Source organism: Cetorhinus maximus, chromosome 19 (assembly GCF_964194155.1).
Source record: "Cetorhinus maximus chromosome 19, sCetMax3.hap1.1, whole genome shotgun sequence".
NCBI lineage: Eukaryota > Metazoa > Chordata > Chondrichthyes > Lamniformes > Cetorhinidae > Cetorhinus > Cetorhinus maximus.
Window position 1 is genome coordinate 32,538,558 of NC_135897.1, and position 72,089 is coordinate 32,610,646.

At 43.9% G+C, this 72,089-nt stretch overlaps 1 non-coding gene across 1 annotated transcript; it reads left to right on the top strand.

The window, feature by feature from the left end:
- Positions 1-27,634: 27,634 nt before the first annotated feature.
- On the top strand, positions 27,635-27,707 carry trnav-uac (transfer RNA valine (anticodon UAC)). Its single transcript has one exon. It is a non-coding gene; the product is annotated as a tRNA-Val (tRNA).
- Positions 27,708-72,089: the final 44,382 nt, after the last annotated feature.

Below are 72,089 nucleotides of genomic sequence, written 5' to 3' on the forward strand. Positions count from 1 at the left end.
ATTTTAAGAAAAATTGTAATTGTAACAGTAATAAGTATTTCTGAGTAAAGGGAGAGGGATGTGGCAATCTGATATGTAATATACCTTTAAGAAGAATGTTATAATGGAAGATCAAATGATCTTAGTTTCCAATAGCAGAGTAGCACAGGCTACTTTAGTAGTCAGTAGTTAGTAGGAGTAGTCTTGAGTTAGAGTCTGTAATGTAGAGATAGGGTTTGAGTTGTAAGTACACAAGTGTAACTGCTGAGTTCCTTTGTAAATAAATAAAATGTGTTCTGCATAAGAACTGTCTGCTGATCTACTCTGTCTATGGTACCAACTCGGTCATCACAAAACAAGAGTGCAACCCGGATCCATTAGTACAACTAAATTAAGGACCAGGATCCAACAATATGCCAGCTGTGAGATGTGGGTGTGAGGCTTGCAGTAATGATAAATTTGTGCGGGTGAGTTGCATGTAATGTAGTAATCCTGCTCAAAGACCTCCAGTGCAGCATCTGAAAGCCTTAAAACGCAAGATCTCCTATGTTGTGCCATTCCTCAGTGTTTCCCAGGACAGATTCTGCATGACCCCCAGCATTTGTTGCAGCCACAATGTAGCTCTGCTTTAAGCAACTTAAGCAAATTTTAAGCAGTGAAGGATAGCTTTAAGAAGTACTAGGGAATTACAATTTTGGGCCTGCTGCTGATGTGTGTAGCTAAAATGCAACGCGGTTAGCACTAGCTGCATGCAGAAATCATTCTAATGAACAGGCAGGATGAAGTTTGTGTGACCTCTGCTTTTTCAATTAATGGACACAGGTTAACCATAATTTGTAATCTTCACACTCATTTTTGGACACTACCTAATTTAGCCCCTGTTTTCTCCCTTTGAGAAATATTCAATATTAGGTACTCTGATACAATTAAAATGTGAAATTAGCTATTCTCTGTTTTGGTAATTTGCAGAAATTTTGATCTGTGTTACCCATTTAAATAGTAAAGCCTCAAGTGGAACCTAGCCAGTTCATAGACAGGTATGAACCAGGGAATAATGTGGATTCCATTGGTAGCAAATATAAAATTTTCTCTTACAAAAAACTATGTTTGAGTGATAGATGTTGGGAAACAAGCAATGAATCTGTTTTAAAACAATATTAATGGATCCCCACAGGTAATTTCCTTGGGAGTTCTCCATAAGATTGGTGGAAGATCAGACAAAATCCCATTTTTTGTGTCTATTTGGGCTTTCTACAACTTATGCCAGCTAAGCAGGGGAGATCCCTTGAGAAAGTTCCCAGAGTCAGCATTTAATAAGACAGTTAGCAATGGAAAATATGCAGTGTGTGATGAAATGAGCACTGTTGCAGATAAGCAGCAAAACTATAAGAAGGTCACTTCAATCGAGCGTTGTGAGACAACCACAGGAATATGATTTCACATAGTTTCAACTGGTTCAAAACTGAACTTTGAAATTTTCTGTTGATCTCCTGACTCACATTTTTAACACCCAACTTTTAAGGTTATAATATTTATGATAGAACTGAACATTCCATTAGCTTTACTATCTTTTTAAGGGGCACCAGTGAATATAGCTATTTTAAGTACACATGTTGAGAGTTATCTTTTACTCCATAAGAGAACATTGTCATGTTGGTACCGACAACTTAACTGCAGTACTAGCAGGCTACATGAATTCAACATGTGGCATTAATTTGAGCAATTGGTGTTCACCAGGAACAATTTGAAATTCCAAGACCAATTTCAAAATTCATATATTCTTTGCTTGTGGGATTTTGAGGTTTGGAGTTTTCTAATTCTGTGCTTGCCAGCTATAATTTTCCTGCATATTAATATGAATGAGGCAGTGGTGGTTGGGGGGTGGTGGGGGGAGGGGGTGCGGTGGCAGGGAATCACTGGCTGTGAGGACACAAGTAGAAAACTCCAGCTGCAATGTTTAGCTGCTGACAGGATTTGTCCCTTTAGGATTACTGCTCAGGATTGTCTATGGGTAAGTAACCTAAATGAATCCTGAAGTTAGTTAGATGCCAGTTGATTTTATTGGACGGTAGGAGTATTTCAGCTCCTCGCCTCATTGTATTAACTGCCTCCCAACATTTTCTTATCTCAAGATCATACATCTGCACACTTACTTGAGATTTTCAATTGTGATTTCTTGTGGTTGGTTGCCTCTTCACTTAACTTGTTTTTTAAAAAAAAATTGTACCAGAAGAAGAAAGAACCTAAGTATTTCTTGCTGTATTTTTCTGATTTTGGGATAACCTGGAGAGTTTGACAAGGACAGGACCCAAGCAGCTGTCAAAGGGAAATGTCCAACAACAGTCATGACCCTCAACATGACCTCAGGATGTGCTTATTTATAATAATTTGTATTTATATAGCACCTTTTAATGTTGTAGCCGGTGTCCTGGCTGATCGTATAGCTAGAGCTGTAGGCACGGATTTAAACTAACAGAGGGAGTGGAGAGAGGGTATTCAGATGAAGGGAGATTTAGAGAAAGAGAAAGGCTGGAGCATCAGAACAGTATAGCAATAGGGATAAAGACAAGCTGAATGGGACAGGAAGGGACAAAGAGTTTAACAAATTGTGCATCAATGCATAAGGTCATTGCAGGAAACAGAAGCAAAAAAATGAAATTGAAAGTTATTTATCTGAATGCATGAAGCATCTGCAATAAGATAAACTAGTGGCACAAAAAGAGGTAAATGATTTAGATCTAATTGCCATTACAGAGAAATGGTTACAAGGTGATCAAGGTTGGGAAATAAATATTCCAGGGTACGCAATATTTCAGAGACAGACAGACTGGCAAAGCCCTGATAGTAAAGGATGATAGAAGGTCTTTAGCTAGAAAGGATCTGGCCTCAGAAGATCATGAAGTAGAATCAGTATGGGTAGAAATTAGAAATGACAAGAGTCAGAAAACACTGGTGGGAGTAGTTTTTAGGCCCCCTAACAATAGTTATACTGTTGGACAAAGCATTAAATGAGAAATCATTGGAGCTTGTAACAAATTTAATGTAATAATTGTGAGGGACTTTGATCTTCATATAGACTGGGACAACCAAATTGGCAAGAGTGGTCTAGAGGATGAGTTTGTGGAATGTTTTTGTGACAATTTCTTGGAGCAATAAGAAGTGGAGCCAACTAGGAATGAAGCTATCTTAGAGCTTGTATTGTATGATGAAGCAGGGTTAATTAGTAATGTTGTAGTAAAAGATCCACTGGGAAATGGTGATCATAATACCATTGAATTCTCGGTTAAATTTGGAAGTGACATACTACTATCCCAAACAAGAAAACAAAACCAATTACATAATTGTGAGGGGAGAACTGGCGAAGATTAATTGGGTAAATAGACTGAAAGGTATGGAGGTAAATAAACAATGGGAAACATTTCAAGAAACAATTCTAAATGTCCAACAGAAAAACATTACATTGAAAAAGAAAAACTAAGCAAGAAAGACCATCAGTGGCACACTTGGGAAGTTAGGGATGATATTTGATTAAAAGCAGAGGCTTACAATATTGCAAAAATCAGTAACAAGTCTGAGGACTGGGAGTATTTTAGAAACTAGCAAAGGGCAACCAAAAAGTTGATAAAAGGGGAAAATATAGAATGAGAGTAAACTAGCCAGTAATTCACAACAGATTGTAAGAGCTTTTATAAGTGTATAAAAAGGAAAAGAGTAGCTAAAGTAAGTGTTGGTCCGTTAGAATCAGAGACAGGAGAAATTATCATGGAGAATGAGGAAATGATAGAAGCATTGAACAAATATTTTGGCTGGAATTTTCCAGCCCCTCAAGCCGGCGCGAATCTTCCAGTCCCGCCAATGGCTCACCTGACCCATGACTGGGGAACCTGCCAGGGTGGGGGGGGAGAGGGGTTGGAAAATTCCAGCCTTTGTTTCTGTTTTCACAGTCAAAGACACAAGTTTCATTCCAGAAATAGACAGTAAATTTGGGGCTAAAATGAATAAGGCAACTAGGGAAATTTATATCAACAGAGAAAAAGTATTGTGGAAACTTAAGGGCCTAAAGTTGAAAAAGGCTGAAATCTATTATTAACGAAATGTTAACAATGCGCTTAAGAAACCAATGTATTATTGGAATAAGTCAACATCATTTTACTAAAGAGAAAAATCCCTGTTTAACAAATTTATTGGAGATTCTGAGGATGTAACTAGTAAGATAGATAAAGGGGAACCGGTAGATGTAGTATACCTGGATTTCCAAAAGGCATTCGATAAGGTGTCACAAAAAAGTTTAATAGGCGAGATAACTGCGCATAGAGTTGGAGGTAATATATTAGCATGGACAGAGGTTTGGTTAACAGACAGGAAGTGGACAGTGGGCATAAATGGAACATTTTCAAGTTGGCAGGTAGTGAATAGTGGAGTACCACAAAGGTCAGTGCTGGGGCCTCAGCAATTTACAATCTATATTAATGACTTAGATGAAGAGACAAAGAGTAGTGTATCTAGGTTTGCTAGATGGAAAGGTAAGCTGTGGGGAGGACATGGAGAGGCTGCAAAGAGATATAAACATGTTAAGTTAGTGGGCAGCAAGATGGGACATGGATTATAATGTAGAGAAGTGTGACGTTATTCACTTTGGCAAAAAGAATAGAAAAGCTGAATATTTTTTCAAAGGTGAAAAACTTGTGTTGATGTTCAAAGAGACTTGGGTGTATTCGTACATGGAATGCAAAAAGTTAGCATACAGCTACAGCAAGCAATTAGGAAAGCAAATGATATGTTGGCCTTTATTGGGGATTCGAGTACAGGAATAAAGAAGTCTTGCTAGAGTTGTACAGGATTTTGGTGAGACAGCATTTGGAGTAGTGTATGCAGTTTTGGTCTCCAGATTTAAGAAAAGATATACATGTATTGGTACAGTGAAGGTTTACTAAATTTGTCCCTGGGTTGAAGGGTGAGGACTTTGATTTCGGGCATCCTGTCACCTGTCACTCTTTATCTATCTTACTAGTTACATTGCAGCCTCTTCCTCTTGTTGTGTGCCAGCTTGTCCTGCATGAATAGAGATGGAGAAAGTGTAAGCAGGACACCTGCCAGGCCAGATGATAAGTATGCCTGGCCTGAGTGGGTGGTGAGTGGTCCCATGGATGGGATGAGGACAATGACAGTGAGAGTGAGAGAGTGAATGGTGATGTCCCTTGAACTGGCAGCGAGTGAGATCACTGCGGATGTGTTATGGGTTTGTGAGTGTGAGAGTTAAAAGTGATGAGAAGAGTTACTTACCGTGGCGGAATGAAGGAGATCATTCATCCTCTTGCAGCACTGGGTGGCTGTCCTCTTTTGAAGGGCATTGGCACTGACCACCGCTGCTACCCAAGCTGGGTTAGTGCTATTGCTGCCCATCCTGCCAGAGCGGGGGTAGAGGACATCCCGGTGGGCCTTGATGGCATCAAAGAGGCGCTCGACGAACCTGGGGGCTGCAGTCTTCTTCAGTTTCAGGGCCATGTCATCTGTGCAGCAGTGCTGGCCTGGAAGCTTATGCTTGTGGCTGGACTTTTAATATGGCGCCCAGCGTGATGCAACAGCGGGGTGATGGTGGGTGGGCGAATAAGAGCCTGCTCACCATGGAAACGGTGTGTTTCCTGGGAGCGCAAAAATAATGTGGCGGATTTGGGAGAATATGGCGTGAAAACACCGCCATCGCAGCTGGCGGGTAAAATATTGTTTTACCCGCCCGCTAGCGCACTCCATGCAAATCTGGGAAATTTTGCCCCAAGTTTGGGATTTTTTGAACGAGGAATAGTTAATGCAGTCAGTTTGAGCAGCACTTTTATTGTGGTTGATGAAATAATTAATTCCATCTTTCATGTTTGCATATAGACACATGGTTGTCTACATTTTTAAAAACACTGGAAATATTTTTCTCAGTTAGATCTGTGGAAACTATTTAACTAGATAACCCATCATGGAATTTTCATACTCACATTATACATTAAATTACCAAATGATTCAACAAGTGATTCAAATGTAGAGTTTTAACTTCAGTCACACTACCTTGGGGACTTTAAAACAAAAATCACTGGAAGCCTAGTACAAGAGAATGGTTTATCTCAAGAAGTCTAAGATACATTTCTACAGAGGGAACGTAAAACGTGAGCTGATTCAGGAGATGTGTTTGGCATAATTACAATAACAGGAAAATGTCATTCAAAAGGATGTTTGATGTATTAGTGTTGGAGAAACAAATAAACCAGAAGTATTTCATGTGGTTTAAAAAAGCAAGCTTGCTTCTTTTTAAAAAGTACATTTTTACATTTTCATCAAATGTTGAAAATAAGTTGACATTATAACTACATTTACTTATATTTCCATTTTTAATGTACTGAAGCATAACTTCCACTTATGTGTCAAGTAAAATGCAAATAGTTTAATATGTGTTTGTATGTATATGTGTGTGAGTATACACATATAAATATGTCCATGTATAAATATATATATATCAAGCATATGTAATTAAGTATTTATTTTAAAAATAGCTTTTAAGTGGAAGCTTGTTGAAAGCCAATGATTCTTTCCCCTGAACCCATTAGTGCTTGAATCAAAAGGCTTGTTTTACAAAAAATATATATTTTGTCTCAATTTCTGTTTGTCACTCTTGGGTTAAATGGTTATTGGTATTTATCTCGGTGTGGCAACTAACTTGGAGGAATTATTGGGTCCACCGGTGTGAGATGGTTCATTTAGGCACAATCCAGTCATTTCACCTCTTTGCTAAATCAGCTCCTCTAAATATCTGCTCTCTCATCAGCAGGTTCTCCGAAGAAATGTCATGAGCAATCAGCATTTAAAAAGATAATACATTTAAACAGAGAAAAAGATTTTTGAATCCATCCCTCTTCCTTATCATCAGTTGTTGAAAGGATTACGCTGGATGAAGTTCCCATTAGACAAGATTGATATGTGTATATATAAGCCTACTTGAGACATGATTAGTATTTCTATTTTAAATAAAACAATCATCAGTTTCAATTTTGAATAATTGCATACTTAGTTGCACATTTTTCATTTGCTGTCTGAGTTGGCGTTTGAAGTTTTATACTTATGATATTTGATAGTTTTGAAAATATCAGACAACCCAGTTGTTCTGGAAATGGCAGATGTAGTATTTACGTCTTTAATGTTGTCTTTAATTTGCTAATTTATGGCATTAGAGACTTAAAAATCAAATATAGGAGAAATCTACGTAGTTAACTGCTTTTTAAAGTGGGGATTGTTTTCTGTGTAGATACGTTTTGAGGGAAAAAAATAAATTGGCAACTAAAATCTCAACTTTACCTGGAGACAAACTGTACTTTACTAATGCTCAACAGCATGTGCAGTGAAAAAACTAAATCAAAATTACTTTGTGATGATGTGGATGTCCAAATATTGATGGGGAACAGTTTCCTGGAGTGGAAAATGGAACGGAAATTTCTCCCAAACTTATGCCTCAGATTAATCCCTGATGTTACATGAATAATAGGAAGTAAAACAAATGACTGCAGCTGAAAATGCAGCATAAAACTCACCCCTCTATAACTTGTTTTAAAAACAGTCACTAGATGTGTCTTAGCTTTCATCTATGTGTGGGAGGAGGAGAACATCCTAATATGATTAATTTGAAGAAACCAAATGTCGAGAAATGGACACACGACAGGGATTAATTATGGGGTGCTGCAGTATAAAGATAAATATTTTCCATGGGTTCAGTTGAAATAGTATCCAGCTTTTCTGGTTTGCTCATTCAGCCATGTTAATCCTAATATGAACAAGGAATATAATTTGTTGCATTGAACTCCATTCCACTCTTAACTCAGATTGCAGTAAAGAAAATTCAATAACTGCATTTTCCTCCCTGAGGTGTTCCTTATACAAATGGTTTATGCTAACTCAAATAAATTATTTTTTTTGTGATATGGCCTTTATATTTTTTATCTTGCATCTAATGACATAAACCATTTCTATTATCGCTATATATTGCATCATATACTGATATTTCAGAAATCAATTGCTATACATTTTTTGGTCTATAGATTATGATTTTTGTTTTGTTATGCATTCTACAAAGTAGCCCTTTCTTAAGATTTAGGAACTTTTAAAATTTAATCAATGGATTTTTAGATTGATGTTACCAATTATTCTTGACCAGCAGTATTTTTCTAAATTGCTCCAAGAGTCACTTTTTATGATATGTCATTAATTACATAACAACAAGAAGTGCACGAAAGTAGATAAGAGTACTCTATACACACCCCAATTTATCGCCATTGTCTCTGAGGAAACACCTTTCCTGCTTATGAAATTATGGGCTTGTGTGTGTGTATAGATGTGTATGTGTGTCTGACCGTTCACATCTACTTAATGCAACACTGGGCCCCATTTACAGGGCTATCAGTTTTTGACTATTTATTTAAAGTTTATCCATTTTTATGCTTAAATTTTGCTGCTACAATGAAGCTAGTTTCTATTTGGAAGTTGGCTTAGGCAGGGTATGGAAACTTTAATTTTGTGCTCTATCCACCATGCAGTGTACTTTTCAAAATCTATACCATATTGAGATCAGTTATTAGATTTTTGTTAGGTGAGGGCATAAAGGAATATGGAGGGAAGGTAGGTAAGTGATGTTAAATTATGAATCAGTCATGTTCTGATAGAATGGTGAAACAAGCCAAAGGACTGAATAGCCTACTCCTGTTGCTATATCCCGGTCAGCAGTTCCCTATTCCCTGGTCATGAAGAAGAATGTTTCATGCCCACTCCTACCAATGTTTCTTCCTTTTTCCGTAAGATTATTGATTTACATTGAGGTCTGTTTCCATGGGAGCCAGCAGACACATTCTTTTTACCCAAACAAGCATTAGGCTATATAACTCTGACCCTTCATATATCATACCCATCTTACCCATCATACATGTATGCAATTTTCATCAGAGGGCCACTGAATAATGATCAAGAGTGGGAACCCTGGCTGACTGGCATTTGTTTTCTCTATTTAGTCCTAGGACATTAAGATAAAATGTAGTGAATCTATTGCAGATCTATCAAATCAACCTGTAATCCTTTCTATTCCAATAAAATCAGCTTCAATTTTTCGAGACTTTCTTGACATTTGTATACTGCTGATGCATAATGTTCCAATAAGAATCAGGCTAGTTTGATAGTTTATCAATTTCATCTTTTCTCACTTAAGGCAAAATGTTTCATCATTGGGGAACAATTAAATGATTACGTTTGCTTTTACGAGAGTCTCCGAGTTCTTAGTTTGGTCCATTGCTGCTTGTCCTAATGTTTCCAGTATACATCAAAGCAGGAGAAGAAATATTTTTACCATAGGTTCATTTATCACTTAGTTTCAATTCACTTGAATGATCATATCCAAATCCTATCTAGGGCATGAGGAATGGAGTATGTTTGCAATCGAAGGCTGTGAAATTACTTGCCATGCAACAAATTGCAGGATCATAAAATGTTTTCATTTCCAGAATGAACATAGTTTTACTGTGATGGAGCAAGCTTAACCCTTGGTTAATGCTTTGGTTGCATTTACACTCTAGTTTAAAATCAGTGAAAAGCTATTGCCCAAGGAGTCTTGCAGGAAATCTATATTGCATCTTATGTAAGCATGATGAATTTTGATGCAAGTTTTTAATGAGCCCACTTATTTCAAAGACAATGCGGGAAACGCTGGCAAACTCATTAGGAGTGGGGTGCTAGTGAAATGAAGCATTTTGTGTATTCTATTGTATTGTTAGGGGTTGCCTTTAATGTTCACGATCAACTTAGTATGTAGGTATAAATTTTATTCTTGCCACATATTATGAAACTTTGGAATGATAAGACAGCAAATAAATGGCAGCAAAAATATTATTTGCAGTCCCTGCTTTCAAAATAGGCATGATATACTGACAATATTCTCTCAATCTCCACCACACTAAACAGATCTATGTAGTGGCTGTTGCATCACTTGGAAGGGAGATCTTGTGGCGCAGTGGTAGCTTTCCTACCTCTGGGCCAGAAGCTCCAGGTTCAAGTCCCACTTCAGGACTTGATGGCCACGGAAGGTGTGTGCATAGTTTGACCAGACAGGTTGATTATCAGCCTGTAAGTCCATTCATCACACCTGAAGGCAGGCAGTAAAGTGCGGGAGAGTTTCATGGTCAACCTTCCTGTACCACTGCTGTTTGAGGCTCTTTAGTGGCCAATTAAGGGCCTCATCCTGCCACCACTAGTATGAACCAAGCTGCAGACGGGCCAGTCGCCATGCAGCATGCACGGCAACTAAAACCATGTGGCCAGCTTGTCGTCTCTGGCGGTGGGGTGGGGTGGGTGTGACTTTGATCAAAGGGACTTGAGATCGGTAAGTAGGGTGGGACCACTGAAAGCTAACCTCTACCCTTGCTGCTGACCCCCCTACACCCCTCTCCCCACGACCGCCAGCCCATTAACCCCCCATCGCCCCTCCCCACTGCTTATCTGGGGCTAGCATTGTGCCTTGATTCTGGGACTGTGATAGATGCTTTTCCTGCAGCAGACATGGCCACCCCAGTGACCCTCCAGAAGAGCTGCCAGAGGCGGGACTTCCGCTCCTGGGGTCTTAATTCAGGGGAAGGCCCACTGCTGGCCTTGCCACTGTCTGATTGGCTTGTGGTTTGGTGGGCCTTCCTGAAAAGAGGCAGCGCAGTCTCTCGCGGGCTGTCCAGCCGGCAGGTGAGACCCCCGACACCTCAGCAAGATTCTGCCCAGTGTTTCAGGTTGTGGTGACCCTTCATTAGAACTCATCCTTTGATAATGATATTCGTCAATGGAATTTTGACTGGTCGCGCATCTAGCTTAAGGAAGTGAACCACTTAGCAAAGGCCCAGTACAGCCTTTTTACAAAATTACAAAGTTTTACAGCACAAAAAATGATAATTCAGAACATGAGTCTCCATCCACTTTTCTTCATCTAACCCCATCAAAATTTCCTCTTATTCCTTCCTCCCTCATGTGATAATCCAACTTCCCCTTAAATGTATCTAAGCTATTTACTTGAACTACTCCTTATGATTGCAAGTTCCACATTCTTGCCACTCGTCATGTAAAGATATTTCTCTAGAATTCCCTATTGGATTTATTAGTGATTAGCTTATAGTTTTGGTCCCTAGTTTTTGAATTCTTTAAAAGTGGGAACATCTCTACACTATCTAACCCTTCATCATTTTAAATACATGTCAGGTCTCCCCTCTTTTTTTTTTGAGAAGAGCCCCTCAGGCTGTTCAGTCTTTCCTGATAGGTATAATCCTCCAGTTCTGGTACCATCATTGTATATCTTTTTGCAGCTTCTCCCATTGCCCGTATATCCATTTTATAATCCTATGACCTTCTGAACCAGAGCCAAGCTGTTAACTTGAGCTGGAGATTGTCATCATTTTCAACTTACCGCAAATCAGGAACATTTTACATAGCCTGGAGCCAACAGCATTATTATGCAAAACACTGTAGGTTTGCGTGAGCAAATTTTGCAAAGTTAAGTTTGACAGCAAAATTTTCCTGATTTACAGTATTTTGATCTGTATTAATACTTATTTCAAAGTAAATTAAATAATCACATATAGTCTTGTGTGTTTTAAAAAGTGATAGTAATAATGGTTACATATTACCCAGAATCTTTGGAGAGGTGGAGTCCTCTTATCAGTGACTTTGGAACTCAGTGGCATGAGTCCTTTAGTTAGAATGATTGTCAGAAATGATGTCCTGGATGAGTTAAAGCTTCCGCCAGCTCAACACTAAGAACAGCTTATTGACTTTAGCCCCTCAACACTGACCCCACTTTCTTATCATTGATAACTCTCTGACTATTCTGAGGCTGATCCAGGCCGTTTATAATCATGGAATTATATTGGTCCCAAGTTAAGCTTTAAATGCTAAATCTTCTCTGCCACCAATAATGGTTGCTCCCACCTCTACATTCCTGCCTCTGTCTTTACCTTCGCTTTACTCCTGTTGAAACAACTTAGGTGGTCACCTAAATTCAACTAACCCAATGCCTTCCTTGCTGGCCTCCCTTCATAAGTTCCAACACCTTTGTCTTGTCTGGCAGTAATTCCCACTCATCCTTCACCTCTACCCTTGCTGTGTTCCATTTTACCCTATTCCCCCAGCACATGAAATACAAAATCCTTGCCGTTACCTATAAATCTCCCTGTGATTTTATCTCCTCCTAAATGCTCTGGTCTTCTAAATTTGGTTTTCTTTCCCCCCACCCCTAGCTTTTTGCTTCAACTTTACTGGTAGACCCTCCAGTGGCATTGGTCCATCTCTCAAATTCTGTTCTGAGGTCTCTTCACCCATCCACTTTGTCTCCATATTAATCATTAAAAATGCCCTCAAAGTGCCTCTCTTCGGTTGAGATTATTTTGCTCCATTTCCTAACCCTGCCTTAACATTCCTTCCCAATCATTATCTGTGAAACATCATGTGACATTCTCTACCTTAAGGGTGCTAGTGAAGTTGTTACTGTTGTCCTTAATCCCCAATTCATTGTCGCACTTTGTTTCCAGTTTCTCAGTTTGCAGTTAGGGAAGGCTTGCACAATAATTATTGTTTCGCATTTTAAAAAAATACTGGCAGCTACTGCTACATAATATTTAATTTCAGTTTATTGTTCTTTAGGTATTCTAGTTTTAAATATTTCAAATATTATAGCTTGCTGATTTTTGAGTACTGTGATGTTTTGACATAATTTATCATGGTGTGTGAGGTACTGAATATAGTAGAAAACCAGACAAAGCACGCTCTTAGAATAAGTCATCTGAGAAAAAACCTTTCACTGAAGCAATTAACCCTGTTGCCCTCCCTGGATGCTAAAACAAAATCAATAATGCAGACACTGAACTCCGAAGTAAAAACAAAAAATGCTCAAAATACTGAGGTCTGGGTAGCCTCTGTGGAGAGAGAAATGGAGATAAGGGGTTGGACCTTCCCTGCTTCAGGAAACGTGAGTCAGGCCATTTCCTGACTTTGTGATCCCAAACCTGTCACCTCCTCCCACTCGCACAGTATTTTTGTCTCTGTGCGACATGGACAAGCAAGGTTTGGGTCTCCTGCCTCCCGATGCAGGTCCATGGCTGTGATGGAGGCAGTTGCTGAGGCAGTCTGGTTAGAAGGCCCACCCTGGTTCTTTGGCACATTGGCCCAGTCCTCTACATGACTGTTAGGTCCACTAGCACTCAACCTCTCACATCCCCACCCCCTTGCTCTTTCCATGCCTCCTCATATCCCCTATTCCCTCTCCATGCCACCCTATAGCCCTTCCATACCCCCATGCACTCTCGACCACCCATGCCCTTCCAGACCTCTTCCATTACCCCATGTCCTTTTCATGACCCCATGCATCCCCCCACACCCACTCTTCTAGTATCCACTATTTACAGAACCAATGATCCATTAGCAACTCTGGCAAGCCTTTGAAATACGCCAGAAATGGACACAATTAGCATAAGCTTTTGAAAAAAACTACTCATCTTACAACCTCACAAAAGTGTCAATCAGCTACAGCTATTTAAAGTATTAATGACGAAAGCGTTAACCCTCTTAACACCTCATAATCTTATACAAATAAGCAAATAGGCATTGAAAAGTCACATCAAAGAACTAATAGCTTATTACAACCTTGTAAAGCTGTCAATCAAGCAAAACTAGCACTCCCCTTCAAGCTGTCTCAACAAACCTCTGATGGGCCATGTCCATTAGCCATTCTTAGAGCTCAGCCAAGCATTCACAATGAGGAAAAACAGATGTCTGACTATCTGTTGATGCAGATCTAGTTGAGGGGCCAAAATTAAATTAGGTGGAATTGAAGGACAAAGGAAGTGTAATTAGGTTACTGGGAGTACAACATAGGCCAACAAATAAAGGTGGTAGAAGAGAAATGCTGCAGGTAAATTGCAAAAAAATGCACAAATTACATGGTGGTGATAATCAGGGACTTCAATTATCCTAATATAGACTGGGATAGTTTATGTAAAAGGTAAAGAAAGAGAGTATATCCTGAACTGTGTGCAAGAGAACTTTCTTGATAGTATATTTCCAGCTCAATTAGGAGGAAGGAAGCAATGCTGGACCTAGTTCTGGGGAATGAGGTGGGGTAAGTGGAGCATGTATCAGCGGAACAACATTTGGGGAACAGTTATCATAATAGCATCAGGTATAGAATAGTTATGAAAAAGGACAAGGTACATTCGAACATAATAAATACGTAACTGGATGATCACTAATTTTAATGAGTTGAGAAGGGATCTGGCCCAGGTGGAGTGGAATCAAAAATCAGTAAGCAAAAGAAAACAAAACAAATCCCTCCCTAACAGCACTGTGGGTGTACCTACACTACATGGAATGCAGCAATTCAAGAAGGCAGCTCACCACCACCTTCTCAAGGGAAATTAGGGATGGGCAGTAAATGCTGGTCTAGCCAGTGAAGCCCACATCCCTCGAATGAATTTTTAAAAAATTGAACAATTCCCCTAAATGTCCAAATAATTTACGACCATATACAGTGTATCATGCAGGTCAATGTTCATTATCCTGGCAATAATCATGACGCAGCCCGCTATATTATCTGCAATTGAACTACCTTGACAAACCGGAATGTAGCTTCAGACTCTGTTGTGCAACATGGACAGCATGCACGCAACAAAAGACATACTGCCACATGAAACGTGCTACAGCAGACCACTGGAGTGTTTAAACAATGCTTCCGCTGCCTGGAATGCTCTGGAAGAACTCTGCGGCATTCAGCAGACTGCATGCCAAGATTTGTGGTGATCTGCTGCACACTGCACAATCTCACCATCATGAAGGTTCAGCCCTCACTACTAGCTATGCAGTGACATGCAGAGGTGTAAGACAGGCAACAGAGCCTGTTTCTGGCTGAGTCTCTGGTCAGAGCAGTGAATGGCTGTTTTAGAGACTGGAGAGAAGTGTGGAGTGGTGTTGCCCAGCATTGGTATGAGAACCACTGCTCTTTTTGATATATATTAGTGGTCTGGACTTGAGTATGCAGATTGCAAGCTTGCACATGATACAAAACCTGGAATTGTAGTTAACAATGGGTGGAATTTTCCAGGCCCCGCCGTGACAACTTTGATGGCGGATGGTGGGGGGAGGGGGACATGGGGGGGGTGTTGGGGGAGGGGAATCAATTTGGCAGGAGCTAAAAAGCCGGTTTCTAATCAGCGTCAAATGACAGAGGGATCTTCAGCCCCTGCCTGCCATGTAGGTTGCGATTCCTGCCAGAGGCTGGCAGGGAACCGATTTTTATCCTGTTAATGTATGAAGGCCTGACTGGAATCACGCCCACTCCCTGCCCAATTGCCCCCACCATCAATGGGAAATCACACCGGTCCAGAGAATGTCTGGACCAACGTGGCATGTACATATCGGCACTTACATGAAGAAGGCAGGTTGAAGACTGATGCTGAGTAATTCACTTTTCCAGTAGAGTTGACTTCCACAATGAGATGGGCACGTAGAGATGAATTAGTCTTGTAGGCGCTGGTACAGAAGTTCAGAAGTTCCAGAAGAAACAGTGTAGATTGGGGCCGGGCATTCACCTGGACTAAGCCCTTGTTCTGAGCTGCTGCTTGGTTGATGAAAGATAGTAGGCCATGAACTCTCTCCTCCATCTTCACCCCTTTTTTCATCCCTTTTTTCAAAATTCATTTTTTTAATCCACTTATTTTTATTCATTTCATTTATTCATTGTTTTATCCCCTTTTTTTTATCCCCCCCTATCCCATTTTCAATCCTTTTTGCCCCACCGCACCCCCCCCCCTCCCCCCCCCCCCCCCCCCCCACCCCCACCCAGGGCCATCTGCTACTTGTTCATGTTGATCTTTCCAGAGTACTTACCCTTGTTCTGCTATTATCACATTCTGCTTTCTTACCTTTATGCCACTATCAGCACCTTTTTTAAGCCCTTACCACTACTATTAACATTTCTTTGTCCTTTTGTTCATGACATCTTTGTCAATCTCTCTCTTGCCCCCCCCCCTCCCCCCCCCAACTATCGCTGGCCTTCTATCCTGCTTCACCTGCTCCACCCACCTTAAGCAGTATAAATTTCATCACATTTCCACTTCTCTGTAGCTTTGAAGAAGGGTCATACAGACTCGAAACATCAACTCTGTTTTTCTCTCCACAGATGCTGTCAGACCTGCTGAGTTTTTCCAGCATTTTCTGTTTCTTTCAGATTTCCAGCATCCGCAGTATTTTGCTTTTATTTTAAGTTAGGGAACAGAATTTGGAGCAGAGACCAAAAACAATGGCTTTAGTCTTACCAATGTTTAATTGGAGGAAATTTCTGCCCATCCAGTATGGGATGTTGGATAAGCAATCTGATAATTTAGCAACAGTAGAAGAATGGAGAGAGGTGGTGGTGAGGTAGAGCTGGGTGTCATCAGTGCACATGTGAAAACTAATGCCGTGCCTTCAGATGATGTCCCACAGGGACAGCATGTAGATGAGATAAAGGAGGGGACCCAGGGCTGATCTTTGAGGATACCAGAGGTAACGGCGCAGGAGCTGGTAGAGAAGCCATTGCAAGTGGTCCCTGGCAAGATTAGAAAGCTAAGAATGGAACCAGGTGAGAGCAGTCTCACCCAGCTGAATGACAGTGGAGAGGTGTTGGAGGAGGATGGTGTAGTCAACCATGTCAAAGGCTGCAGGCAAGTCAAGAAGGTCAAAGAGGGAATGTTTACCTTTGTCACAGTCACATGGGATGTTTATTTGTGACTTTAGATCCATTTAGATATTGTGGCAGGGGCAGAAACCTGATTGGAGGGATTCAGACATGGAGCTATGGAAAAGATGGGAATTTATTTGGAGTGAGGCAACAACATATTCAAGAACTTTGGAGAGGAAAGGGAGGTTGCAGATTGGATGGTAGCTGGGAAGGATGGACAGTTCAAGGGTTGTTTTTTTTCTTTAGGAGAGGGGTAATGATGGCAGATTTAAAGGAGGGAGGAACAACATCTGAAGAGAGAGAACCGTTTACGATATCGGCTAACGGGGGATTGGAAAGGAAAACAAAAACAGAATTACCTGGAAAAACTCAGCAGGTCTGGCAGCATCGGTGGAGAAGAAAAGAGTCGACGTTTCGGGTCCACATGACCCTTCAACAGAACTGAAGTATAGTTAGGAGAGGGGTGAAATATAAGCTGGTTTAAGGTGGGGGGCGGGGGGAGAGAAGTTGAGGGTGGGGTGGTTGTAGGGACAAGCAAGCAGTGATAGGAGCAGATAATCAAAAGATGTCACAGACAAAAGGATCAAAGAGGTGTTGAAGGTGGTGATATTATCTAAGAAAAGTGCTAATTAAGAATGGATGGCAGGACACTCAAGGTACAGCTCTAGTGGGGGTGGGGTGGAAAGACTGACAAGGTATTAGTTGTAGATTTAAAAATAATGGAAATAGGTGGGAAAAGAAAAATCTATATAAATTATTGAAAAAAAAACAAAAGGGAGGGGGAGGAAACGGGGTGGGGATGGGGGGAGGGAGTTTAAGATCTAAAGTTGTTGAATTCAGTATTCAGCCCGGAAGGCTGTAAAGTGCCTAGTCGGAAGATGAGGTGCTGTTCCTCCAGTTTGCGTTGGGCTTCACTGGAACAATGCAGCAAGCCAAGGACAGACATGTGGGCAAGAGAGCAGGGTGGAGTGTTAAAATGGCAAGCGACAGGGAGGTTTGGGTCTTTCTTGGGGACAGACCGCAGGTGTTCTGCAAAGCGGTCGCCCAGTTTGCGTTTGGTCTCTCCAATGTAGAGGAGACCGCATTGGGAGCAATGAATGCAGTAGACTAAGTTAGGGGAAATGCAAGTGAAATGCTGCTTCACTTGAAAGGAGTGTTTGGGTCCTTGGACGGTGAGGAGAGAGGAAGTGAAGGGACAGGTGTTGCATCTTCTGCGTGGGCATGGGGAGGTACCATAGGTGGGGGTTGAGGAGTAGGGGGTGATGGAGGAGTGGACCAGGGTGTCCCGGAGGGAACGATCCCTACGGAATGCCGCCAGGGGGGGTGAAGGGAAGATGTGTTTGGTGGTGGCATCATGCTGGAGTTGGCGGAAATGGCGGAGGATGATCCTTTGAATGCAGAGGCTGGTGGGGTGATAAGTGAGGACAAGGGGGACCCTATCATGTTTCTGGGAGGGAGGAGAAGGCGTGAGGGTGGATGCGCGGGAGATGGGCCGGACACGGTTGAGGGCCCTGTCAACGACTGTGGGTGGAAAACCTCGGTTAAGGAAGAAGGAGGACATGTCAGAGGAACTGTTTTTGAAGGTAGCGTCATCAGAACAGATGCGACAGAGGTGAAGGAACTGAGAGAATGGGATGGAGTCCTTACAGGAAGCGGGAAGTGAGGAGCTGTAGTCGAGGTAGCCCTGGGAGTTGGTAGGCTTGTAATGGATATTGGTGGACAGTCTATCATCCGAAATTGAGACAGAGAGGTCAAGGAAGGGAAGAGAAGTGTCAGAGACGGACCATGTGATAATGATGGAGGGGTGGAGATTGGAAGCAAAATTAATAAATTTTTCCAGGTCCCGATGAGAGCATGAAGCAGCACCGAAGTAATCATCGATGTACCGGAGAAAGAGTTGTGGGAGGGGTCCGGAGTAGGACTGGAACAAGGAATGTTCCACATACCCAATAAAGAGACAGGCATAGCTGGGGCCCATGCGGGTACCCATAGCCACACCTTTTATTTGGAGGAAGTGAGAGGAGTTAAAGGAGAAATTGTTCAGTGTGAGAACAAGTTCAGCCAGACGGAGGAGAGTAGTGGTGGATGGGGATTGTTTGGGCCTCTGTTCAAGGAAGAAGCTAAGGGCCCTGAGACCATCCTGGTGGGGGATGGAGGTGTAGAGGGATTGGACATCCATAGTGAAGAGGAAGCGGTTGGGGCCAGGGAACTGGAAATTGTTGATGCGACGTAAGGTGTCAGAGGAATCACGGATGTAGGTGGGAAGGGACTGGACAAGGGGAAAGAGAAGGGAGTCAAAATAACGAGAAATGAGTTCCGTGGGGCAGGAACAGGCTGACACGATCGGTCTGCCGGGACAGTTCTGTTTGTGGATTTTGGGTAGGAAGTAGAAGCGGGCCATCCGAGGTTGGGCGACTATCAGGTTGGAAGCTGTGGGAGGAAGATCTCCAGAGGAGATGAGGTCAGTGACAGTCCTGGAAACAATGGCTTGATGTTCCGTGGTGGGGTCATGGTCCAGGGAGAGGTAGGAGGAAGTGTCTGCGAGTTGACGCTCAGCCTCCGCGAGGTAGAGGTCAGTGCGCCAGACAACTACAGCACCACCCTCGTCAGCGGGTTTGATGACAATGTTGGGGTTGGACCTGAGAGAACGGAGTGCAGTAAGTTCAGAGAGAGACAGATTAGAATGGGTGAGAGTAGCAGAGAAATTGAGACGGTTAATGTCACGCCGACAGTTCTCAATGAAACGATCAAGAGAAGATAAGAATCCAGAGGGAGGGGTCCAGGTGGAGGGAGAATATTGGAGGTGGGTAAAAGGATCCATTGAACAGGGAGAGGATTCCTGCCCAAAGAAGTGAGCACGGAGATGAAGACGGCGGAAGAAGAGTTCAGCATCGTGCCGAGCCCGAAATTCATTGAGATGAGGGCGTAAGGATATGAAACTAAATCCTTTGCTGAGCACTGAACGTTCAGCATCGGAGAGGGGAAGGTCAGGGGGTGTAGTGAATACGCGGCTGGGGCTGGGATTGGAAGATGGGATGGGTACAGAAGGATGAGCAGGAGTGGAGGGTCCCAGATGGGTGTTGGTATCGATCAGTTGTTGGAGCTTGCGTTCCTTAGCACTTGAGAGAAAGAGAAAAAGTTTCTTGTTGAGGCGTCGGATGAGGTGAAGAATAAAATGAATCTGGGGGCACGCGCAGCTTTGAAAAAGGGTGCGGCGGTGCTGCTGGAGGGAGAGGTCGAGTTTGTTCATATGGTGGCGCATGGCACTGAGTGTGGATCTCAGAATGCGACGGGAACAGCAGTCTGAGAAACGTTTTATGTCCCGGAGATACCTGTAATCCTGGGTGGGTTCGAAACAAGAGGGATGGAATTTCAGTTGAAATCCACGTGGGGTGAGTCGGAGACGGAGACAGTCACTGAGAAAGGAAATATGGCTGTGAAAGCGGGTTTTAGTAACACTGGAAAGGAAGTTGGGTGATTAGCAGTTTGGAATTTACTAGGATGATATGAGGGATGAGGGACTTCAGTTATGTGGAGAAGCTGAAGAAACTGGGGTTATTCTCTGAGCAGTGAAGTTTAAGAGGCGATTTGATAGAGGTGTCCAAAATCCTGAATGGTTTTGATAAAATAAGTAAGTGGATACCGTTTCCATGAACAGAGGTGTCAGTAACCAGAAGACACAGATTTAAGTTTATTTGTAGAACCAAAGGTGACATGAGGAAACTTTTTATTTTGCACAAAGATATGTTGTGGCCTTGAATGCACTTTCTGAAAGGGTGACAGAAGCAAATTCAATAGTAACATCTCAAACAGAATTGGATAAACACTTGAAGAGTAACCATTTACAGATCATGGAGAAAGAGCACAGGAGTGGAATTAATTGGATACAACTACCAAAGCACTAGCATGGGCATAATGGGCCAACTTGCCTCTTTTTGGGTTGTAACATTCAATGATTCTTAAGCATGGACAAATTTTCCCTCTGCAAAATCTTTCTGTAGGTTACCAGCAGAAGCTTTTTTAAAAAAAAACCTTTATAATGTGTTTCCGGCCGGCATGCCTGCATTTTGAGATGTATATTAGTTAAGGAATGCAATTTTCTTTACCAAGAATTTACAATCTGATATTGAAAATAGCAATGGGTCTCCAGCTGTTGCACAATAACTGTTCTGTCACTTCTTTAGCAATCACAGTTATGAAAGCATTGTTGAAAGATTCAGAGAGAAAGACAAATGAATGGCTCATTGAACATTTTAGCAATGGCGAAGTCAAAGAGGAGCAAATCTTTTTATATTAGCCTTCTGAAACCTCATCTGGGTCGGGTACTTTGATACAGGAAGCACCTGGATAGCCTACAGTGGCTTGACATGTTTATCCACTTCATCCGTTAGCCCAAAGAAAATCAACAACCATGCATTCAACAATTGAAGAGATCTGCCTCCGGGTTAATCTAAAGCATTGTGTAAAGTATTGTACATTATTCATTACTGCAAGAAGGATCATGTATATTCTCTTCAGTGTTTCTGCAAATTAATGTTCTGTTTGCCTTTGCCTGTTGAAGGCAAATTCCTAGAAGTCTGTCTGTTCATATCCATATCAAAGTGTGAAACATTAGTCTTTAAGAAATCCATCCTTGTGCTGATTATTCTTGCTGATTGTTCTTAATTTTCTAAATATGAGGGCTAATCAATTCTAACAAATGGAATCCTTTTTCTACTTTGGGTACTGTTTGTTAGCCATGAGCATTTCAATGTCAGGTACATTACGGTCAGATACAGGATCAATATTCCTATAGTTTGCCTTAATCCAACCTCAGAAACAGCAGGTATTGCTGTGGAAATTGAAATAAAAGTTCCTGAAATTCTGAGTTCCTCAATATCATGACAGAAGTCTGATGGGGCAAGATTTTAGCACACCCATTCTCAAAGAAAATTTTGGGATTAGCTCATTTGAATAATGCTGGGTGCATGATGGGCGGGTCCTTACCTGTCTGTGATTCCAGACTCACAGCAATGTGGTCAACTCTTAACTGCCCTCTGAAATGGCCTCGCAAGCCACTCAGTTCAAGGGCAATTAGGGATGGGTAACAAATGTTGGCATTGCCAGTGATGCCCACATCCTGACCCTGATGTGTGATCAGGTCATTCTGTATATTTGCAGTACAGTAACATAGAGTCTACTTACTGTACCAGTGTCTCCCTCACATTGTGCCCTCATATTCCTCAGAACAATCTCTTTTGCCTAAGTGGGATAGTATAGTTCATAACCTAATTATTCATGTCCTTCACATTACAGTGTGATGCTGTGATGAATTTGGAGATAAGTGGTTGACAACTTGGGCTGCTGGCATATGTTTACACATGGGGACAATAACAGAATAGATTAAAAAATTGGCTTCAAAACAGAATGAAGAGTGTAGGAGGAGGTAGGAAGTGGCGTGCCACAGAGATCAGTGCTCACCACTGTTCACAATCCATTATAAGGATTTGGAAACAGAAATATGGGCAGGGTCTTTAGGTCGGCGAGCGGGGGGTGGTCACTGACGTGTAAAATGACACGGGACGATGTTGGGCGGAACCCCCAACGTCACCCCGCGTCATTTCAATTTTCAGGTCGGTGGGGGCACAGCTGAATCAGCTATGCGCCCGCACACCTGTCAACGGCCTATTGAGGTCATTTAAAAAGTAATTAAGCTCATTAATGGATCTGCCCGTCCAACATTTAGGATGGTGGGCAGGCCGGGAGCCCTGGCAGGCTGCAGAAAAAGCATGAAACCTCATCCATGGTCGGGATGAGGTTTCACAAGGGTTTTTAAAAATGTAATAAATGTTTGATTAAAAGTGATAGACATGTCCCAACTCATGTGATAGTGTCACATGAGGGGACATGTCAGGGAAGTTTTGTTTTGGCCCCTTCACCATTTTTAAATTTGGCGCCGATCTCCCTGAGGCAGCACTTAGCCCAGGGAGATGAGTTGCTCTTTCGTGCGCATGCGCGAAAGAACACACTCTCAGCTGAGGGAATCCACCCCCCCCCCACTGCCCGCACAGGGAGCACATAGCGCTTCCTGGCGGACGTCATGCTGGGCGGGCCTTAATTGGCCCCCCACGTAAAATGGCGGCACGCCCCTGCTCCTGCACTTCCCCCCAGACAGGGGGAAAATTCTTCCCATTTGCGGAAGACACTAAATTAGTAGGTGTAGGTAATGCAAAGGATGTATGCAACAAAATACAAGAAGACATTCATAAATTTGGATAATGGGCATGTACTTGGCAAATGGTAAGTGTGAGGTAGTGCATCCTAGTGGGAATAATAAAGGGAGCACATGCTCCATGGAAAGTAAGAGCCGAAATGACCCTAACTTATAACATTGGTGGGCTTAGAATTTCTATGATCACAAAAGGGCATTTTTGTTTGGGATACAATGAATGTGACATATTGACATATTATTTCAATATAACCATGTCTCTAGTCAGATGTTTATGTCCCACATATTAGGCAGAATTTTCAGATTGGTGTTAGGGCGCACGCCCAACCTGCTCAAGGGTAAAATAGCATGTGATAACGTCGGGCGAATGTCCCGACGTCATCCCGCGGTCACACGATATTTCAGTCAGCGGGTGCGCACAGAAGTTGGAAATGCACCCGCCAAGATTAAGAGGGCAATTAAGCCCATTAAAGTTGTAATCATCCCCGATTTTTCGTGGTCAGTCCAACCGTAAGGAGAATTGGCTAGGCGGCCTACAGAAATCTACAGAATTTTTATTATGTATATGTTCAGGTGACAGTTTGTGATGCTTGGACATTTTTGTTCTGATTTTAAAATCTTTATTTAATCTTTATGTAATATTTTTGAAGTCTTCAACTTCCTGAGGCAGCTCTCTGCCTTCGGGGAGCTTTCATTCTGCGCCCGCGCTTACATCAGCGCCTACCCCCACCCTGGCAGCGCTAAGCATTTCACCGCACACATCAATTGGCCAGCCAGTGTGAAATTGCGGTTGGGGGCCGATCGTGGGCAGTGGTCTGTTTCCCGGCCACACCCAGGCCTGGCGATCGCGCCCGCACACCAACCTAAAAATCTTCGGTCTGTCCGCAAGCATGACCCAGACCTCCCTGTCGCTTGCCATTTCAACACACCACCCTGCTCTCATGCCCACATGTCCGTCCTTGGCTTGCTGCATTGTTCCAGTGAAGCTCAACGCAAACTGGTGGAACAGCACCTCATCTTCCGACTAGGCACTTTACAGCCTTCGGGACTGAATATTGAGTTCAACAACTTTAGATCATGAACTCTCTCCTCCATCCCCACCCCCTTTCCGATCCCCCTTTTTCCAATGATTTATCTTTTCAAACATATTTTTCTTATCCCACCCATTTCCATTATTTTTAAATGTATTTCCATACATTGTTTCATCCCCACCTTTTAACCTATTTCGATCCCTTCTCCCCACCCGCACTAGGGCTATCTGTCACTCACTCATCCTGCTTTCTACCCTTAATGTCCCCATTAGCACATTCCTTAGCTAATATCACCACCGTCAACACCCCTTTGTCCTTTCGTCTATGACATCTCTGGGAATCTCTTCTTTGCCTCCACCTATCACTGGCCCTCTATCCAGCTCTACCTGTCCCACCCCCCTCAACCAGCTTTTATTTCACCTCATTTCTATATTTCCTCAGTTCTGATGAAGAGTCATACGGACTTGAAACGTTAATTGTATTCCTCTCCACAGATGCTGTCAGACCTGCTGAGTTTTTCCGGCTATTTTTATTTTTGTTTCAGATTTCTAGCATCCACGGTATTTTGCTTTTACCTAAAAATCCTGCCCATTATAAATCCTGATTTCCCTTTACCATATCAGCACCATTCTCAGTTATTTATTACATTCTTTGCCCATTTCCAAATTTGTAGTTAATTCAGAGTGACCAAATAATCCTTTCAAGAGAATCTGACCATGCCTCTTGCATGATGCGCTCTGGGAACTTCATTCCATGAAATGTCATTGCTTTTTAGGGACTCCTATGGTGGAGGAAGAGATGGATCTTATAGTCATCAAAGTTAATTGCAAACTCATACCCGAATCCTTACCATTCATATCAACAAACTTTGTGAGAATTGCCTTTTAAAGTGTGGCTTGCTCTTTGCAGCATCCAAGGTGACTGTGGTTATTGGGAATGTGAACTTCATACATCCAATAGGTGCTGGTGTTCATACATCTAAAATCGAGATCTTAATCCAAATCTATTTCTTTGCATAAGACCCATTGAGTGAGTATTTGCTTTACAATGCCACTAACAATTATTACAATCATAGAATCAATGGGCGGAATCGTTCCAGATTTGCACTAAGTGAGGTAGTGAGCGTGAAAAACGACGTTTTACCCACCAGCCGCAATTGCGGGTTTTCGTGCTGTATCATCCACTTCCCGCCTCTTTAATTATGCAGCCACAGGAAACATGCCTTTTCGCTGGCGGGCAGCCTCTGAATCACCTGCCATGCCATTACCTCACCGTTTCCTCACTCTGGGTGCCGTGCCGAAACTGCAGCCGCCCAAACACAGTTCTCAGTGCTTCAGCCCAGGACTGCTCCATTGAAGACATGGCCCTGAAAACCAAGAAGAGTTCAGCGACCCGTCACTTGAATGTCTTTTGTAGGCTCTCCATGATGTCCTTCACCCCAGCTCTGGCTGCACGAGGTCCAGCAATCTCACCACTCCGGCTTAGGAGGTGGTGGCAGTGGTGGTCAGTGCCAACGCTACAGAAGGGGTTGGCCATCCAATGCAGCTAAAGGATGAATGATCTAATCCGAGCCGCTAGGGTAAGGCACCCATCTCGTCACTCTAAATTCACACACTCACAAGGTCATCACACATTCACTGGCATCTCACTCACTGCCAACTCAAGGGACATCACCACTCATTCTCACAAGCATACCCTCACATCTCCATCTTCCCTCATCTCTTCTAGAGACTGCCTCCTCAGCCCTTGAGGCCACTTGCACAGATCAACATGTGCCCCCACACACACCCTGAGATACCCCCCTTCTCCAGTACAGACCTCACCCTGCAGCCTCTTCCCTTGCTTGAGGCCACTTCTTCCCTTCCCCAAGCAAGCCCTCGCCCTGCAGCCATTGAAAATCCACCCCCACCTTTTGCCTGGTCTGGTAGGTGGAGACCTGCCCCTGAGCCCCCCGAAAAGTGAGGCTGCCTGCGAAGCCTAGCATTGATGATTGCGAGTGCTTTCGAGGAACAATCCAATTAATTCCAATCTCCAGACCTTTCCCCATATATCCCTGCACCTTTTTTTCCTTCAAGTATTTATCCAATTCCCTTCTGAAAGCTACTATTAAATCAGTTTCCACTACTAATCAGGTGGTGCATTCCAAATCCGAACCACTCATTGTGTAATAAAAAAGACGTTTTCCTCAGAGCGTGTCTGGTTTCTGGGATCAGATTAAATCTGTGTCTTCTGGTTATCAACCCTTCAGCTATTGAAAATGGTTCAAGTGAAAAATTGGGATCATTGTGCTCATATGTGAGCCCTTAGAGCTCCCCAAATGTTCTGCAGTGGCGCTCACACATATGGGGTGAGTTACACATATTGCTGTCGTGTTAGCATGCACGGAATGAGTAACTGCCGGGAGTACCCAGAGCAGGCACTTAATACTCCACAGCATTTGGCAAATCCCGAGTTGTGGAGTCCCCCAGCCGAATTTGTGACTGATCAGTTTCCCTATGGGTCTGGTCAGTAAAATCTCTGCTCAATACTCTAGCTGGGACCAAACTAGGGTTTTATATATGCTTAACATAACTTTCAGGCTTTTGTATGCTATATGCTCCTATTTATAAAGCCCAGAATCCCATACACTTTGTGAACTCCTTTTGTCAACTTTCCTGCCACAAGATTTGTGCACAAATACCTGAGGTCTCTCTCTTCCTGCACGCTCTTTAAAATTCTACCATGCGATTATGTATCATCTCTCCACATTCTTCCTACCGAAATGTATCACCTCACATTTATCTGCACTGAAGTCAATCTGCCATGGGTCTGCCCATTCCTCCAGCCTGTCTGTGTTTTCTTGATGTCTATTACTACCTTCCCCAGTGTTCACTATACTTAACTGCAAATTTCAAAATTGTCCTGTCCTGCCAAGTCCAAGTTATTAAAGTATGTGAAAAACAGCAGTGGCCCTTGTACTGAATCTTGGCAAACTCCACTGCACATCTCCCTCCAATCCAAGAAGCAGCCGTTCACCACAATTCTCTGTTTTCTATTCCTTAGCCAATTTTGTATCTGTGCTCTTAGTGCTCCTTTTATTCCATGAGCTTCAATTTTGCTAATAAGCTTATTTGGTTGCCCTTTATCAAATGTCAACTATACTGCCCTGATCCACTGTTACCTCATTAAACAACTCAATCAAGTTAATCAAACATGATTCTCCCTCAACAATCTGTGCAGGCTCTCTTTATTTGCCTGTACTTTCCAAGTGCAGATAATCTTCCCCTGGATTATTGTTTCTAAAAGCTTCCCACAGCCAATGTTAAATGTTAAATTGACTGGCCTGTAATTGTCAGCTTGATCCTTCTTTCCTTTTTGAACGTGTGTAACGGGTGCAATCCTCCAGCCCTCTTGCAACATATTCTTTGGGCAGGATTTCTCAGTCGGCGTGCAGGGGCGGGCCCAACATGCCAACGCGTAAAATGACATATGATGATGTCGGGCATGTGCCTTGACGTCATTGCGCAGTTCCACGATATTTTGTTCAGTGGGCACGCGCCGGAGTCGACTGCGTGCCCACCGATATGTAAACAACCTATTAAGGCCATTAAGAAAGTAATTGATGTAATTGTTAACGCTGCCTTTTTGTAGTCCACCTCTAAAATAATAGGAGCACCGGGTTCCATAGTGTAGTGGTTATCACGTCTGCTTTACACGCAGAAAGTCCTGGGTTCGATCCCCAGTGGAACCAATGCTGTGCTTTGGCCACGTAAATGGCAAATGCAATTGAACAGAGATGATTGTGAAGCGTAGCCGGTGCTCACTGAGGCCTCTTAATGTGTTACTGACAGCCAGCATGCAAAATGAAAGTCTCTAAAATAATAGGCAGAATTTTGCCCTTGGTGGGCAGGCTGGACAGGAGCATGCAGGGCGGTTGGGAAGCCAACTGAAACCCACTATCAGCATTGCACCGCGATTTCACACTGGCAGGCCAATTAAGGCCCGCCTAGTGTGAAACGCAAGTGGCAGCGCTGAGCTCTGCCTGTGCGGGAAGGTGGGGGGGAGGTGGAGGTTAGTGCGAGTTGGCTGAGCACAGACTTCGCGCAAGCGTGTGAGTGAGTGCAACATAACCTCCCTGAGGCACGGAGCTGCCTCAGAGAGATGAAGCACAGTTAAAAAAGGAAAATGAAAGAAAATCTAATAAAAACACATGACTGTCACATGAGCAAGGATGTGTTATTGAATCAATTTTAAAACTTTTATTTTATCTTCATTTGCTTTTGGAAACCTCATTCAGCCCGTGGATGAGGTTTCCAAAAAAAATGCAAAGGCCGCCTGGCCTTTTTGCCTGCCCGTCAACCGTTAGGCTGGAAGGGCAGCGGAAAATTTAAATTAATTGATTAATTAATGGCGACTGTGCGTTGGCGTCGGCATGCTCGGCCGACATCAACCCACGCCTGCCCACCCGCCAAGCGAAAATTTCTGCTCAAGGAATAATTCACTTGTAGTACTGTAATTTAGTTGATTCTATCTTGCCTAACAAGCTCTGATATTTTATTTTTATATTAAAATGTCAATATTTAGGACAACATGTATAGTGACTTGATCAAAGGTCAGATAGGTTATGGAGCTACCACTATTAAATAAAGAGATCTGGAGTGAGAAGAGGTCAAATGGACAATAATGCTGATTCCATTCAGATACTAAGGCCAAGATTTTTGCTCCCAGGTAAGATGCGCGGAGACAGTAGAATTCCCAGCTTCGCAAATCTGAACTTTCAAAATGGCTGCCCAGACATCGGACTTTCACTTTGGGGGGTGTGGGAGTGGGCTGTATTAGAGCTCGGGGCAGGTGACCTGGGAAGAACAAAGGAGGATGCAGATTGAGGAGGCTGGGTAGAAAACCTGCCTCGGGGCTCCAGCACTTTGTTCAAAGTTTAAAATTAAAGATTAAAACATGAAACTCTCATCCCTCAACCCCCTCCTCACTCCCCTCCCCCACACACTCTCTATGCCTATCCATGCCCCCACCCACCCGCATAACCCCTCATACCCTCCATGCCAGCCTACACCCCTCTACCCCCTACCCTTTGCCCTTACACCTACTATGACAACTCACCTATTATCCACCATGGGCAGAGGTCAGGATCCATGCAGAGGTGAGATAAAATAAAGCTCTATAAAATAAAGTTCTAAGTGTATATTGCAGACTTCACTATATTGAAAAATGCCTCCATTCATAAAAATCAGTTTACTACATTTACATTCCTTCAACTAATTAAAACCTTATAACAACAGACATTTCATTCAAGTGCACAATCCTTATAACAACAAGCATTGTAATTCATAGTCCCAAATCAAATAGTCTGTAAGCACTTGTAGCTGTCAACCAAACTGTGAAATGGCAGGCACCCACCCTACTGTGATAATGGATGGTTGTGAAATCAGTCATGCATCACTAATCCAGTCATGGAAACTGTCAGACTTATATCAACAGAGGAAAATAGCAAGCAATCATTTTTTATGAACACTCCAGACATTTTTTTCCAAAGATTTAAAGGGCAGAACTCTTAAATGCCTTGACAGCTCCCTTTGACAGGTGCTTCTGACAGTTTTGACAGTTGATTTTGACAGGTCTGTTGACAGCTCCAGTGAGCTTGAGAGTAATAAGTTTATGCATCTTTTATGCACACTTATGCCTACTTTTAACAATTCCAAAGGGCACCTGACCTGCACCAAAGGGCACCTTACGCCCCCCAAAGGTGTCCTGGGACCAGATCCAAAGGTGTACCTTACCTCTCCAAAGGGGTACCCTTGCTATCTAAACACATCCACAAAGTTCAGACCTCTCACCTGGTCTAATCTGCAAAATTCATGTTTCACACTCCTGGCCTCCCAAAGTCCCACTTCATTAGAGGCTACCTGCCTCTATAAACAGTGCATGTGTGAAATGCACCCACCCCCCAATCATGAAAATGGGAATTGCCGTGTTTGGGGCAGGACTTGGGATTTTGGGCAGTTCCCCTATTTTCACCACGATGTGGAGCCTCTCCATCATGGTGGAAATCTGGACCTTAGTATTCTATTATGGATTTCATCTCTACAGGATTCTCTGCTTTAAGAAGTATTAAATTGCTTCTTCTAACTTGCTGCAAAAATACAAATTCAAACATTTGTGTCAATATCTTTAGAGTCGCTAATCCTAATTAATCAATTGAGAATTTGCAAATTTCTTGGGCAGTCAAGTTGTTGGAAAGTCCCTGAAACAAAATCTAAGTGAATTCATGAATTTTGTGTGGCTTTGGTTTGGTGAGAATATTTGTGAGGAAAATGTGGTATTAGTTTATGCCATCTGCTTGATAATATTTAACAGAATACAAGCCTTGTGCAATTTAGAAATGCATTTAGCACACTCGCATTTGTTCTACCAAGCCAGACAGAAGATATCCTCATTAATTTTTCACGGATGCAAGAATTTTTCAATGCAGACTGACCTCTGACAATTGCCTGCCTTTTGTAAAATGCATCTGCCATGCCTAAAGAAACTTTAGTGATATTAGATTTAACAATGTCTGGTTGTCGTGGTGAGATGTAAATATTTTCATCGCAATTATTCTACCTGTTTATTTCCTAATCAATTATAGTTTTGCATGGAGGATAGACTACACAATGATGAGATCATTATTTAATTTTATTTGTACAGTATGTATCACAATAGATGCACTATGTTTCTGTAGGTAATTCCTTTTTAACTTTACGCTTCTGCAAATGGATTTTGAGAATAAAATTGCTATCTGGTAAACCTACTACAATTTCTTCAGTTCACAACTGTTTAAATCTGGATTTATGTTGACAACTATTCCGAAGCTTTTCAACTATAGGTGGCAGTAAGTAACTAATTACATCTCCTAAGACGTTGATTATTAATTATACTTTCATTTTTAATGTTCATAAATGTTTTGAGCAATGCTTAGAAATTGCATAGAAATTGTATTTGTGTTGATTTAGTTTTGTCTGATTTGTAGTATTGAAAAGCCTAAATCAAAGCCTAGTACAGTGCTGATTCTGGAACCATTAACATACCTATCTGGCTTTATTGGAACACCTCGTAGTCAAATTATGGGCAAATTCTGCTTTTTTAAAAAATAGCCTTTTGGCATAGGTCATTTTATTTCAAAGAAAACATGTTGTTTAGAATATGTTCAGAAAGCATTCAAGATGGTATGTTACTTAGGAGCAGTTGTTGAATTAAGGACATCAATTCCCCAACAGCTGAGCACATCTGGAGTTTTACACGACTTTATTCATCATCAAAATATTTCATTTGTTGTTTTCTCTCTCTTACTTAATTGATACGACCACGACTCTTAAAATTCCTTTCTCCATTGTGTATTATCTGCAAATTTGTTTTTGCTACATGTTACCATTGGTTTACATTTTAAAAAGCAAGCTAAAATTAAAATTTTAAATCACTTTTTCAGATTTAATTTCAAATTGAATGAATAAATTCCATCCAACTTTCTGGTTTTTGCTGTGTAATTTATAGCTATAAACACGCAAATCCACATTTACCCTAAATACTAACATATTACAATGCCATCACTCTGTAGTGTTACTGAGTATAATTTCACTGTTAGCAAATCAAAATGAAAAGCATTTAAAATATAATATAGCACAAATAATAAAACCTGTCATCTTACAAAGTGTATTCATATAACACATTTCAATGGTGCGTGTCAAGTTGCTCATAATCCTCACCTACAACATCACCAATTCAACATTTAATTGTTGAACGAATCATATTTATACTTTAATATTTCAAAGTTAGGTTCAGAGTAAACAGGGACTTCAAAATGTGTTTTTTTAAATCAAGATGATACTAAGGGAAAGAAGACTGTAACGAGCACTGGCATGGTGTTCTGATTTCCTCCCTATTTCAATTGAAGCTGAATATTAGAGAGTCCTTGAGAATATTCAGCCAATATCTCCCACATAGAATTTATAACTGCATGCAGACTTTTAAAAAGGAACAAAGAAAAATTATTGGCAAGGTGATGTAGAAAAGGGTAGTGTGTTCCTCTTTTGGGTCAAGGTGCCCCTCCTTGAATACAGTAATAGGATCATTGCTGACATCATTTTTAAAGCTGCATTCTACACTATTGCATATAAGAGCCGCGCTGGTTACATTTAATAGCGTCCCTATCTCATTGTAAGGTATAACTGCTATTTTTTATTCATAAGATTCCCCCATTCTTTCAGAAATTCTAGCAGCAATTTTCCCCAGAGGTAGTTATTCCGCACCCCTCCCTTTTAATCAGTTGCTATTTGGTATTCTGATATGTTTTCATTCATTCTTTCCCTAGCCAGTTTGTTACTGAACGATGGATGACTAATTAAAATGAGATTTTTTTCCTTTATAGATGTAACAGCTGTGAAAGTCAATGAGATGCAGCAATTAATTGTTATCTATGGAATGCTAATGACATTAAAAGAGAAAAAAAAACATTTTGGATCAGTTTGGTGGCCCAATATGTAGTGTTTCCCTAATTTTTTGGTGTTTTCAATTATAACTTTACTTTTTGAACTTAACGCACCCTATCAATGCACTTTTAAAAATTCTTTCTTAACCAAGTAATTTCCAATCTGTCCATTAGATTGTGATGAATTAAAAAATTGATGCCTTATGCAAACTTTGGTAGTTTTCTCTTGTCAGATAGTGAATTTCTTTCTCACATGGCATATGGAGAATCATAATGCCTGTAAATATACACCCAGGAGTTGGCTTGGTTAGCACACTTGTGCTGTAATGTATTGAATTGTCTCCTTCTGTAAACTGACCATATATGCACACCATGAAGACTATTTATTCTAACGCGGTACCAGACATTGAAGATTAACTTTATCATTGTGAAAATTGCTAGTTTTATTTGGATTATGTTGCTCAACTCAATGTTTATCCTGACTCTGATATTGAGTTTTATATGAGTTGATGTGCAACTTGTATTTCTATCCATTTTATGGCTCTATGCATTCACTGAAGAAATATTTGATATTCTCTCTTTGATATGCTTCTACAATTAGACTTGCAGAAAAAAAAAACAATTTCATGTGAAAAATGTTACCTGTAATCATTTTAGACAAATTCTCAGAGTTTGAATTGGCTTTGTAAGGTGTTGGTGTTGAGGCTTCTGTAACATTTACATTTCCTGCTAATAAAATGTGTCCCGAAATGATCATTTCCACCAGAGGCTCAAATGAACCAAAGAGAAACAATTCTTTTGACTCTGCAGTTTCTACAGCAATGAATCCCACAAAAAAATGTAACCAGTTCCTTCAGGATTGAATACCTTACTCTAATACAAGATTTGGGACCTTTAAAGGGCAGTTATCAATTGGCGAGACCTCCACTGAAACCTTTCAAAGGCACAAACGGATAGATTCCAACGGAAGCCTGGGAACTCACCTCAATAGCAACAACCACCCCTCCTGCCACCGTACCCAGATCTGGAAAGAAGAGTGGGAGATCTACCCATTGCCTCTCAACCATTATTAAAGCTCCAGTCCTAATGGAGAGAGTTCTAGCAAAGCCAGGATATGGCCCATATTCTGGGCCTCCCTCACCAGGCGTTATGACTTATGTCTTTTCCAGCCCCACGAATTTTGGGGCTAATGCCTCTTAAGATACTGGGCCCACCTTTTAAGTTCCCAATTGCCAAATTATGGCATACAAATTAAAATGTTTAATCATGATGGAACAAGACATGGTTTTCTAGTTTACTGTAGCTCTCAAAATAAATCACCTGAATTCTATTGGAAAATAAATTAAAACAGATTAAAGGTGCTTATGTGGGGTGGCAGGAGTGGGGTGGGGTATCTCTGAGGATTAAAAAGGTTTATTATTGAAATCCAGTTTAACATATATTGGTTATATTTGTGTTTTGTCCTACTGAAACCATTTTTATTTGAATACAGGTTTTCTATGTTCTCAGGCTTACAGCTGAGAATTAGAATGATTTTCCTTTTGGCACTCTGTGCAATTCATGCCATTTCCAGTAAAGTGGTGTTCTGGGGCCTCTTTAGAAAGCTGCCTTCTCATGCTGCATCTCCTGAACTATTGAATTGAATGATACAAACAGTGTCTTGTGATAAAAGGACATTATTGGGGTGATTTTAACCCTGTCTCTCCTGCAGATACTAGTCAGGTGGACAGTTAAAATCTTCCAAAAAACTGACCTACCAATATCTCATTCCCTTCCCACAAGCAAATTTAATTTGCCATTCTAAGCAGGCAGGAAGGTCACCTGCTGTTAACCAGGGGGCGACCCCCTTAATATACAAATCAGGCTCTCATTGCATCATCAGGGCCCATTCGCAATTTAACCATTGGGCTGAGTAGAGAAATTGTTGTGATTTTACCATCAAGTGAAGCCAGCAGAAAGTCAAGTTGGGACCAAAGGGGTAAGTTTTAAAAAAAATTTCTTTCAAATTTTCCTTGTGTGGAACAGGAGTGCTCCTCCGGGCCCCACATTGAAAATATAGCACACAACCACCTCCCCGAACCCCCACAACCTAGCCCAACTACCTCCAACCTCTGCTTGCTAACAAGGCCCACTCTGAAACTTAACTGAAGACTGGGGACGATTGCTTCTGCTTCCTAACCTCCTGTTTTGGGCAGACGAGCCCTGGGAATTAAAATCACCCCAGATTCATGCTGCTGAGGTTAGGATGGGATTGGGGGTCTGTCGTTATCTCAGCCTTCGCCTGCCCAAATCCCTGCCTGAGTTGAAATCAGCACTATAGGAACACTTAAGTCATTGTAGATGCTTAGCTGTTCTTTCTATTTCTTGTTTTCAACACCAACCTGAAGGATATTAGTCTTTTTGCTGACCATTTATCCTCTGCAATGTAGCCAGCTTCCTATCTGAAAGATGAGTAATTATTGAATCAATCTTACTCAATCTTGCCATGTTCCACAGTAAAGAGCTAAACGCAAGATAATTATGCTTTTGTTTATTTTTCTTCAGGTGAGTCAATCCCATCGCTTGCATTATTTCGAATACCCTGAAATGAAACAGAGGATTAGCGATTAAGTTATACAGTGTCGCATGAGCAGCTTATTGAAAATAAGAATTCAAATTCAGCAGAATCTAGAATAAAATTCTGCATATAAAATATGTAATCATTTGGGAAAATATAGAAAACCTATGCTTTAAACTATGCATCCATTAGCCACTGCTATCTTATATTATTGACCACTCATATTGTGCAAAACATTTCTTTAAAAATATCAAATTTTCTCTCCAGACATGTATAACCAGAAATAAAATTTTGTCCAATCATATTGCAACAAGAAAACATTCTGGTAACTGTCGCTATGACACTTTTGCATCCACTCAACTTATATCCTTAAAACACTTTTTCTCTTAAATTGCCTTGATTCATACCACATTATCCAGTGGGAATAGTCAGGTAGGCAATCAAAGACTTCTCATTATTGAGGCTATAGTCTCTCTGCTCCTGGTTTGATTGGTCTCTGCTTCCTGAACTCCCACTGATTGTTAGAGCAACAGCTTCACCATTGAATCTAACATGTCAGCTCACAACAATAGTTTCTCACTAACTATTGATAGCTTCCAATGCCCACTGTGCTGCATCAGTGTGAGATTCCCTGAGTTAGCACAGGCTTTGGAATTTAGTGAGGAACAAGAGCAGGAGGCAAATGTCTGTTCAAGACTTCAAACCCCTAGGGTTGTGGAAAACATCAGAAACCATTATCCTGAACAATGTCATTGTACATCTACTAGTACATCTGTGTAAAATTAATTTTACATTTCTATTGAATCATTAACATAGGTTTGTATGCCTATAAATGAGGCATTATATCAATTACGCATAATTGTATTGAATGCCTAATTTTGAAATAAAGAATGCATTGCAAATATTACATGGAGAGACTAAACAGTCTGCTGGATCTCGTAAGATTTTGTGCAACCTTTACAGCATTTCCTTTTATGGGAATCATTCCATAATAGGATTGTTGCTGGGACTGCAGGAACACAAGCTAAGCAATGCTTCAGTTTGTTATGCACTCCCTAATTCACAAGTTAATTAGCAAGGATTTTTTTAAAAAATTATCTCCATATGAAAATGTAGATATTTGTCTTAACCTCAGCCATAGCCTTCCCATCAGAACTAGAGCATCCTCATTTGTGGTTTATCTCATTTCTTTGGTGAGAACTTGTATATTGTTGCAGTTTAACTCATGATAACTGTCGCCATAGAGGGCAAGCTGCACCATAACAAACTGGGGTTCCCAGCCAATCATAATGTGACTACTGGCCTGTTACATGCTGGAACCTAATTTGTGAGATATCATAGTGGCAGCTGGGGCAGGTCATATTTTTAGGGTGAAACAAAAATGTTTTAAAAATTCTGATGACCTTTCACATAAATTTGACTTTGTTCTTATTTGAGAAAAATAAAATGGACCATATTTTTATTACCATATAGAATATATCAAATAATTTCAAATTTTGGGATATAAGTATTAATTTGACTCTCTCAATACATTCAATATTCAAAGGAATAACTTATAACACTCTCAATACCACAATGATCTAGTGTTATTTTGAACTTCTTCTGGATGCTATTTTATGTTTTTCATGAAGCTGAGGGACGCCAGCTGATGACACAGTGTTCACAGCAAGTTATCCTTGGGGTAAGGCACAGAGTACACCAGATTAAGGGTAAAGACCATCTTCTCTAAACTGGTTTTGGACCTTGACACAGCCTCTGAAGATAATATAATAATAATATAATACTGTATCATTGTGACATTTTCTTATCCTGTAGCCATCATCCTTGCAAACTGTTGGAGTGAAATTTAAAAGTTAATGCTGAAATATGGGTGAGGTGAGAGTGACTGCCCTTGACATCAAGGCAGCATTTGACCGGGTGTGGCATCTAGGAGCCCTAGCAAAACTGGAGTCAATGGGAATCAGGGGGAAAATTCTCCACTCGTTGGAGCCATACTTAGCACAAAGGAAGATGGTCGTGGGTGTTGGAGGTCAGTCATCTCAGCTCCAGGTCATCACTGCAGGAGTTCCTCAGGGTATTGTCCTAGGCCCAACCATCTTCAGCTGCTTCATTATTGACCTTCCTTCCATCATAAGGTCAGAAGTGGGGAGTGGGGATTTTGGCTGATGATTTTTCAATGTTTAGGACCATTCGCAACTCCTCAAATGCTGAAGCAGCCTATATCCAAATGTAGCAGGACCTGGAGAATATCCAGGCTGGGCTAACAAGTGGCAAGTAACATTTGCGCCACACGAGTGTCAGGCAATGACCATCTCCAACAAGAAAGAATTTAACCATCGCCCCTTAATGTTCAATGGCATTACCATCACTGAACCCCCACGATCAACATCCTGGGGAGTTACCATTGACCAGAAACTGAATTGGACTAGCCATATAAATACTGTGGCTACAAGAGCAGGTCAGAGACTAAGAATTCTGCAGCGAGTAACTCCCCTCCTGACTCTGCAAAGCCTGTCCACCATCTACAAGGTACAAGCCAGGAGTGTGATGGAATACTTGCCTGGATGAGTGCAGCTCCCACAACACTCAAGAAGCTTGACACCATTCAGGGCAAAGCAGCCCGCTTGATTGGCACCACATCTGCAAACATTCAATCCCTCCACCACTGACGCACAGTAGCAGCAGTGTGTACCATCTATAAGATGCACTGCAGCAACTCAACAAGGCTCCTTTGACAGCAGCTTCCAAACCAACAACCACTGCTAGCCAGAAGGACAAGAGCAGCAGACAAATGGGAAGACCACCAACTGGAAGTTCCCCTCCAAGTCACTCACCATCCTGACTTGGAAATATATCGCTGTTCCTTCACTGTCGCTGGGTCAAAATCCTGGAACTCCCTTCCTAACAGCACTGTGGGTGTACCTACACCACATGGACTGCAGCGATTCAAGAAGGCATGGAGTCATAGAGTCATAGAGGTCTACAGCATAGAAAAAGGCTCTTCGACCCATCGAGTCTGCGCTGGTCAAACAAGTACCTAACTATTTTAATCCCATTTTCCAGCACTAGGCCCATAGCCTTGTATGCCATGGCATCGCAAGTACACATCCAAATACTTCTTAAATGTTATAAGGGTTTCTGCCTCTACCACCCTTTCAGGCAGTAAGTTCCAGATTCCCACCACCCTCTGGGTGAAAAAATTCTTCCTCACATCCCCTCTAAACCTCCTGCCCCTTACCTTAAATCTATGCCCCCTGGTTATTGATCCCTCCACCAAGGGGAATAGTTCCTTCCTGTCTACCCTATCTATGCCCCTCATAATTTTATACACCTCAATCACGTCCCCCCTCAGTCTCCTCTGCTCCAAGGAAAATAACCCCAGTCTATCCAATCTCTCCTCATAACTAAAACTCTCCAGCCCAGGCAACATCCTGGTAAATCTCCTCTGCACTCTCTCTAGTGCAATCACACCCTTCCTATAATGCGGATTCCAGAACTGCACGCAATACTCTAGCTGTGGTCTAACCAGTGTTTTATACAGTTCCAGCATAACCTGCCCGCTCTTATATTCTATGCCTTGGCTAATAAAGGCAAGTATCCATATCCCTTCTTAACCACCTTATCTACCTGTCCCGCTACCTTAGGGGACCGGTGGACATGCACACCAAGGTCCCTCTGATCCTCGGTACCTCCCAAGGTCCCACCATTCATCGTGCATTCCCGTGCCTTGTTTGTCCTGCCCAAGTGCATCACCTCACATTTATCCGGATTAAATTCCATTTGCCACTGATCAGCCCATCTGACTAGCCCATCTATATCCTCCTATAATCTAAGGCTACCCTCCTCATCATTTACTACTCCACCAATTTTTGTGTCATCCACAAACTTACTGATCAACCTTCCTACATTCAAGTCTAAATCGTTGATATATACCACAAACGGCAATGGACCCACCACCGATCCCTGTAGAACCCCACTGGACACAGGCATCCAGTCACCGAAACACCCCTAGACCATCACCTTCTGCTTCCTGCCACTCAGCCAATTTTGGATCCAATTTGCCAAATTGCCTTGGATCCCATGGGCTCTTAGCTTCGTTATCAATCTCCCATGTGGGACCTTATCAAAAGCCTTGCTGAAGTCCAAGTAGACTACGTCAAATGCATTGCCCTCATCTACACACCTGGTCACTTCTTCGAAAAATTCAATCAAATTGGTCAGGCATGACCTCCCCTTAACAAAACCATGCTGACTGTCCTTGATTAATCCCTGCCTCTCCAAGTGTAGATTAATTCAGCACCTCAGAATTGCTTCCAATAGTTTCCCCACCACTGAGGTTAGACTGACTGGCCTAAAGTTCCCTGGTTTATCCCTCCCTCCCTTCTTGAATAACAATACCACATTGACTGTCCTCCAGTCCTCTGGCACTTCTCCTGTGGCTAGGGAGGTGTTGAAAATTATTGCCAGCGCCCATGCTATCTCTTCCCTTGCCTCACTCAACAGCCTGGGATACATTTCATCCGGGCTTGGAGATTTATCTACTTTTAAGCCTGCCAGACCACTTAGAACCTCCTCCCTTGCTATGCTAACTTCTTTAATTATATCACAGTTCTTCTGCCTGATTTCCATACCCATGTCATCCCTCTCGCTTGCGAACAGTGACACAAAGTATTCATTTAGAACCCTACCCACGTCTTCCAGCTCCACACACAAATTACCACTATGGTCCTTAATGGGCCCTACTGTTTCCCCAGTTATCCTCTTACTCTTAATGTACTTGTAAAATAACTTTGGATTTTTCTTTATTTTACCTGCCAATGCTTTTTCATGCCCCTTTTTGCTTTCCAAATTTCATTTTTAAGTTCCCCCCTACACATCCTATACTCCTCTAGGGCTTCTGCTGTTTTGAGCCCTCAGTATCTGCCATAAGCCTCCCTTTTTCTCTTCCTCCAATCTGTATATCCCTCAACATCCAGGGTTCCTTGGATTTGTTGGTCCCACCCTTTGTCTTTACTGGAATATGTTGGCCCTGTACTCTCCCTATTACCTTCTTGAATGAGTCCCACTGCTCTGACACAGATTTACCTAAAAGTAGCTGCTCCTAGTCCACTCTTGCCAAATCATACCTGATCTTATTATCAGCCTTCCCCTCAATTTAGAACTCTGATTTCTGACTCATCCTTGTCCTTTTCCATAACAAACTTGAATCTAACGGAGTTATGATCACTATCTGCAAACTGCTCCCCCACTGATACCTCTACCACTTGCCCGGCTTCATTCCCTAAAATTAAATCCAGGACCGCCTTCTCTCTTATACATACTGGCTTAAAAAGTTCTCCTGGATGCATTTTAAGAATTCTGCTCCCTCTAAACCTATCACACTATGACTAACCCAGTTAATGTTGGGTAAGTTGAAATACCCCACTATTACTACCCTATTATTTTTACACTTCTCTGAAATTTGCCTCCATATCTGCTCTTCTTTTTCTCTCTGACTGTTTGGTGGCCCATAGTACACTCCCAGCAATGTGATTGCTCCTTTTTTGTTTTTAAGTTCTACCCATATGACTTCATTTGAGGAGCCTTCTAAGATGTCATCCCTCCTTACTTTTGTAATTGATTCCTTCATCAATATTGCGATACCCCCTCCTCTTTCACCTCCTTTCCTATCTCGCCTGAAGACCCTATATCCTGGAATATTAAGCTCCCAATCCTGCCCCTCTCTCAACCATTTCTCTGTGACAGCAATGACATAATACTTCCATGTGTTAATTTGTGCCCTCAACTCATCTGCCTTATTCGTCAGACTCCTTGTATTAAAATAAATAACATCCAACCTTGCCAAACTCCCTTGTGTCTTAACTGGCCTATAATTTCTATGCCTTCCAGACTCACTTGCTCTCTCTTCTAATTTTGGCTGTGCATCTCCCCCTGTTGAAGCTCCTCTCAGGATCCCATCCCCTTGCCAAGTTAGTTTAAACCCTCCCCAACAGCACTAGCAAACCTCCCCAAAAGGATGTTGGTCCCATTCCGGTTCAGGTGCAACCCGTCCACCTTGTACAGGTCCCACCACCCCCAGAAATAGCCCCAGTGTCCCAGAAATCTAAAGCCCTCCCTCCTGCACCATCTCTCCAGCCACGCATTCATCTGGACTAACTTCTCATTTCTATACTCACTAGCGCTTGGCACTGGAAATAATCAGAGATGACTATCTTTGAGGTCCTGTTTTTTAATCTGCTTCCTAGCTCCCTAAATTCTGCTTGCAGGACCTCATCCCTCTTTCTACCTATGTCATTGATACCAATATGTACCATGATCTCTGTCTGTTTGCCCTCCCCCTTTAGAATGCCCTGCAGCCATTCAGTGACATTCTTGACCCTGGCACCGGGGAGGCAACATACCATCCTGGAGTCACGTCTGTGTCCGCAGAAATGTCTGTCTGTTCCCCATACTATCGAGTCTCCGACCATTATTGCTCATCCCCTCTTCTTCCTCCCGCCCTGTGCAACTGAGCCACTAACAATGCCATGAATGTGGCTGCATTCCCCAGAGGAACCGTCACTCTCACCATTTTCCAACACAGAAAAACGATTCTCGAGCGAGATGCACCCTGGGGATTTCCTGACTACTTGCCTGGCACCTTTCTTCTGACTGATGGTCACCCATTCCCTCTCTGTCTGCACTTCCGTAAGCTGTGGGATGACCACGTCTAAAAACGTGCTATCCACGAAACTCTCAGCCTCATGGATGCACCTCAGTGCCTCCAGCTGCCGCATATGCTCCAAAACTCGGAGCTCAAGTAGCTGCAGCTGGTAGCACTTTCTACACACGTGGTCGGTCAGAGCACAAGGAGCATCTAGGACTTCCCACATGTTGCAGGCGGTACATAACACGGGACTGAGCTGCCCTGCCATGCCTCTAGTTGAAAAAAAGCCCTTACTTTAAGTTAAATACAGTTTTAAAAAAATTAAATTATTTATGTACTTTAAATAAAAACTAGAATTCTTACCTTTCCTTAGCTTAATTTATTTTAAATTGGAGAAAAACGTTTACCAACTACTCACCAATTAACTCTCACCTTTGTGCCGACGTCAATTTTTGAAGCTTTCCTGTACTCGCGCTGGTTCTGATCTCTCCGCCACTCTCTCGCGCTGTCTTGTGATGTCACTCTTGTTATTTTCAACAAGAACTGACTGCAAGACACTCTACCCAGACAGCTTCACCGCGATGCTGACTGCAAGACACTCTACCCAGACAGCTTCACCGCGATGCTGACTGCAGGACACTCAATCCAGACAGCTTCACCACGATACTGACTGCAGGACATTCTTCCCAGACTGCTTCACTGCGATGCTGACTGCAGGACGCTCTTCCCAGACTGCTTCACTGTGATGCTGACTGCAGGACACTCTTCTCAGACAGCTTCACCGCGATACTAACTGCAGGACCCTCTTCCCAGACTGCTTCACCGTGATGTTGACTGCAGGATGCTCTTCCCAGACTCCCTCACTGCGATGCTGACTGCAGGACACTCTTCCAAGGTAGCTCACCACCACCTTCTCAAGGGCAACTAGGGATGGGCAATAAATGCTGGCCCAGCCAGCGAAGCCCACATCCCGTGAATGAATTTTTAAAAAATTTGTACTTTGCCTTAAGCCAGTTAGGAACGAGGTCACATCTGTCAAGATGTAGTTGGTAGAGAGAAATAATTCCTTTAGTCTGGACTAAATTTAAATTTTAGGCCCAGCACCAAAGGTGAAGTAACAATGTACTACATAGTGATAGAACCCGAGATCATTTACATGATCTTACACACACTGTATTTCCAGTTAGCATTTGCTGACTGTTTAACTATACTCGTTTGAATGTTATAACAATGCTATGTATTTAAAGTAAAATTCAAGTAAATTGTTGTAAAAATAAATTCACTTGAATAAAACCACATATTGGTCTATCCAATTTTTAACTTCAAATAGATTCACTTTTTATATCTATAACTTTATTTCATATAACGCATTATAATGTTGACTTGACTCTTGTTGATACAGGCACATTATTTTTGGCGATCTTGTAGTCTTGTATATCTTGCCCTGATCACTGGCGGAAGTACACAGCAAATCTGAGGTTGATGTGACTTGTGCATTCAAGTTATTCCTAATCTGACAATTTTTGTGCAGTCAAACTATTGTTAGGGCTTCACTTCACTGTCTGGAAATGGAACATTCCTTAGTCCTTGGTTGTCCTTGACTGGGGCAGTTGTGTGTCATGGGTTTAGATTATCTTGCAACAGATCCTGGATCTATATGAGCCTAGGAAATGTTGGCATAGTGTTTTGTGGTTTAATTCCTGAATATGTTTTCAAAAAATATTTATCCCATATATTCAACCAGATTACCAGCTCATTGAGGCCAGGGAGAAGAATATTAAGATGCTAATAACATAATTTAAAAAAAATTCATTCACAGATGTGGGCTTCACTGGCTGGGCCAGCATCTATTCCCCATCCCTAGTTGCCCCTGAGAAGGTGGTGGTGAGCTGCCTTCTTGAACCTCTGCAGTCCATGTGGTGTAGGTACACCTACAGTGCTGTTAGGGAGGGAGTTCCAGGATTTTGATCTAGCGACAGTGAAGGAACTGTGATATATTTCCAAGTCAGGATGGCGAGTGACTTGGAGGGGAACTTCGAGATGGTGGTGTTCCCATGTGTCTGCTGCCCTTGTCCTTCTGGATGGTAGTGGTCGTGGGTTTGGAAGGTACTAAAGAGCCTTGGTGAATTCCTGCAGTGCATCTTGTAGATGGTACACACTGCTGCCACTGTGCGTCGGTGGTGGAGGGAACTAATGTTTGCGGATGTGGTGCCAATCAAGCGGACTGCTTTGTCCTGGATGGTGTCAAGCTTCTTGAGTGTTGTGGGAGCTGCACTCATCCAGGCAAGTGAGGAGTATTCCATCACATTCCTGACTTGTGCCGTGTAGATGGTGGACAGGCTTTGGGGAGTCAGGAGGTGAGTTACTCGTCGTAGGATTCCTAGCCTCTGACCTGCTCTTGTAGCCATAGTACTTATATGGCTGATCCAGTTCAGTTTCTGGTCAATTTATATTTTGCTGTTTTTTAAATTATATAGCTTATTTTTTTTTATTCATTTGTAGGGTGTGGGTGTTACTGGCTAGGTCAGCATTTATTGCCCATTCCTAATTGTCCTTGAGAAGGTGGTGGTGAGCTGCCTTCTTGAACCTTATTAACTCTTAGGGCAGAATTTTCTCCCTGTCGGGGGGGAAGTTGATGGGCTGGCGCGGCGCCATTTTATGTGGACGGGCCAATTAAGGCCCGCCCAGCGTGACGCCTGCAGGGAAGCGCTATGCGCTCCCTGTGTAGTCAGGGGGGAATCCCTAAAATCAAGAGTGCACCCTTTCGTGCATGCACACAAAAGAGCGCACTCATCCCTCTGAGGCTAACTGCTGCCTCAGGGAGTTCGCCTCTATTTTCAACAATATTAAAAATAGAAAAAAAAAATTCCCTTACATGACCCTCATGTGACAATGTCACATGAGTTGGGACATGTTCATAATTTCCATAACAACTTTATTAAAACTTTTTAAAGCCTACATAAACCTCATCCAGCCCGTGGATGAGGTTTCATGTTTTTTCTAGTTCCCGCTGGGGCTTCTGGCCTGCCCACCAACCTTAAGGTTGGATGAGCAGGTCCTTTAATTGCTTAATTGACCCTGTCAATGGCCTCAGGTGGCCATTGACAGGTCGGCGGGCCCGCAGCTGATTTCGCCTTCCTGAAAATTTAAATGGGGCGGGGTGACATTGGGAGTTCCGCCCAACGTATCCCCGTGTCATTTTACGTGTCGGCGAGTGGACTCCGCCCCCACTCGCTGATGGTAATATCCTGCCCTTAGACTGCTGCAGTTTCAGGGAAACTCCTAAATTCACTTTAGATACTTGATTTATCTGAAACCGAGAAATACCACTAATATTATTGCAATAAAGTTATTCAAACAGCAGGAATAGCACTGTAATTATATGCATAAGCTAAAGTAGCCACTGAAGATATTTTATAAAAATAAAACTAAATATTATTCCTGTGTTTGTCCCATTATTATCTTTCTTTTTATGTTATTTAAATTAAATTTAATTTTATTCTATTTTTAATTAATATACTCCATTGTAGCTTTTTCCTTTAAATTTAAAGTAATTTATTAACTTCCACCCAAATCCTTTTTCATATTTAATTTCGAGACAGGGGCCAGTATGTTTTGATGAAAATGGTTTTCATTGACTGTAGACAAGTTTTAATGGCCATTAGAGTCAGCTGAGCAAAAGCTTAGATTCTTAAGGTTAACGTAGTTTTATTTTGTGGACAACCAGGTGCAGTCACTGATGTGAAAACCATGGCCAAGATAGGAAGTGGTGCTGCCCATGAGTAAAACTCTGTACGTACTTGGATAAGCCAGTTCACCTGTGGTGAGCGGCTAAAGGTAAGGAGAGCTCAGAGAAGGTGCTTAAAGAAAATCTAATGAGAATCTGAAATTATTCAATGTTAGCTCATTTGTAGCCAGTACTGTAAATAGAAGGATAGAAAGTGGTACGTACATAATGGTATTCCTCCTAGTTTGCAGAAAATTAACCTCGTGGAATGCAATGGAAATTTAAGATTCTTTGTTTTGAGTTTGAGCTCTTTTTGATTTGATGTTTAAGCGTTTGTCTTATTTTGCTAATCCACAAAAATTCATAATAATAACATGGCAGTGGGATGCCGTTAAATCCTAATCCTTTAAAAAATGGTTTATTATGGCTGCAAATGGCAGAGAGCTCATTGCAAAACAACATTTATTTCCCTGTATAGATATTGATCCCGCACTCTACACTCAACACATTTCTAAAAGTTTGGATTATTTGAACTGAATAAACGTTTTGACCTTAGATTTAAAAGGTATTAAATACATTACCATATTTCTGATAATTACAACTTCGTTGCCAAGCTAAGATTGTTATAAAAAGGTGATTACTATGGGCAGAATTTTATGCTGATTGGGCGGGTGTGTGCCCAACCTGATCTGGCGTGAGATGACATCGGGCAACCATTCCGACATCATCCTGCGCTCGTGCGATATTTCGGTTGGCGGGCGCGCGTAGAAGTTGGAAGCGTGCCCGCCAGCAATTAAGAGGCCAATTAAGGTCATTAACGGCACAATTGTCTTTAATTTTACGTCGCCCGTCCAACCTTACGGTTGGTAGACGGGCGAATCGGCCACATTTTTCATGAAACCTCATCAAAGGGCATGATGAGGTTTCCGTGATGAAACAAAATAAAAATAAACGCTGGTGGACTGCATTTTTATCATATTTATTTTCAGGTGACATTTTTTTCCTTCTTTTCAAAACTTCATTTGAGGATTTTTGTGTCTGCAGCTCCCTGAGGTCAGTGCGTGTTTCACACTGGCTGGCTGCTAATTGGCCAGCCAGCGTGAAATCCTGGTTGGGGGCTGATCATGGTTGGCGGTCCATTCCACGGCCGATCCCAGGCCCGCCGATCATGCTCGCCCGCCGAGCAGAAAATTCTGCCCCATGAGCTTTATCAATGTTTCTTAGGGCAGCAGCTTCCGGTTGGCGAGCGGGGAGGGGGCCAGCTCGCCGATGCATAAAATGACGCGGAGCTTCATCAGGTGCGCATCCCGACGTCACCCCGTGTCATTTAGATTTGCAGTTCGGTGGGTGGACAGCCGAATCAGCTGTGTGCCCGCCAAACTGTCAACTGCCTATTAAGGCCATTAAAAAACTAATTAAGATGATTAATGGATCTGCCCGTCCAACCTTATGGTGGCTAGGCCGGGAGCCCAGGTGGGCTTCGGAAAAAGCATGAAACCTCATCCACAGGCGGGATGAGGTTTCATGAGGGCATTTAAATTTTTATGAAATGTTTCAATAAAAGTTATGGACATGTCCCAACTCATGTGACACTGTCACATGAGGGGACATGGCAGGGAAATTTTTTTTTATCACCTTCATTTGAAGTTTTCAATTGGAGCTGATCTCCTTGAGTCCTTGAGGCAGCACTTTGCCTCAGGGAGATCTGTGCACTCTTCCACGTGCATGCACAAAAGAGCTAACTCCCTGCTGAGGGAATCCCCCCCCCACCACCCCCCCCCCGCCCACACAAGGAGCGCATAGCGCTTCCTAGCAGATGTCACGCTGGGTGGGCTTTAACTGGCCTGTCCCGACCAGGCGCACCGATCGGAAGGCCGCCCACCCGCTCCCGCACTCCCCCCCCCCACCCCCCCAACGGGGGGAAAATGTTGCCCTTAATCTCTATGGTGCTGTGGTTTGACTTATGTAGATTTCAGTTCCATTCCTTTTAATTCGAAATGAATTGGCATGATAATCTGGTTGAGTTATTATCCAGCAACATGTAACAGGAATCCATGGCTTATTTCCAACCTGTCCTTATGGGGCAAGGAATTTAGGCTGGCAAAATATTAGATAATTATATTATTCCAATATGATTTAGGAACTATGGCCAGCATTTTGTGTTCAGCATGCAGGGGTCAGGCCCCGCACGCCAACGTGTAAAATGACACGCGGTGACACCAGGCGTGCATCCCGACGTCGCCGCGTGTCATTCTGATCTTTCATTCGGCAAGCGCAGACCGGAGTCGGCTGCATGCCTGCCGACCTGTCAAAGGCCTGTTAAGGCCATTTACAAATCAATTAACCCAATTGAGGAAGCTGCCCATCCAACCATGGGCAGGATGAGGTTTCATGAAGGTTTTATTAATTAAAATTTAAAAATTTATGAAAATTCATTAACATGTCCCAGCTCATGTGACACTGTTACATGAGGGGACATGTCTGAATAATTTTATTTTTTAATTTTATTTTTCACGTGCCCTCTCCCTCCTCCCCCCGCCCGCAGAGGTAGTGCTGAGCGCTACCGGGCGCGCGTCACGCCAATTAAGGCCCGCCCATGTAAAATGGCGGCATGCAACCAATTGCGGGCGGCGATCGGCTCTGCGCCTGCTCCCGACCAGCCCGCCCGACGGGGAGAAAATTCTCCCCTATGTGTTCATGCATATGTATACATGACTATACAGAGTGTCACATCACTCACTATTGCACTATATGCATTGTTGAACCAACAATGTATCAGTCTCCAACACATGGTGTGAGCTTAGAAATACATTCGAAGAAAGCTTCAGCGTTTGTGTATAAAAGTGTGATTATTTTGAACTTCTCGGAATCACAAGATATAACACTTAATATGAGTGGATCTCCCATGGCATAGTTCATGGTAAGCATGCCAAGAGCAGCTTTAGGCTTACCTAAAAATCAGGTGCCAATCTGGTGAAGCTACAACACAGGAGTACATGCACGTTTCATGTAAGAAGCAGTGTGCTGCAGGCAGTCAAATGCAATCCCACAACTAATGAACAGCTCAAAACTCTGCAATCTGGCCTCATCTGGTGGATAATTAAATGATTAATAAGAGGAGGAGGCTGCATTATCATTCCCACTCTCAATGATGGAGGAGCCGAGCACCGAAATGCAAAAGAAGAGGTTGAACAGAAGAACATAACAAAAATAGGAGCAGGATTAGGCTATTCAGCCCCTGTGCCTACTCCCCATTCAATAAGATCATGGCTGATCTACTTCAGCTATTATCTTCCCACATTACTCCCATATCCCTTGATTCCCTTAATATCCAAAAATCTATTGATCTCTGGCTTGAATGTACTCATCAAATGAGCATCCGCAGCTTTCTGGGGTAGAGAATTCCTAAGGTTCACAACATTTGAGTGAAGAAATTTCTCCTCATCTCAGTCCTAAATGGCTGACCCTTATTCTGAGACTGTGACCTCTAGACTCTCTAGCCAGGGAAAACATCCTCCCAGCATCTACTCTGTCAAGTCTCTTAAGAATGTTATATATTTCAATGAGATGACCTCTCATTCTGCTAAACTCCACTGAATATAGACTTAGTCTACTCAGTCTCTCCTCAACTGACAATATCAGTCCAGTGGACTATTGTTGTACTCCCTCTAAGGCAAGTATATCCTCCGTTTGTAAGGTGACCAAAATTGTACACAACACTCCAAGCATGGTCTCAACAAGGCCCTATACAATTGAAGTATTTGCAATTGTCTTCAGCCAGAGTGCCAAGTGAATGATCCATCTCAGCCTCCTCCTGAGATTTCCACTGTCTTCAGCCAAATTGAATCATTCCACTGAGAACAAGAAATGGCTGAGTGCACTGGATACACTCTAATTTTTCACTAATTTGTATGGATGTCCTCTAATTGGGTGTGTGATAATGTATTAATACCATTCAAGTGGAAGTGGGAAATCAGTCCAACATCAATGACTGCAGGATGAGCTACAGTTGGGACTTTGAGAAGACAGTGGCGGAATCATCCCAGATTTTCACTAAGTGCGGTAGCAGGTGAGTAAAATGACGTTTTACCTGCTGACCGCGATGGCGGGTTTTCACGCCGTGTCGTCCCAAACCTGCCACATTAATTATGCATTGCTGGGAAACATGCCATCTCCATGGTAGGTAGGCTCTCATTCGCCCGCATGCCATCACCCAACCGCTGCATCATGCCAGACACCATATTCAAAGTCCAGCGGCAAGCACACATCTCTGAGCTTCCAGACAACCACTGCTGCATGGAAGACATAGCCTTGAAACTGAAGAGGACTGCAGTCCCCAGGTTCAGCGATGTGTCCCTTGAGTGCCTTTTGAATGCTGTGGAGGCCCACCAGGATGTCCTCCACCCTCGGTCTGGCCACAGGGTAGGCAGCAACAGCACTAACCCAGTGGCAGCAGTGGTCAGTGCCAACGTCCATCAAAAAAGACAACCGCCCAGTGCTACAAGAGGATGAATGATGATCTCCGTTCTGCCAGGGTAAGACCTCTTCTCATCACTCTCAACTCACACACTCTCAAACCCATCACACCCCCACAGGGCCCTCACTCACTGCCAGTTCAAGGGACATCACCAATCACTCTCTCACATACACCTTCATTCTCCTCAGCCCATCCACGGGACCACTCACACACGCCAGGCGTACTTACCATCTGGTTTGGCAGGCAGCCAGCTTACACTCTCTCCATCTCTATTCATGCAAGGACAAGCTGGCACATGACAGACTGGTGGAGGAATGCCAGAGATCAAGGTCCACGCCAACTTTGAAAACAGAGCCATCCAGCTGGCCGGCAAGCACCTGGACTGGTCCTGTGCTGACATTGAGTTTGACAGTGCTCTACCAAGTGAGGATCCAGCAGTGCAACATCCATCAGACAACCATGACGTGAGTAATGTGTCTTGTTTCACAGGCCACTGCCATACACTAATTATCTCCCCTTGCTTCCACAGGCACATCTGGGAAACAGCCAAGAGAGTCCATGACCCAGGGCCTTCCAGTCAAGCCCTGAAGACACCTCAGAAGAGGAATCTGGAGGCATCCTCCTTCAAGTCCTGTCACAGTGCTCATTGACATCCTCCACCAGCGCAGAGACACACACCTCGGTGGGACCGAGCTTTAGAATAGCCTCGGGATCACAATCTGGTGAGCACATTGCACTGTCTGACAGCAGGCGGTGGCAGGGACTTCCCAGCTGTCCGGCACTCGGAGGACTGCTGGAGGCCAGAGATTTGCTGAGTCCGAGTCAGATGAGGAGCTTCTGGACACAGTCATGTCACAGTTGCTGGAGCTGCAAAGGCAAGATTGGGAACATCAGGAAGGGATGTCCGCAGCACTCCTCAGATTGCAAGCCATGATGGAGGAGTCCATCTGCCTTCATTCTGAATTGATAGCACCAGCATGCCAGTGCACCGAGGTCAACTCTGGTAGGATGGTGGCCTCCAAGGCGACCTTGGTCCAGGACGTCGCTCCTGTGCGGGTTCGACTCCATTGCTGAGGCCATAGTTGGCCTTCAACAGTGTGTACGTGAGAGGGGTGCTGGGCAGCCTGATTTCACTCCAGTTACCCCTTCTCCTCAAGGAGTCAGCCTGGGGCCCTTGGGAACCCATAAGGAGGAGGTTCGGCAGGTGCACACTCCGGGGCCATCCATCCCGGTGACTCCGAGAGTGTCCAGCCCATCCGAATCCCCTCTTCCTGTAAGCTCAGCAGCTGCAACTCCTCAGGCCGCGGAGGGTGCCACTGCCACACAGCAAGACCCCAAAAGCAGGCCAGGGCCCTTCAAGTCACGGCCCTCCAGAGGACACCCACCGAAGTCATCACAGACAGGGCATCACAGTCAGCAGGCTGCCTCCAGTTCCATTGTGGATGTCTGGGGAGCATCAAGATATAGTGGCAGAGTTAGGAAAGTTAAGAAGAATTAGTTACACAGCCTGGACACAGGTGATAATCACTTGTACAGACTGTTCACTATTGTCAATAAACTCCCAAAAATGTCTCCCTGCCTATGGCTCCTTGTTCTGATGAGCAGTGTTCTTGTCACTCAGATGTGAAACCTTTCTGCGCAAGATAAAGGCAGGTGTCTCAATCCAGGGCTTCTTCCCTGTGCTCTGTGCAACCTTCAGACCACAGTGATGGTCCAGCCTCACACTCCCTGGAAACATTACTGATGCCTGCACCTTGGTGATGCTGGTCATTGCTGCCAGAATGTAGTGGGCAGGGGCCACAGAGTTCTCTCATTCTCTCTGTGTGCTCTCAGCATCTTTAAGGTGGGGCTGGTCCCCATCTCTTCTGCATCTGTGACCACTGATGCTGTGCTCCTGAAGGGTTCCTGAAGGTGGACAAAGGATCAGATGCTTCTAAAGCTTCATGGCTGCGTCTCTATGATATGACCTTGATCACAGAGCGCAAGCGAGCGACTATTAGTGTATCCATGACAGGAGCATTCTCACAGAGAGTATTTGTGCTGCCATAAGCCAGACTGGAGTCAAATGTTCACAGATGCGATGTGGGTCACCTCACTGCATGTCGTCATCATCCTCCACAAATCTGACAGCTATGAGGGCCTCCCGAGCGCGCCTGCCTTGTCTAGCCAGTGCGGGGGCCTCATTCCTGTCATTGTCACTCAGAGGACCTCTCACCCTCATTCCCGTCAGTGTCCTCCTCATCGGAGGAGACTTCCAGCTCCTTGATCTCCTCCTTAGCCAGCTCGTCTCCCTGTTGGAGTGCCAGTTTGTAAAGGGTGCAGCAGACGACGACGATGTGCGACACCTTTTTCGGACTATATTGCAGGGCTCCACCAGACTGGTCCAAGCACCAGAGTCTCATTTTCATCATCCCGATGGTTTGCTCCACCAAGCTGTGAGCTGCAGCATGAGCCTCATTATACCATCGCTCTGCTGCAGTCTGAGGCTGCCACATGGGTATCATCAGCCACGGCCTCTGCGGGTAGCCCTTGCCCCCGAGGAGCCATCCCTGCAGCCTCTGTGAACCCTGGAAGTCACCAGGGATCTGTGATCGACTGAGGATGTAGGCATCGTGCACACTCCCTGGAAACCGTGCGCACACCTGCAGGATGCGTTTCTGGTGGTGGCATACCAGCTGCACATTCAGTGAGTGGAACCCCTTGTGGCTGGTGTAGTTCATTGTGTGTTGTGATGGAGATCTGAGCACCACATGAGTGCAGTCAATCGCACCCTGAACCTGTGGGAAACCTGAGATCAGGGCGAATCCAATGGCCTTTGCATCCTGGCTGTCCTGGTCCCAGGTGAAATGCACAAAGTTGTGTGCCACGGAGAAGATGCCATCCATGACCTCACGGATACATTTGTGGGTGGCGGATTGTGAAATTCCACAGAGATCACTTGTAGAGCCCTGAAAGGAGCCACTGGCATAGAAATTGCGTGCTGTGGTCACTTTCACGGCCACTGGCAGTGGAAGCCCCCCATGTCCCTGTGGAGCCAAATCCTGCAGTAGCTGGTAAATGTGACCGATCAGTTCCCTAGACATGCGCAATCTTCAGCGACTCTGGTTCTTGGTCATCTGCAGGAATGGCAGGCGGCGTCTATAGACCCTGGGTGTCGCTAGGCGCCGACCAGTGACGGCTCACTGTGGCTCCTGGGTAGCGTGTGTGGGAGCCCCAGCCACCCCTTCTTCCTGAGGTTGCTGCTCCAGCCTCTGCGCAGCCAGGAGCCTCAGTCATTCTCTCCTCCGTCATCTTTGCACTCTGTAGGCCATCACGCATACAGCTAGTTCACCAGGCTCCATGATCCTGATGTACTCTTCATTCAGGATGAAAGAGAGAGACACATGGTTAGAATGGGTGTACTAAGAACCTGTCTTGTTTAACTGTGATGGCCCCTTAACGCTTCACGGAGGGTGCTGGCCACCACTTGGATGGCCAGAAGTTAGTGCACTGCAAGGCTGCACTGTTAGCTTGAACCATCGGGGAGACTGATCCAAACCAGGATGCTGACATTGCAAGGGGTTGTGAGCACCTCCACCAGTGACTGCTCCATGGCCAGATTTAGCAAGGAGATTGTACAACGTGTACAGTCCAATTGTCCTGCAGTCCAGTAAAATGCTCATAACTTTGCAGCCTGTGCCAGGGGGCTGGTGTGGGGGTGGGTGGGGGAAAAGCTTTGGAGCACTTGGTGGCACTTTGATGCCTTTGCGCTGCTTGAGTGGACAGATAAGCTAGGAGCCTGACCCCAATCATGTGGCTGTATCTGAACTGTCTCAGTTGCAGAGGGATGGTCACTTTATACAAGTTTCTCTGATGCGTGGCCACTTCCCTCGCCCACCCCCCAAATGCATGTACATTATATTCAACGGCAGGGCTGCCCTTAACCCCGACCCCCCCAACGCTGCTGAAGCTTGAAGACCAACAGGCAACCCTGGCGAGCGTTGCACAACATTACTGTTTAGTTACCTCCGAGTTCCCATCAAAGTGAAGGCCGCCAAGGGCACGCCTTTTATATGCAGTTGTGAAATATGTCAGCGTGCTTTCCCGCTGATGTTGATGGACAATTTAGCGGGCGGGGGGACGATTCTGGTGGCTAGCCTGATAATGATATGCTGATGTATTGCAATGAGGTTCCCAACGTCCGATGGTGGGAAGCACGGCCCACTGTCGGCGGGCTGAGTGGACAATCATGAATTGGTTTCCCACCCTCGTAAAACCGATCATGCCATATTGTCTGCTCACGCCACTGATCACGCCCGCCGCCAGCGAGCATGGAAAATTCTGTCCTGTAAGTGAGGAGACCTGCTCACAAAAGGCCTTAACTACCCAAGATGGTCAGTTGGGTGATCTTTCAAGATATGTCTCTGGAGCAATGCCTGAGGAGGCTTCACTTCTCCAGTCAGGCTTTTTTAGATGTTTGCAACCTCCTGCAAGCAGTCCTGTGCTGGGGCCATGCCATGCCATGCCAGTGGCTGTGAACTTGGCACTCTCACTGCCAAGTAAGGGATTGTGGGTTCAAATACCATTTCAGACGCTTGAGGTAGGATTTTGCCTTTTGGGGCAGGAGCCTGATATTGCGGTCAAATGGGGGTTGCAGCCTGGCACTATGTGGACAACAGTTCCCTGGCAGTGATTTTCCCCAAATTGGCCAATTAGTGGCCAGAGAGCGGCTCACTATCCAATTAAAGTTGGTGGGCAGGCTCTTGAAGCTGCAAGGCCAGAAGGAGGCTGTCCAGCTTGAAAGGAGATGAAGCTTGCAATTCAGTTAAGGGAGAGAGAAGGTGCCTCTATTTTGGGGAGCCTACTCTCCAATTTTTTAAACTTTCATATCAAACAATGGCCCCAGCAGCCTGGCCACCATTGTGGAAGGTGAACCCCTTCACAGGATGACCTGTGGCTGCAGCTGAGGCCTGGAGGATGAGCAGGACCTCAATGTCAAAAAAAGCAGTGTCATGTGCATTACCAACAAAATGGATCCACCAACAGGTAGCTTTACGTTCAATAATCAAATTCTCCAACAGGCGGTTAGGCGACCATGAATGGGGATTCACCTTCAAAACAATCTTGAATGGAGATTCCACTTTCATCAGATAACATCCAAAGCAAACAGGCTTTTTAGATTTCTGAGGAGGAATTTTTGATATTGCTACAAAAATATAGCTACACCTTGGAGTTATAGTTTACCAAATATTTGTTTGATTAATCCTGGAGTGTGCAAGCTGTGTGTGGGATCCTTATTTGGCGACAGATATAAATACGATTGAAGTGGTCCAAAGATCTGCTGCATGATTCTGTTTTGCTCAGTATGGGACATACATCAGTGTCACATCCTTGATCAAAGATTTGGAATGGGAATCACTGCAGCAGATGAGAGAGAAACAACAGGCTGACCATGTTCTATAAAACATGGAATGGTCAGGTGAGAACTGACAGAAACAAATACCTGGTGCCCTCTGGCAATGACAAAACATGAAGTAGCCATCCACACAAACTACAAAGACTATTTGTTTCCAAGGCAGTGTATCAACAATCTTTCTTCTCAATTAAGGACAATCCTGCGATGGAACAAGTTGCCGAAGGAAATAATCACAGCCCCATCTTCAAGACCCATCTTTAGATTATTTCCATTTAAAAGTCTTCCTAATGAACACTGTCATTTCAACAAGTCATGTCTGGTTTAGTTAGCGCTACCCATATAAATGTTAGTGGAATAAGGATATTAGTCTGTGATGCTTACACAACTAAAGCCGAAAAAGAAGCAGAAGCCCCAATGCCCTGGGGGCCCTGCAGGCTGCTGGAAAATTCCAGTTGGCCTCTGACAATAGGCCTTAGTGAGCTATAAAATGTGTACAATTGGCTATTTGTCACTAGCGAATGGATAGTCCCCTCGGATGCCAATCCTGTCTTTGTGAAAATGGCCTAGGGTGGGATGCTGTCAGCAAGCCAGCTAGTGGCATGAATTTTCGCATCTACCTCTGAACTCACCCCCATTGGGAGCTGAAAATCTTGCCCTTGGACACATAACTGAGGTCAGGACTTCAGTGCATTACTATCGGGGTATCCTCTTTCTGATAAGGTGTTGTACCGAAGCCGCAGCTGCCCTCTCAGCTGGGTATAAAAGATCCAACACATCACTATTTGATGAGCAGGGGTGTTCTCTGGTGTCTGGGCCAATATTTATCCCTCAACCAACTTCAATTAAACAGATTTTCTGATCATTATCTTACTCTATGTTTGTTGGACCTTGCTATGCACAAATTGACTGCTGTATTTCCCTACATTACAACGTTAACTACCCTTCAAAAATACTTAATTGACTGTAAAGTGCATAAAAGAAGCTATATAAATACAAGCCTTTATAGCTGAACTTAATCTTATCATTGAACCATGTTCACACCTACTCGCTTTTAATCATAGCCACCAAATAACAACGAGGCATGGATGCTTTGATTGTTCTCCCTCCCCACCCAAAAGGCATTGAGACCAATTGTTGTGCTCCCACCACTGCACTGGTTGAGATCAACAAACAAAGCATTGGATGTAAGATTGACTCTGAGATTATGATTTTGATGACTCAGTTGTGTGCAAATCAGTGTATTTTCCAGGTGAGTTAGAAGAGTCCCACTGGATACACAAATCCCATGAAAACAATATGGTGGGAAGCATTTCCTCAGTCTGAAAAATGGCTAAATATCATGAGAGACTGATATTACAGTGGATCCTACATTACAATGGTGTTTTACTTCAAAAATACTTGATTGACTGTAACATGCTTTGGGACATCCTGAAGTTATATGGCACGCCATACGTGCAAGTCTTTATTTTGATTAAGGATGCCATTTAAGGATTTTACTGCAGCTGTCAGTTATATTTCCCTTGTATAGTTTTATAAATATTCTGTGTTGATTTGTGTTTTGGAGTGTTACACCAGCCTTGAGAAATCGATAATACTGTAAACAGTGCAACAAGAAACTACACCGGAACTCCCACCTGGAGACAAGATTCAGGATAACGTTTTAGAAAACGATACATGTGTACTTTGAGGCATGACATGTGGCAAGCATAGTTTGCTTGGGCGGAAAAAGGTGACAATTGACCACAAGACTCCTATCCACACTCATCCCAAAATGGAATTGGGCTTAAAACTGGCCTCAAATTGCAACAAAGAAACAAAATGGAGAAAACTTCGTGCTCATAGCACTTCTGCTGCTAGTTCCCCTTGAGCCGTACCTGAGCCAGACTTTGCATCCAGACCACGAACAGTATCTCCGGCATCTCGCGGCTTCTCGGACTCAGGGAATTCTGTTCTGTCCAGACTGTCCTCCTTGGTCCCCACTGGATACCCACCCTGGTTCCCCTCACTGGTGCTTCAGGCAGAGGCATAGGTCTCAGGCCGCTCTCACCTGGCTCCGTTGCCCACAACTTAGTCCATTCCATCTCCTCAGGAATCTTTACCTCCAGCAGATTCTCCATTCCAGCCTCAAGCTCGTCGAAGATCAGCACCTCAATTAACTTCTTGCACTCAGCACCGACATCCAGCTGCTTCTCCTACTAGTGAAACTTTCTATCCCAGGATTACATAGGTGCTCTGCACCTTTACTGAGCCAGCTTCCGTTCTTCCCGCCCCAGCGGCACTAAGCCCTGCCCTCTCTGTGAGCCCACTAGAAACAGCTCCAAATCCCTGAAAAACTACGGGCACACACCAACGCTCTTCTTTCCACATCGACCTGCTGGTGAGGCTGCACTGGACCCGGCCGACAGCCACTACAGCGGCCTGAGGCCAATGCCTGTGCCTGAAGAACCAGCGAGGGGAATCAGAGAGAGTATCCAGCTTCCGGGAACCTAGGAGGACAGTCTGGACAGCACGCAATTCCCTGATGAATTCATTGAGACCACACCTGGAGTATTGTGTGCAGTTTTGGTCTCCTTACTTAAGAAATGATATACTTGCCATAGAAGGAATGCAGCAAAGGTTCATCAGACTCATTCCTGGGATGGTAGTATTGTCATATGAAGAGAGATTGGACCAACTAGACCTGTATTTACTGGAGTTTAGAAGAATGAGAGGAGATCTCATTGAAATATATGAAATTCTGACAGGGATGGACAGACTGGATGCAGAGATGATATTTCCTCTGGCTGGAGGGTTTAGAACAAGGGGTCACAATCTCAGGATATGGGGTAGACTATTTAGAACTGAGATGAGGAGAAACTTCTTCACTCAGAGGGCGGTGAACCTATGGAATTCTCTACCACAGAGTGCTGTGGAGGCCAAGTCATGGAATATATTTAAGAAGGAAATAGATACATTTCAGGACTCTAAAGGCATCAAGGGGTATGGGGAGAGCACAGGAGTACAGCGTTGAGATAGAGGATCGGCCATAACCATATTGAATGGCAGAGCAGGCTCAAAGGGCTGAATGACCTAGTCCAGCTCTTATTTTCTATGTTGCTATGTCTCTCTGAGTCTGAGAAGCTTGAGATACTATTCGTGGTCTGGATGCAAGGTAACCTGGCTCACGTCTGGCTTGAGGAGAACTAGCAACAGAAGTGCTATGAGCACACCATTTTCTCCACTTTGTTTCTTTGTTGCAATTCGAGGCTAGTTTTAAGCCCAATTCCATTTTGGGAAGAGTGGGGATAAGAGATAAATGAGAAAGGTCCGAGATCACTACCCTTCACTCTTGCTGAATGCAAGCCATTCCTGTTCCCATTATTTGACAAACAAGTCTGTAACACTGCTGATTCGAGAGAAGGAGTTGAGCTCTCAACAGTATATGATATAACCTGTCACATGACAGAGGGTTGGCTGACCAAGCTAGACGTGCTAGCAAGAGCTTTCCAGCAACATATGGACGTACAAATTAGGAACAGTCATAGGTTACCCGACCTCTCGACCCTGCTCTGCGATTCAATAAGGTCATGGCTGATCTGATTGTAACCTCAGCTCCAGATTGCTGCCTATCCCCAATAACCTTTCACCCATGATAACCTTTCACCTCCTCACTTATCAAGTATCTATCTAGCTCTGCCTTAAAAATATTCAAAGACTCTGCTTCCACCACCTTTTGAGGAAGAGAGTTCCAAAGAGGCACGATACTCTGGGGAAAAAAATTCTCCTCATCTCTGTCTTAAATGGGCGACCCTTATTTTTAACCAGTGACATCTAGTTCTAGATTCTCCCACAGGAGGAAACATCCTCTCCACATCTACGCTGTCAAGACGCCTCAGGATCTTATATGTTTCAATCAAGTCACCTCTTACTCTTCTAAACTCCAGGGGATACAAGCCTAGCCTGTGTAACTTTTCTCCATAAGACAACCCACCCATCCCAGGCATTAGTCTAGTAAATCTTCTCTGAACTGTTTCCAATGCATTTACATCTTTCCTTAAATAAGGACAGCAATACTGTACACTGTACTCCAGATGTGGTCTCACCTATGCCCTGTAGAACTGAAGCATAACCTCCCTACTTTTGTATTCAATTCCCTTCGCAATAAACGATAACATTCCATTAGCTTTCCTAATTACTTGCTGTACATGCAGACTAACCTCTTGTGATTCATGCACTAGGACATCCAGATCCCTGTGCAACTCAGAGCTCTGCAATCTCTCACCATTTCGATAATAAGCTTCTTTTTTATTCTTCTTGCCAAGATGATAATTTCACATTTTCCCACATTATACTCCATTTGCCAGATCTTTGCCTATGCACTTAACCTTTATTAGACTTTGTAGCCCCTTTATGTCCTCTTCACAGCTTACTTTGCTATCTATCTTTGTATCATCAGCAAATTTAGCAACCTTACCTGCGGTCCCTTCATCCAAGTCATTAAATAAATTGTAAAAAGTTGAGGCCCCAGAATTGATCCCTGTGACACATCGCTTATTACATCCTGCCAGCCAGAAAAAAACACTCATTTATGCCTATTCTCTGTTTCCTGTTAGCTAGCCAATCTTCTTTCCTTGCCATTATGTTACTTTGTACACCATGAGCTTTTATTTTGTATAATAACGTTTGATGTGGCACCTTATCCAATGCCTTCTGGAAATCTAAATACAGTACACCCACCAGTTCCCTTTTATCCACAGCACATGTTACTTCTTCAAAGAACTCCAATAAATTAGCTAAACATGATTTCTCTCTCACAAAACCATGTTAACTCTGCCTGATTACATTGAATTTCTTTAAGTGCCCTGCTATAACATCTTTATAATAGCTGCTAACATTTTTCCTATGACAGGTGTTAAGGTAACTAGCCTGCAGTTTCCTGCTTTCTGTCTCCCTCCTTATTTGAATAAAGGAGATACATTTTTTATTTTCCAACCTAATGGAACCTTCCCCAAATCTAGGGAAATTTGGAAAATTAAAAACAACACATCAACTATCTCATTAGCCACTTTTTTAAGGCCCTAGGATGAAGTCCATCAGGATCCAGGGCCTTGTCAGTCTGCAGCTCCAACAATTTGTTCAGTACCACTTTGCTAGTGATTGTAATCTTCTTGCGTTCCTCCCTTCCTTCCATTTTCTCATTTACAGCTAATTCTAGGATGTTACTTGTATCCTCTATAGTGAAGACTGATGCAAAATACCTGTTCAATTTATCTGTCATCTCCTTATTTTCCATTATTAATTCCCCAGATTCACTTTCTATTTTCTTTTCTTTTTTAAATACCTATAGAAACTCTTATTATCTGTTTTTATATTACTAGCTAGCTTTCTCTCAGAATCACAGAATCACAGTGCAGAAGAGGCCCTTCGGCCCATCGAGTCTGCACCGACACGTGAGAAACACCTGACCTACCTACCTAATCCCATTTACCAGCACTTGGCCCATAGCCTTGAATGTTATGATGGGCCAAGTGCTCATCCAAGTACATTTTAAAGGATGTGAGGCAACCCGCCTCCACCACCCTCCCAGGCAGTGCATTCCAGACCGTCACCACCCTCTGGGTAAAAAAGTTTTTCCTCACACCCCATCTAAACTTCCTGCCCCTCACCTTGAACTTATGCCCCCTTGTGACTGACCCTTCAACTAAGGGGAACAGCTGCTCCCTATCCACCCTGTCCATGCCCCTCATAATCTTGTATACCTCGATCAGGTCGCCCCTCAGTCTTCTCTGCTCCAATGAAAACAACCCAAGTCTATCCAACCTCTCTTCATAACTTAAATGTTTCATCCTAGGCAACATCCTGGTGAATCTCCTCTGCACCCCCTCCAGTGCAATTACATCCTTCCTATAATGTGGCGACCAGAACTGCACACAGTACTCCATCTGTGGCCTCGCCAAGATTCTATACAACTCCAACATGACCTCCCTACTTTTGTAATCTATGCCTCTCATACTCTAATTTTTCCCTCCTTATTAATCTTTTAGTCATTCTTTGCTGCTTTTTACATTCTGTCCAATCTTCTGACCTGCCACTCATCCTTGCACAATTATATGCATTTTCTTTAATTTTGATGCTATCTTTAATGTTTTTTCGTTAACCATGGATGGTGGGTCCTCCCCTTGGAATTTTCTTTCTCATTGGAATCTATCTATTCTGTGTATTCTGAAATATCCCTTTGAATGTCTGCCACTGTATCTCTATTTACCTATCCCTTAACATAATTTGCCAGTTCACTTTAGCTAGCTCTGCTTTTATGCCCTCATAATTGCCCTTATTTAAGTTTAAAATACTAGTCTTGGACCCACTCTTCTCTCCATCAAACTGAATGTAAAATTCAATCATATTATGACCACTGCTACCTAGGGGCAACGTCACTATGAGATCATTAATTAATCCTACTTCATTGCACAATACCAGGTCTAGTATAGCCTGTTCTCTGGTTGACTCGAGAATGCACTGTTCTAAGAAACTATCCCAAAAACATTCCATGAACTCTTCATTTAGGCTACCTTTTCCCATCTGATTTTTCTAGTCTACATGTAAATTGAAATTCCCCTATGATTATCACTGTACCTTTCTGACAAGTTCCCATTATTTCTTCCTTTATAGTCCACCCTACCATGTGGATACTGTTAGGGGGGCTGTACATCACTCCCAAAAGTGACTTCTTGCCGTTATCATTTCTTATCTTTACCCAAAACCACTTCTACATAATGGTTTCCTGAACTTAGGTCATCCCTATCTATTGTACTATTAGTATCATTACTTAACAGAGCAACCCCTCCACTTTTTCCTAGCTTCCTGTCCTGTGTATACACCTCTGTAATCTGCAAATAAAGAACTCACAACATAGTTTGCCAGTCCTATGTGAGTAATTGATGAGTTTGTGTTTGAAGGATAGAAGGAAGCACAGCAGCTTCCTGTCTCTATTATATCGAAAATTAGCTGACAATGTAATTATAATCTCAATGATGATGAAGAGGCTATTAGCATTTGTTTGAGCTACTAAAAACACACATTTTGCTGGAGTTGATGTTCATGTTTTTTGGGTATAGCACGATTTCATGCAGGTATTCCTGGATAGTATTTCTTTCTGTACTTACAAGGAAATGTAACATGTTCACTGTAGTGATAACTGAAGAAAATCAATGGCTCAGAGTAACTGTCAGCAGAATTTGAGGCTGGATTTTATGGCTTCCTGCCGGGCATGTTTTCAGTTGGGGGTGCATGTAAAATAAGTGAGCTGGCTAGCTCACTGCTTCCCCACCCATCCCTGACCCAATTCCCATCATAAGTGGGGTGGGTAAGGTGCCCACTCCCTTGCCCTGGACTATTGAGGCCCTTAAGTGGCTAGTTATTACCCACTTAAGGCTCTCAATCCACCTTTACTTCCATAATTAGCTGGGCATTGGAAGGTGGGCAGGGGCGAAAAAGCTGTGGCACTCCCCCTCCCCCAAGATGTCCCCTCCCTTTGTGCCTCCCCATCTGGCCTCCAAAACCCAACACCCCAAAACCTCCCTAGCACTCCCCATCCTTCCCTGCCCAAAAAGCCTGGGACTCACTTGGGTCCGGTGTCCATCTTTGATCTTCGTGGGCCTGCTTGCAATCCCAGCAGCGCCCAATCAGATTGGTTTGCAGCTCTCCAGGGTGTGATTTCCTTTCCACTGAGAGGCAGATGTCTGACCCTCAACTTGTTAAGGCCAGGGAAGTGTGTTATCACAGAATCACAAAATTTTAATGGCACAGAAGGAGGCCATTCAGCTCATCATGTCTGCACCAACGTTCCAAATGAGCGTTATGACCTAGTGCCATTGCCCTGCCTTTTCTCCCTTCCCCTGCACATTGTTTCTATTCAGATAATCATCCAATGCCCTGTTGAATGCCTTGATTGAACCTGCCTCCACCATACTTCCAGGCAGTGCATTCCGAACCTGAACCAATCACTGTGTGAAAAAGTTTTTTCTCACGTCACATTTACTTCTTTTGAAAATCACTTTTCAGCCTCTCATCCCTGATCCTTTTACAAGTGGGAACAGCTTGTAACATCTCCATCAAATCTCCTCTTAGCCGCCTTCTCTCCAAGGAGAACAATCCCAACCTCTCCTATCTATCTTTGTAACTGAAGTTTCTCATCCCTGGAACCATTCTTGCGTATCTCTTCTGCACTCTCTCCTCCCTATAATGTGACACCCAGAACTGTACACAATATTCCAGCTGAGGTCCAATGAGTGTCTTATATAAATTCAGCATAAACTCGTACTCTTGTATGCTATGCCCCTATTAATAAAGCCTAGGATACTATTTGCTTTATTAACTGCTCTCTCCACCTGCCCTGCCACCTTCAATGATCTATGCACATATACTCCCAGGTCTTTCTGCTCCTGCACCCCCTTCAAAATTTCATCCTTATTTTATAATGTCTGTCCATGTTCTTCCTACCAAAATGCATCACCTCAGACTTCTCCGCATAGAACTTCATGTGCCGCCTATCCGCCCACTCCATCAACTTGTCGATGTCCTTTTGAAGTTCTACACTGTCATTGCAGTTTACAACACTCCCGAGCTTTGTATCATCTGCAAACTTTGAAATTGTTCCCTGCACACTAGATCATTAATATATAAAAGGCTGCAGGGTGGCCTTTTTTAAAAAGAACTTTTCTTTTGGGAGGGGACTGGGTGGTGAACTAGAAGTATGCCACCCACTCCTGTAAAATCCAGCCCTTGAAGTAAGCTTAAATTAAAGCACAATAAATAGTGGCCATGCAGCATCTCATGGTCATTGCAGCTTGACTTGTTCAACTGTCCTTAATTTGAGTGTGAAATGTTGCTTTAGAATATGATTGGCTGGTTGATCTTTGATTTAGTGAAAGAATTTCATCCCAGAAATTGTCCCCTGTCAAGGTGTCTGATAATAGTGCTGTTGGTTGTGGACTTGGAAAGTCAGAAATATCCTTAGTGTCTTTTCTCCTTTTGCTTCCCTTTTCAACAATCAACCCCTGCGTCCATCGGCAAATTTCTACCAACACTTTTCCCACAATGGAAAGAAAGTGGGACTGAACCCACTAGAAGTAAATTTCACATTGCAGACTTCTTGCTTCCTGAGAAAATCAGAGCTGCAAGTCCTGACGAAAAGCAATTCTCAAGCTGCTAGGCCTTTTCTATTTAGCACCAGGGCTAGATTTAGGAGTAGGCAAGAGCAGACTCAACAAAGCAGAAGAGAGAGACAGCCAGATTGGTATGGACAGATTAGGGAGAGAGCCAGACCAGGAGAAGAAATAGAAAGGTCAGGCAGAAAGACTAAATAAAATGGAGACAGAAGAAAAATCAGAGGAAGACTAAAATGACTGGTCAGTCACGTTTTAAAGCAAGAGGTTAGTCATAATAACAAAATATGCTACATATATTTAATTGAAGATAATTTCATTTTAATTGATGAGGTTTAAAACAGTCAACTGTAATATAACTTGTGAAAATTCTCCTTAATTTTGAGCCCTGGCTAGTTCATTAACCAAGTTTTAAAAAAAAATATTGTACAGTAATTTGATTCATGCAGAAAAAACACAATATGGACGGCCTTACCTTGTAGCCCTGTACAGCGCTTGTACCTACACTTAAAAGCATGTGTAAGATTGATTCTCACTTCAGAAGAACAGTCATATTGGACTCGAAACATTGGGCGGAATTGTCCCAGATTTGCACTAAGTGCAGTATCGGGCGGGAAAAAGGACATTTTGCCCGTCGGCCGCAATGGTGGCTTCTCACGCTGTATCATCCCAAACCCACCTCATTTATCATGCATTCCTGGGAAACATGCTGTTTCAATGGCGGGCAGCATCCCATTCGCCGGCCACGCTGTCACCTTGCTGCTTCATCACGCCGGGCGCCACATTTAAAGCACAGCCGCACGCGCACCTCTCAGTGCTAGCCCAGGACTGCTGCAAAGAATACATGGCTCCAAAAGACAAGAAGACTGCAGACCCCAGGTTTAGTGACACATCCCTCGTGCCTTTTGGATGTTCTGGAGGCCCACCGGGATGTCTTCTACCACCACTCTGGCCGCAGGAGGGGCAGCAATCTCACCACTCCAGCTTGGTAGGCGGTGGCAGTGGAGATCAGTGCCAATGCTGCACAGAAGAGGTTGGCCATCCAATGCAGTTAGAGGATGAATGAACTCATTGGTGGTGCCAGGGTAAGGCAACCATCTCATCACTCTAAACTCATATGCTCAAGTCCATCGCACATTCACTGACATGTCACTCACTGCCAGCTCAAGGAACATCACCACTCACTCTCTCTCACACACCCTCACATCTCCATCTGGCCTCATCCCTTCTGGAGACTGCCACCTCAGCCCTCACCATCTTGAGGCCACTTGCACAGATCAACTTTTGCCCCCACACACACCCTGGGATACCACCTTCTCCAGTACAGCCCTCGGCCTGCAGCTTTTACCCTTGCCTGAGGCCACTTCTCCCCCTTCCCCAAGCAAGCCCTAGCCCTGCAGCTGTTGAAAAGCCACCCCCACCTTACGGCTGGTCTGGTATGTAGAGACCTGCTCGTGAGCCCCCCAAAAAATGATGTGGTGCTGTCTGCGAAGCCTAGCGCTGATGACTGTGAGTGCTGCCTGAAGGAAGGTAGGCAAACAAACCTCAAAGTCCCAAGTGGAGTGCAGCTTGCCAGCTGCATGTCACTTATGTACAGTTGTTAAACACGTCAGCGTGATTGTGCTCGGATGAGCCAAAGTGGGTGGACGGTTCTGATGCGTTGGGCTTACAATGATATGCAGATGTATTGCAATGAAGTTCCTGACGTGCAGCAGAGGGAAACGTGACCCGCCAATGACGGGCAAAGCGGACAATTGCAAACTGGTTTCATGATGTCCTGAAACTGATTTTTGACCTTCTCTCCATATTGTCCGCTCACGCCGCCGAACAGCCCTGACACCAACGGACACGGAAACTCTGTTTCTCTTTCCACAGATGCCGTCAGACCTGCTGAGTTTTTCTAGCACTTTCTGTTTTTATTTCAGATTTCCAGCATCTGCAGTATTTTCGTTTTATCATCCTCATTTGGACCTTTGTCACAACTTATTTGTTATAGTTGGTGGTCACAACCCTGTAGGTGGACCATAATGGGGTCTTTTCGCATTGTGTCATTAAAACCCAATGAATTGAAATGGTTAAGCATTTACCCCCAATGACATAAGTTTTCAACTGCCGCCAAGGTCTAAAACTGGAAATAAAGCAAGTGTAATCAGTGCAACTCCAGTTTAAGCTTAGGCAGCAAGTTGAAACTTTTCCCCATCGATATGTCATCGAGGTAGTGAGGTTATCCAAGGGTATTTTGTAGACCTTTGAGGAATGGTTAGACTCTATTAAGCAGTCCAGCCAAGGAGGTTTGTTGTGTCTAAGTTTTGTTTGGCATTTTTCACATTTTTTCTTAATTTCGTTTGTCAGAATTGTTCCGAATGGGAAAACCTTACTAGTGGAGGTGCTCCATGTATAAGTATCATGCATAAACATTACTTTATTTCTGTTTTATGCAGACGGTTTTTCCTGGGAAAAGCTATGTTAAAGTAATAACTTGATGATGGAGTCATGCAAGAATGCTGTATCCAGGAGCAGTAAGGTAACTATCTATGCTCAAGGGAATGCAATTTTATAAGCCCATTTCTGACCCACTCTCCCTTCGAGCACAACTTCCCTGTTGATAGCGTGGGATTGCAGAATTTACCTTAATGTCTGGTATTTCTTTCATCTTGTTCAGGGTCTGGATCTGGAATTACTGGGAGCAGTTATCCATGAGCATCTGCACCAATTATCCTGGGAGCACCTCTGCTTCCTCCATTTTCTTCCCGTTTGTACTTGCAGTGCCATGGGTGCCACCCTGGCACACTCTTAACATCCTTTCTATCGTAAATATATGCAGCAAGCTAACAGACTGTGATTATTTCCTGGACAATAGAGGAGCACCCCACCTAAGCATTTCTTTAACATGGATAGTGGGTTCCATGGTAATTCTGGTTGCATCGGTGCTTCATTGTTGTAATTTTATCTGTATTGTGATGTTCAGGAATCTTTCAGTGAATCATCAGCCATGGGTTCAAAGTGAAACTTTGGCCTCCAAACAGACATTTACCGCATATACTCAGTAAAAGTTTAATTTTTGAGACAAAACTTTTTACGCTAAAAGTTAAGGGGTTGACTTTTTCACAAGTAATGTTTTTGAGGGGCTTACTGTAAAACATAGCTTGTCTGGCACTTCTCACATGGCTCTCAAAAGAATCCAGAAGGAAATGGGGAAAAGCAGTGCCCACAGCAACCGTTTATTGTCTCTCTCTCTGTTTCTATTAAGGAGCCTCCCCCACCCCACCCCCACACCCCAGGAGAGGATGCGTCAGCTTCGGCTGGGCCTGAGGCTTCAATGATACTCAGAGGCCAGCAGAAGGAAAGTAAAGGGAAGGACCACATTGGTGGAAAATGTCACACTGATACCTCCCAACCTTTGACCTAGGCCTTGGTGCAGGGGGATTGCATCGAGTCAGCATTCACAAGAACCTGATTGGCAAGGCCTGAGCCTTCCCTCCCCTCCCCAGGAAGGCCGAGGGCTATGGTTTAGGATACAAGTTCACTCTGGAAGTTGACCCCTGCACCCCGTTTCCACCTGCCCTGTTTTATTACTCTTCTCCCCCCCCCCACCAAACAAATCAAAATGATCTACATTCTTCCTGCCTTAATTGGCAGGTAGGAACTGGAGGGAATATGGTAAGTGTAACTTTTTAAATGAATAATAAATTGAGTTTTTTGATTTGATTGCACAGATTATACATAAGTTCTGAAATTTTTGGGTTTTGATGCTCCAAAAAAAGTAGGCTCAACTTTTACATGAGGTATATGAAATTCTACAGTTTATTTTAGGACAAAAATCATGTGGTCGACTTTTACAGGAGATGACTTTGACATGAGTATTTTCAGCCTATTCCCTAATGCAGGCAATATGGACTGTTACATTATGGATGAATTCTGGATTTAGGGCAGTTACTTGCATTATTGTGTTTCTGTCACCAGTTTAATTTTAATTGAATGGAAGCCCTTTCTCTTTATGTGAGACAATGGGGCTGATGTGAAGACAACGAATGCCATGATGAATACCATCCATTCCGCCCTGCACTCTTGGTAACCTTGCCAGACAGGGCTTTCTGTCCAGCTGACTCCTTTTCAAAAGTGAAGAAGAATCTTGGCCCTTGCAGATGTAACATCCATTATTTGCTTGATGTGTCTTTGCAATGTACTGGCTAATCAGGCAGATATCCACTGTGGTTGCTTGGAAGGATCCAGAAGTATAAAAACTCAATTCAGTGGTAGCTTTCTCAACTATTAGAATGGCTATTCCTAAGCTATTTGCTCTGGTCTGACTTGCAGAAGTACTTACAGATGGCATAGCCTAGTGAAATAAGAAGTGGTAAAGACAGAAAATTTGCTGATCTGCTAATGGAGGATTGTCTATTCTACATATCATGTCCTGATACATTTGAACGTAAAGCCTGAGGTATCCTCTATTGCACATGCCTTCTCCATCTAAACATGGCCTCTAATAAGGGGCCATAGTGGAATGCCATATGGATCAATGCTGGGGCCTCAACTATTTACAATCTATATTAATGACTTGGTTGGGACTTCTGCCCCTTTGTGGACAGCAATTCCCACCCTTGAGAGCTGCGGAATGAGGCCTTTAATTGCCACTTAAATGAACAGCTAAGGGCCTCGATAGGCCGAAGGGCGCATTGCCTACTTGGTGTCCTACCCACCCTCCCCCCCACCCCCTACTATGGGGAACAAGTCAGGGATGGGTGGGAAGGATGTGGGCTGGCACCCAGCATATCTTACTTGCCCCCCCCCCCACCACCTCTGCCAAAGGGAGGAGGGCTGTAAAATCCAGCCCCATGAGTTCTTATCTCGTGTAGTAGCCTTTTATGTAGCATCTTATTTAATACCTTCTGGAAAGCTAAATAGACTACAGATGGAATGGTCCCAAATATGCCCTATGTGGGTGGGAAAAAGGATGTTTTACCCGCTGGCCGCAATGGCAGCTTTTCACGCCATATCGTTCCAATCCTGCCTCATTAATCATACATTCGCGGGAAACATGCTGAGTTGCTGGCAGGGCGTCCTCTCATTTACCTCCCCTGCTGGCACATCAGGCCCTCAGCAAGCCAGGCGCGATATTTAAAGGCTGCCCCTGCAAAAAGCTAGCACTCTTCAAGGGATAGGAAGCTGCTGCAGAGTCATGGTTGCCAAAGGAGGAAACATGCTGCCCCCAGATATAGCAACACCTCCCTTGAGCACCTACTGGACACAGTGGAGGACCACCAGGATGTCCTCTACCCCTGCTCTAGCAAAGGCCAGCAAGCAAGGTGACACATCCAGCATGGGAGGCAGTGACAGCAGTGGTCAGCACCTACGCCCTGCAAAAGTGGACAGCCACCCAGTGCCGAAAGAGGATGAATAGTCTCGTCTGTTCTGCCAGGGTAAGTCACTCTTCTCATCACTCTCAACTCACACATTCTCAAACCCATCACACATCCATAGGGCCAGTTCAAAGGACATCACCATTCACTCTCTCACACACACCTTCATTGTCCTCATCCCTTCCATGGCACCACTCACCACCCACACATGCCAGGCCTGACAGGCGTCCGACTTACACTCTCTCCATCTGTATTTATGCAGGAGAAGCTGGCACACAACAAGAGGGAGAGGTCACAGACTGGTGGAGGAATACCTGAAATCATGGTCCTCACGGACTCTGAAAATAGTCATCCAGCTGGCTGGCGAAGATCTGGACCATTCTTGTGCTGACAGTGAGGTCGACAGTGCTCAACCAAGTGAGGATCCAACAGTACAACATCCATCAGGCAACCATAATGTGAATGATCTGCCCTGTTTCACAGGCCACTGCCATGCACTAGTTATCTCTCTTTGCTTTCGCAGGCACATCTGGGAAACAGCCGAGGGAGTCCACGGCCTGGATCCTTGGCTCAAGCCCCGAAGGCACCTCAGAAGAGGAATCTGCTGAAACCCTCATTGAAGTCCCGTCACAGCGCTCACCCACACATTCCACCAGTGCAGAGACACACACCTCGATGGGACCAAGCTTTATAGAGTAGCCTTGGGGTGACAACCTGGTGAGCACATCGCATTTTCTGATCCACAGCACATGGCGGCAGGGACTCCCCACTCGGAGGACAGCTGGAGACCAGAAATTTGCTGAGTCCAAGTCAGATGATGAGCCTCTGGACCCGGTCATACCTCAATTGCTGGAGCTGCAAAGCCAAGCTTGGGAACATCAGGAAGGGATGTCTGCTGTACTCCTCAGATTGCAAAGCACGATGGAGGAGTCTGTCCACCTTCAGTCTGAGGTGATAGCATTGGCATGCCAACGCGCTGAGGTCAACACTGGTAGGATGGCAGCCGCCATGGAGACCTTGGTCCAGGACATCTGTTCTGCACTGATGCATGGGCTAAATTCCATAGCTGACGCAATAGTTGGCCTCCAACAGTGACAATGCGTGAGGGGTGCTGGGTATCTTGATCTCACTCCAGCTACCCTTTCTCCTCAAGGAGTTAGCCAGGGGCTGTAGGGCACCCATGGGAAGGAGAATCAGCAGATACACACCCTGGGGTCATCCACCCAGTTGATTCCGGGAGTGCCTGGCCCATCCGAATTCTCTCTTCCTGTGACCCCAGCAAATCCAGCTCCACAGGCCACACTGTGAGGCCGCTGCACAGGTGTCATCAGCCATGTCCTCTGCAGGTCACCCTTGTCCCCGAGGAGCCATCCCTGCAGCCTCTCTAGGCCCTGGAAGATGTCAGGGGTCTGTGACTGACTGGGAATGTAGGAGTCGTGGACATTCCCTGGGAATCGTGCAGAGACCTGCAGGGTGTGTTTGTGGCGGTCGCTTACCAGCTGAACATTCGGCAAGTGAAAGCCCTTGCCATTGGCGTAGCTGACCTTAGGTTGCCATGGAGATCTGAGTGCCACATGGGTGCAGTCGATGGCACCCTGCACATGTGGGAAACCTAAGATCTGGGCAAATCCCAGGGCTCTTGCTTCCTGGCTTTCCTGATCCTGGATAAAATGCACAAAGTTGTGCGCCTTCACCAAGATGGCATCCATGACTTCATGGATGCATTTGTGGGTGGAGGCTTGCAATATCCCACAGAGGTCACCTGTGGAGCCCTGAAAAGAGCCACTGGCCTAAAAACTGAGCGTCTCGGTCACTTTCACAGCCACGGGCAGAGGATGCCCTCTATGCCCCAGGGCGTCAAATCCTGCGGCAGTTGGCAGATGTTCCCTGGACATGCACACTCTTTGGCGACACTTGTTCTCAGTCATCTGTATGGATGAAGTGATGTATCTATAGACCCTGAGTCTAGCTAGGCGCTGACCAGCGATGGCTCACTGTAGCTCTTCAAAGGCGTGTGCGGGAGCCCCAGCCCTCTTCCCGAGGGTGCTGCTCCTCTTTGCCCAGCCAGGCGCCTCTGTTGCTCTCTTCCTCTTTGTCTCTGCTCTCTGTAAGCAATGAGGCATACACCTCATGTCACCAAGCTCCAAGCTCCTGATGTACTCCTCCTGCAGGATGAAAGAGAGACACACGTGGGTTAGCATGGGTGTACTAAGAACCTCTGTTGGTTAAATCTGAAGGCTCCTTAACTCATCCCAGAGAGTGCATGACACCACTTGGATGGCCAGAGTTTAGTGTGCTGCTTGGCTGCCCACCTCTGCCCCTTTTCACCTGACCAATTGGCTTCGC